The following is a 72,089-nucleotide window of genomic DNA, read 5'->3' as shown; positions in this document are numbered from 1 at the left end:
CGTAGGAACCCCCCACGGCTACTGCTAGTTGTTGTGGATAGGTTCAGGGGTCTGCAATCTGATAGCTGCCGACCTCTCTGGTTTTTCTGGACTTAGCTGTATTTTGTTTTTTCCTCCTTCGGTGACTCATCATAACAGGCACCAGTTAGGGGACATGGTTGATATATGGGGACCTGGTTGGAGGACATGGCTGCTATATGGGCACCAGGTTGGGGGACATGGATGCTATATGGGGACCAGGCTGAGGGTTATGGGCACCAGGTTGGGGGACATGGTTGCTATATGGGGACCAGACTGAGGGATATGGATGCTATATGGGCACCAGGTTGGGGGACATGGATGCTATATGGGGACCAGGCTGGGAAACATGGCTGCTATATGGGGACCATGATGGGGCCATGGCTGCTATATAAGGACCTGGATGGGTGACATGGCTGCTATATAGGGACCAGGATAGGGGACATGGTTGTTATATGGGGACCTGGATAGGGGACATAACTAAAATATGTAGACCAGGATACAGGATAGGGACATGGCTACAAGATGGGGAGCAGGATGGAAGACATTAATGCAAAATGTTGGCTAGAATTACTACAGTATGTGGTGCTAATTTTAAAACAATATTATTATAAGGAAAATAATTGTATAAATGTAAAAAAAAATTCAAAATAAAATATGAAAAAATATTATGCCTCTAAAAATGCTGCTACATGTACAAACTAAAGAGAAAAAATGCACCCTTGTTATAGCCTTATCTGTATTGACCAAAGCTATGTACCCTAACTTATACATTTAATAAATAACATGGAAAAAATGTTCAAAAATGCTCAAAAGGTGTATAGAAGCAAAATCTTATCATTAAAAATGTCATCTCATCCCGCAAAGAATGCGACCAGTCAAATAATTTTTTTTCTGTGTGCGGCCCATATACCCAATTGAGTTTGCGAGCCCTGATCTAGTGGATTATCATACCTTGTACAGTGGTGGTCAGTGCCTATGCTTCCCAGAGGTGCACTGTTTGTACGGCTGTTATTTCCCATCTTCTCTTCAGTTCCTTTTCTACTTCCCATACTACTGCAATGGTTGCAGTTTACAGTGCAGTTTTCATCTTCCGTCTCTGGCGACTTAAAAATATATGCAGTCGTCCATTAGTAATTATTGCACTACACGATTGTAAACTGGCCACACTACCTGTATTTATGACCTTCGGCTCCAGGATATGCTTCAACTGCAATTTTTTTCTCTAATTTTGCTGGTCACATCATATTTTTATAGTACGTTCTGCCTGATTTACTGCAATGTCTATGTGTAAGATTTTATTGCATTACTTGTACTTTACACTAATTTATTTCATCCATTTCTCAGAAAATTGTTTTCTTCTCCTTTTTCTTGTATTAGAACATACATTTAATGGAGATGTATGAATGCAAAACGTTAGTTTTTTGGGTTATTCTATCAGTTGTTGCATCGTACAACTTCAGTGACTGAGATTGAAAGTAATGAAAAAAAATACATCAGTGTGGCTCATTGCAACCGGATGGATACTAAAAGGAAATATATTTAATATTAGATGATGGAGGCCCGGTGCTATTGCATCGGGAGGGCGGTAATGCCACGATGGGGTCAGGCTTTGCAGTGTTGAGAATCTCTTGCCCAATGTGCTCACCCACCTATCCACCCTCTCTTTCCCCATGTGCTTACTTCTCCCGTCTGTGCTCTCTTCTTTGACCTGTCTACCCCATGTGCTATCCCCCTTGTCTGCTGTCTCTCTCCTTCCTGTGCTGTGTTCTCTCATCAAGTGCTGTCCAGTTTGAGCTGTCTCACCCCTGTGCGCTTTCTCTCCCCCATCTACTGTCTTCTTCTCTCATGTCATCTCTTGTTAGACCTGTGTACCCCATCACTAAACAGTCAGTGCACAGCATGTCAGAAGGAATTTCTATTGAAAGGGTTTTTTCCACAAACGAAAGTTCATGTTAAAAATGTCTATCTGACCGTGTACAGAACATACTACATCTCCTGGGCAGGGGAGGAAGCAAAAGACAATACTGACATTACAAAAGGAGATTGCAGAGGATACATTTTGTGAGGTTAAATATTGTTTAAAAACAGACAGTGAAATATTTTACCTCAATATTGTCTTTTGCTTCCTCCCCTGCCCAGGAGCTGTGGTATGCTCCGTACACGGTCAGTCACAGGCAATTTTTAAAATGAACTTTCGTTAGTGGGAAAACCCCTTTAATGTGACTGGCTTCCTCTGCCTGTAGACATGTCGCGCATCTGCAACCGGGATCAGCCGAATGATTCGCTGCACATGCAGGTGCAGTAAATCAGACTGCTGCCATTTTTGTGCAGACAGATAGTGGTTGTGACATTAAAATTGAGCATGTACTCCTCCTGTACAAAGATGGCAGCGGTCAGTGAATCATTTGGCTGATCCAAGCGGCGGCGTGTTCGCGACGGTGTTCCGCACAAAAGGCTGCGTGCAGTGTGTGTGTGGTCTGTACAGCATATACTGTGTGTGTGGCGATGGTGTTCCACTGTTAGTACCACCAGCAGTTTCCATATTGAGACACCCATCACTTGGGTGTCCCAATATGATGGTCAGTGAACTTCCGCCGCTTGGAATTGTGGGATCCGGAGAAATCTGGACAGAACAGGATGTGAAGACATTACAAGGTAAGTATATATTAGACTAGAGGTGTGGCCCGATGCGATTGCATCAGGAGGGAAGTATATGTGTGTACCGCATCTGCCTGCCCACCCACCTCCATGCAGTCACAGCTGGCAGGAAAGAGGGTGGTTTGCGGCCTGTGCTGGAGATGTGAGTACATGTGTGTGTGTGTGTGTATATATGTGAGTACGTGTGTTAGGCGTCAAGTTTCCCCACTGCACAGGGGGAATCTCAAGCCATGTCCTCTGCGGTCTCCCAATCCTCTGCGGCCGCAGAGATTCCTGCTCAGCAAAGACATCAGTCCAGGCGTCTTGCCCAGGCTAATGTTAGGCACCTGGTTGCTCCTTCAGGCTTTGCTGTAACACCATGCTTGCATCTGCAGCAAACAGACGCTCCAGGGACTAAGTCCTGTATTTTGCCTACTGAGCATGCTCGTGGGCCGACCTCTCATTGGAGGTCGGGGGTCACGTGCGCAGGTCCCATTCCTGCTCTGATTGGTCCACTGCTGGGAAGGTCTCGGAAGCACGCTACTATAAAAGAGCCGCATGGCCGCACGGCCATGCACTAGTATAGACTCTTATGTGTATGGTGTGTTGGTGGATACGTTACCACCCTGTGTGCACGTGTGCCATTACTAGCACAGCGAGTGTGTGTTTAGATAGGCAGTGTAGGGTGGGAACCCCGCTTGACTCAGCATCTGCACAGAGCGCCCTAAGTCGCATGTGCCTTCAGCACAAACCGTGTAGCAGAGCGAGTTCAACCACCAGTCTAGTCTCCTTGGGGGGATAGCTATAGGGACCTCATCTAGCGTCATAACCTCTATGTACCTGTGATGTTTAACAGGGCATAACATTAGTGCTCTCAGTTGTTGTACCGCTCTGTGGAGCAACAGAGTCAGGTACTTTGCACTCTGTGAAGAAAGGATTGCCATATCCGAAAACTCACCATGCCACTAGGCAATTAAAAAGTTCACAACACTATTATTTGGTGCTTCTTTTTTTTGCTATTATCTAAGGACATTGAGGTGTCTGGAGAAGCGTGCATGGCTTTAAGGTATTTTGTGCTGTTCCTATCTTTTATACATATATATTAGTTAGAGGGGCTACAAGGACACTAAACTTCAGAAAGGCGAATTTCCAATGGCTGAGAGGTAATCTTAGTGCCATGCAGGCCCAGATTGGTAATATACCCAACCGGGCATTTTCCCGCTGGGCCGTTGTCATGTGGGCCGCGGGCGGCAGCACCCAATCATCTGGCCGCTGGTCGCTTGACAGCTGATGCGGCGACTGTCACTCCATTCTCGCCCTAGCATGAGACCCCCCCACGCACTCCATCCACGCCCCCCCATGCACTCCATCCACGCCCTCCCCCACGCACTCCATCCACACCCTAGCATGAGACCTCCCCCCCAGCCACTCACAGCGTGGCTTGCCTGCTCTCTTCTCTGTACACAGGACCTTTGATGAGGTCGCAGGAGGGGAGGAGTCAGGGGTCACATGATCAGGAGCCTTTGTCCAGACCCCTGATCATGTGACCCCTGACTCCGCCCCTCCTGTGACCTCATCACAGGTCCTGTGGGCACAGCCCTGCCTCTTGGTGTCTGCAGGACTCGGCTGTGCTGGTTGTATGGTGCTAGATGAGGGATGTATGTGTAGGGTCAGGAGGGGTTTACAGGATAGATGTAGCAGAGCTGTGTGTGTACGAGGTGTACAGAGAGGAGCCATGTGTGTACGAGGTGTATGGAGAGGAGCCGTGTGTGTACGAGGTGTACGGAGAGGAGCCGTGTGTGTAGGAGGTGTACGGAGAGGAGCCATGTGTGTACGAGGTGTATGGAGAGAAGCCATGTGTGTACGAGGTGTACGGAGAGGAGCCGTGTGTGTACGAGGTGTACGGAGAGGAGCCATGTGTGTACGAGGTGTACGGAGAGGAGCCGTGTGTATACGAGGTGTACAGAGAGGAGCCGTGTGTGTACGAGGTGTACGGAGAGGAGCCGCGTGTGTACGTTTCTCTCTCTGTTCTTTCTTTCTCTCTCGCTCTCATTTCTTTCTCTCTCTGTTTTCTTTTTTTCTCTCTCTCTGTTTTCTCTCTTCCTTAGTGCCAGTCAGTGTGCCCATAATGCCAGCCACTGTGCCCTCAGTACCAGTCAGTGTGATCAGCAGTGCTAAATGGGTGCGGTTGGGCGTGGACATGGGTGTGACTAGTTGTGAAATGGGTGTAGCCGGGGCGTGGCCTATAATTTGCAGCTGTGCGCTGCGCGCGCCGCAGTCTTTGTCCCTCGTTCCCTTCAAAACTTGGGAGGTATGATAGGGGCGGCTATGACCAGGGGGTCTGGTTGCCCAATGGATAGCAGTTCTGCCAGGAATTCTGTAATCGTACGTACAAAAGGGGACTGAGCTTTGGGAGGAGTACTGTACCTAAAAGCAATAAATAGGACTGAGCTGAAATACTGGGCACAGCTGTGACTACATGTTATATAGTCGTGTTAATCTCCTCTCACTTCTTGTAACCTACAAGTGTACAAAAATATTATAGTCACCATGTGACTAGTGGACCTGTGTAACTTCCAATGCCAGGGCTGAATTTTAGCCCCAGTCCGGCCCTGGTGCCATGAACTGGGACAATTTAATTGAGAGAATTAAAGTAGGAGGAAAGTGACGAGGCCTGAAATAATTATAGCGAAAAAAATAAATTGTGTAAAAAAAACTAATCAAGGCAGCGAAAGGTGAGACAGACTCAATGCCAGAAAAACTAAAAATAATCCAAAAATATTCTTCAAGTAAAAAAAACAGTAAGAAACTCAAAATTGATAGTGCTGATCCCCTCAAAAATAGTCTGGATGAAATGGTGGAAGAGGATAAGGGAAAGGCCAATCTGCTAAATGCCTTTTTCTCTACAGTATTTAAACAAGAAAATCCCAAGAGAGACGAAATGATGATAGATAATAAAAGCTCTCCACTAAATGTCACCTGCTTAACCCAGCAGAAAGTACGGCATCACCTTAAAATCACTAAAGGAGATAAATCACTGAGGCGAGACCACAGCGTACCCTGATAGACAGACCTTTCTGTATCACAGGACTGGTACATAGAAAATGTGCTGCCAATATTTAAATTGAGGACAAAATCTGCGCCGGTGAAAAATTGGTATGGTTGTGGGTTATGCCTCTGTACCAGACCGATCAGCTGTCTGATCTTTATATAATGTTTACAGTGATAGGAAACAAAGGGTGGTTATTAATGGAGCACACTTGGATTTGTTAACAGTGGTTTACCTTAAGGGTCAGTATTGGGATTTTTTCCTTTTCAACATATTTATTAATGACCTTGCTGAGTACAGTATAATGCACCATACAGTATAATACATTCTTCAAAGTCCTCCATACAGTATTATGGCCACCACAATGTCCCACTGATTTAAATAAACAGAATACAATACACACTTCCCCTCCTCGTTCCCCCGTTGTTCCGGTCTCAGCAGCGCTGCACAACAGATGACATATAGTGACGATATCATACCCGCTGTGCCAAGACATCAGACACAGAAAAAGAATGATGGAGGAGCGAGCGTCAGCTGATGCTCCCTCCTCCATCACTGCTTTCAACTGTATGGGCACCAGTATGCTGATACAGTTAATAATAATAATAAAAATAATTTTATTTCTATAGCGCCAACATATTCTGCAGCACTTTACATTTTAGAGGGGACTTGTACAGACAATAGACATTAAGCATAACAACAAAAACAGATAAACAGATACCAAGAGGAAGGAGCGCCCTGCTCGCAAGCTTACAATCTATGAGGAAAAAGGGAGACACGAAAGGTGGATGGTAACAATTGCTTTCGCTGTTCGGACCAGCCATAATGTAGGAAATTGGGTGTTCATGTAATGCTGTATGAACCGGTTATCAGCAAGAAAATGTAAAAGTACAGACACACAAGGGTTATTACAATGACGAATGGGGGGGGCACAGTGCTGGCGCTGACTGATAAGCTATACGTCATACAGTGCAGTCATACGGTGAAAAGTATTGAATTCCCCCAGTGATTTTTTTGGGTTTTGCTTTTAGGGTGTTCATTATGCAGTGATACAGATCTGCCTACAGTATGATTACAGTGGTACCAAACTTGTATAATATTTTGTTATTTGTTATTGTTTGTCAGCATTTTCCAATGCAAGACCAATAACCATGAAGATCAAACAACATTTTGATCACTTTTTATTTCAAGTTTTTATGGCAGGTATAGAGGCTGATGAATAGAACTTTTGGCATTTCAGTTCTTTTTTATTTATGGCATTTACCTTTTGTGTTAAATTTATATTTTGATAGATTGGACTTTTTTGACCCAAGCTATACGGAATATGCTTAATTTTTAATGTTTCAATTTCTTCATTTATAAATGGAGAAAACGAGAGGTGATAACATTTTTTATTCGCTTCTTATTGTATTATTTAGTCCTTAAATTAAAAATGTTGTTATGGTTGTTTGATTGCTTTTACTATATGCTGTAATACCTCAGAATTATCTGCGGTACACAGCGACAATCATGGTCTCTTAGGAAGTCAAGTCTGGGCTTGGTAAAAAGGGCCTTCAGAAGGTCTCTGACTGTTTTCTCAGCCCATTGGCATCAAAACTCATTGTATCACTTGGGTTGGAGGGGGGTCATGGGCTCATTGGATGCCCAACTCAGTTGAGTCACTTAAATGCCACTGACAAAGTGTGAAAGCAAATTTTAAGTGGTAAAACATCAATGGTCAGTGATAGCTTCTGTCTCTTTTATTAGAGGTAGATGCTGGCTGTATACCACAGCCGACACCTGCCCTATATAGACATGCACAGCTTATGAACATCTCCTGACGCCCGATGTAAGCTGAGTCAGTCACCTATGTTCTTCTGCCTGTCTGATATGAAACACAGCCACAAAGAAAGTAAATTGAGTCCATTTTGTCACCATTTATGTCGCTATACTGAAAAGCTTCATCAGGGGCATGCCAGAGTCCCTTTTTAACTGATTCAGAAGGAAGTCTAATAAAAGCCCTGCTGAATGTACTGTGATTCTAGCAGAACTTGGGCTAGGCTCCTTCTCTCTAAATGGCCCCATGGTAGCTTCACGAGGTGCCACTATGCTAGAGATGCCCACGGTCCAGTGTATAATCACATTCAGCACATTTCCATACATTGTGCCAAATGACTAACTCCGCTAAATGATCTGTATACAGTACATATATATATTCACAGTAAAGCATTATTGACTCGTTCTCACTCCTCTGCTCTTTGTGTGGACCAAAGTGAATGATTTCATAATTTTGGAGTTTCGGTCTTATGATCCAATGAAAACAATATAATCTCTCCTGGACAGTAATACTGATATACTATCCACAGAATGTAGCTCAATGACATGTTACAGAGCTCGGCCAGCCACCATGAAGAGGCTGCTCATTAGTTTTGGCTCTTACGTAACACTCTTATCTCAGCCTCGGCCTTCTGTTTTCATATTCTTATCTTTCCATGGATTTTCACTGAATCCAAATAAATGGCCTGTGTGTATTTCAAAATGTAAGAAATTTGGCTCAGTAAATGTCCCCCTAATGAAGAGTATATGGGTTAACCTTCAAGAAGAACCTGAAGACCCACCTGTTCCGACAAGCCTACAATCTGCAATGATCCTCGGCCTACTGAACCACTGCATGACCTGCTCTACCCTCTCCTACTGTATCCTCACCCATCCCTGTAGACTTTGAGCCCTCGCGGGCAGGGTCCTCTCTCCTTATGTACTTGTGTGTCCCTTGTCTTACACATGTTTACTATACTTGTCTATATTTCCCCTTTTCACATGTAAAGCGCCATGGAATAAATGGCGCTATATAAATGCATAATAATAATAATAATAATAATAACTGCTGCGATCACCCCTGATCTCATCCTAAAAGGTGAACCCGGTCTCCAACTATTCTAATCTACACTTTTTTCAAAATTTTCTGAGAGTGGACAGTTGGGAGGCCCCATGCACATAACATTTTTGCAGGATCTACTAACAATAATATAATGCGTAAAAGTAGGATTAGCTCTGGCGTCTTGGTGTAGTGCACCGATCCTCTGATGAGTTTCAATTTTCTCTCTTAATTAACCTTTTTTTCTCATAACTTGTATTGGATTATTTAGACCCTAGCTTGCTTGAGTCTACCTAGTAAGGGTTAAGAGTCTAATGGCCCAATCAGATGAGCCAGTAATCAGGAAAGGAGGAACATTCGCTGACTCCCGACTATTGACTCGTCTTAACATGCCAGCAATCTCTCACATTAAAATTCTCATTCATTGGGTGTGAAGATGTTTAAGTGGGCTGAAAAATCAACTTTATCGGCAGACCATTGCTCAGTCTATAAAAGGATATGTGCTGCCAAGAACTGGAATAGTTGGCAGCCTGTTTAAATAGGTCAGTAAACAACCACACATCGTCCTGGGTAAAAAAGACATAACGGACAGTGACTTTTTTATTCCTTTTCTCTAGCAAGGCAGTTTGGATTGTCTCATAAGGAATCTACAAGTTGTAGTGGCTGGCGTTCAGATTATCAAAACTCTCCAAGATGTAATAACCAAGTAGTGAGCAGAGTATAAGTCAGACACAGGTAAGAGCCAGAACAGGGATTATTGTCTGTACATTTTGCTGTAAATGTGAAGCATTGGCCTGGGATGAAACTGGGCACGCGGTAGCAACGCAGCAACAGGGAGAATGACACCGGTCACGAAAGACCGGTCTTAGAAAAATCAGAGTAAAATACTTGGCCCAGGAATGGATAGCTGCACAGAGATACCAAAGTCCAGACACGGGTAAAAACGCGGTGTGACATAACACTTATACTAAATGGTAAAGTTAGCCATTAAAATTAGATTAAAGTTGTTTAAGCAGCCAGCCAAAAATCTAGTCCCATGTATCACCAAAAGATGTAAATTTTTATGCAAAACATGGTGGAAGGTGATGTGGCTTTGAGCCACAAAAGTGGTGTAAATTTCAGCAGAAATTACAGATCACAGTGGAATCTGATTTTCTTGGATGACGAGAAGATAAAGAAAACAATGTCCAGCCGGGTACTGCACAGCCACCCCTTTTCACACGGTGATAGACCATCAAAATGAAAGTACTGGACAATCACATTTGACTCATATTACTTCATCAGACCCCGGATGAAGACTGTAGTACAAACGCCAGCCTTGATGGATTTCGCTCTTTGTGCACCTTTTTATTAGAATTAGAACTTTGGTTCTTAGGCATTGTTATTTCTGGCATTTACATGATTTTTATAGTAGTATTTTTAATGTTCTCATAATTTTTAAGTTTGCTAGACAAAGTGGGATTGATCTTCATTATCTAGCTTTTTTCAGCAAATTTGTCAATTGAAACTTTTTCAAAATTTTTGTGAAACTGTTCTCTCGTACTCTGCTGGAGTGCAAATTTGGTTTATTTTTTTTTCTCAGGTGAAGACTAATGGGTCGCCCTCCCAGGGCTGTGGGGTACTCGGTACCGGGCCCAATGAGCTTCAATGGAAGTTGTCACGACAGCTGGGACCCGGCCCGTGGCCCTGGGTGCCCATTGTAAAAGGGGGAATTGTTCAGTGTGCTTATGATGATTAGAATGAATGTGTCGTGAGTCGTGACGCCACCTGTGAATGATGTTAAGCCGACGCTGCAGACAGATCCTCTGGGACAGATGGTGTGGTGCAGCAATGATGTTATAGCCCTCCACAGGCAGGGCTGTAGTCCCAGGGCAGAGTGGGTGAAGTGACACTTAGATGGTGTAGTGTCAGGCGCAGGGGATGTAGCAGTGCCGGGCAGGTTGATGCAGGAATAAGTGGAGGACAACAGGGCATGTAGTTCCAAAGCTTTACTCACAGTCTGTTGTGGCACAAAAGCCCACATCCGTGCCATGTCCTCCGGGTCAGGAGCTCAGCTAACTTCCAGGCAAGATGAAGTACTCCTTTCCAACACTCCGCCAACTTGTGTGCTTTTTCTGAACGTCTCCCTCTTAGCGCCTTTAGTGAAGTACTCACAGTACTGAGTTACACTGGAGTTCCTCCTGTCCAATGTTCCTATGAACTCTACTTGTACGGCAGACAGCTGTAGCCAGCTTCCGGGACTCCTTTCTACCTAGTCCCGGCTCACACATGTTGCTGCTGTGCCCCCTAGACTTGTGTGGGAATAAAGTGGTGACAACTTCTATTCCTCCAGGTCACTGAGGTCGGCTACAGCACACCCTTCATCCATCCCACTCAGGGGATCTCCTTTCACAGACTGACCTCGTCAGACTCCTGTGACAAACTGCCTAAATCCTATCCTCTTCCCGCTCTTTTGCTACACTACTATGTTGTGTGGGATGCAGGTGTTGGAGTGTGGTCAGGTGTCTCCACCTTACCTGGATGGAAGAGGTGCAGTACCTCTGTGGCGACTGAACCCTCAGGGGCGCCACACTAACATGCAAAATTTTCAAGCGTATTGAAAGCGTTGTCTATACGGATGATCAAATTGATTTGATGGAAATCGAATTTGAGTTGAATTTTATTAAATTTGCACTTCTCAGGAAATTCAAACAGTTTAAAATTCAATTCGAGAGAATTGCCCCCCTCCAAAAAAAATGCCTGCTGTCTTTTTACACATGGCAAAAGGCTGCATCAGTTACAGAAGGTTAATATGACCTCAGGTGCGACAGTGGAGGCTTCCCCATGATGTCTTGTAGTTAAAACATCACATGGTATAGTGCAGTCAGTCAGGAGGGACTATCATAGCCTATAGAAAAGGCAATGCAGGGAATGCAGCAGTTATTTTAGGGTAATTTATGATAGTGAGAGGACGACACATCTTAGCAATAGAGATGCAGAAATGACGTGGAAGTGCAATAAGGACTGCGCTTGCTTCTGGTAGAGTAAAGGGTTCTTTATTCAGCCAACGCGTTTCCTGAGCCTGCTGGCTCACTTCATCAGGGCAGAAGTGAGCCAGCAGGCTCAGGAAACGCGTTGGCTGAATAAAGAACCCTTTACTCTACCAGAAGCAAGCGCAGTCCTTATTGCACTTCCACGTCATTTCTGCAATTCTGTCCTAGGACCCTGTGCAGACTTGCTGCTGCTTCTTAAGCGTTCATGGGTGTTGTGACTTCCTCACAACCCCAATAGGTGAGCACCTTCCTTACTGTTCCACAATTTTAATTGTTTTATACGGATTTCACAGTGGATGCGCCCTGTATCTCTCCTTTTATCTAGCAATAGAGATGGGAAGACGTAGCCCTGAAACATTGGACAAATACTCCAGACAGCAATGTGTTGTACATCGGCAGCAATTAGAAAGATAGGTGTAGTATTGTGGGTATACTTTTGTTTTAGCAGTCAAATTTTACATGCATACATGCCGCACTAATACAACATTAAACGTATTAAAGACAAACAGACATATTATGTATAACAAAGGAGTATAATAGCGTGAATGACCAAAAAGAAAAAAAAACCTTAAGGCTAAGTTCACACTGGGCGTTTTATCTGCTTTTTTAATGCATTTTTTAATGCTAATTTTCAGTTGCTTTTTATAGTACCAGCAAAGTAGAAATCTCATGTACACAGCTTGTTTTTTTTTGTCATCAGTATTTTGTGCTTTGCATTTTTTTTTTTGCACAATGTAGCATGTCACTTCTTTCAGCGTTTTTCAGCGTTTTTCACCCATTGAAGAAACGCTGAAAAAACCTCACCAAAAATGCAGGTATCATGTTTTGCTGCGTTTTTTGTGCCGAAACCTGATTCTATAGAATAGGACTTTTTTTTCCAACACTAATCTTAATCAGCATGCACAAGAGACAAATCTAGTATGTCAACACCACCATAAAATACGCATGAAAATTCAAGAAAAACATGCTTTTTTTCAGCAGCTTCTTTCCTCCAAGACATCATGTTTTGCTGTAGAAAAAAATGATGAACAATGTGAACTTACCCTAAAAGTTAACTTTTATTAAATATAATCAAAAGAGCATATTATATATCCATAGAATAGGGGATCAGAACAAAAATGCAGGGAGAGAATTCCCCAAGGCTTGATGCAAATCATAAACAATCTAGAGGGGTGAGGGGATTGAATTTGCCCTCACTGACCCTACCTTGCCACGGAGTTTGGCAGTACACTCTAATTGTAGTTGCTCACAGCCCAACACCGTGCAGGATGCTTGGCATTTGCCACAGAACACCAGGGTTGGAAAATTCGCCACTGGCACCCTGTGCTCTTCAAAGATGAAAGAAGGTTCACACTGAGCACGTGACAGATGTGACAGAGTCTGGAGATCTGGAGACGCCGTGGAGAGCGATCTGCTGCCTTCAACATCCTTCAGCATGACCGGTTTGGCAGTGGGTCAGTAATGGTGTGGGGTGGCATTTCTTTGGAGGGCAGACGGTGTTGGGCTGTGTGTCCATCTGTGGACGTCGGACACTCAGACCATCCTCATGGAGTTGAATTCTAAACGTTTGAGTAGACACATGCACATTTGTGGCCTGCTGGAGGTCATTTTGCAGGGCTCTGGCAGTGCTCCTCCTGTTCCTCCTTGCACAAAGGCTGAGGTAGTGGACCTGCTGCTGGGTTGTTGCCCTCCACCGGACCCCTCAATGTCTCCTAGTGTACTGGCCTGTCTCCTGGTAGCGCTTACAGCCTCTGGACACTACGCTGACAGACACAGCAAACCTTCTTGCCACAGCTCACATTGATGTGCCATCCTGGATGAGCTGCACTACCTGAGCCACTTGTGTGGGTTGTAGAGTCCGTCTCATGCTACCACGAGTGTAAAAGCACAACCAACATTAAAAAGTGACCAAAACATCAGCTAGAAAGCATTAGTACTGAAATGTGGTCTGTGGTCCCCACCTGCAGAACCACTCCTTTATTGAGGATGTCTTGATAATTGCTAATAATTTCCATCTGTTGTCTATTCCATTTGCACAAAAGCATGTGACATTGATTGTCAATCAGTGTTGCTTCCTAAGTGGACAGTGTGATTTCACAGAAGTTTGATTTACCTGGAGTTGTATTCTGTTGTGTTTCCTTTATTTTTTGAGCAGTATATATATATATATATATATATATATATATATATACAGTATATACAGTGGGGCAAAAAAGTATTTAGTCAGTCAGCAATAGTGCAAGTTCCACCACTTAAAAAGATGAGAGGCGTCTGTAATTTACATCATAGGTAGACCTCAACTATGGGAGACAAACTGAGAAAAAAAAATCCAGAAAATCAAATTGTCTGTTTTTTTTTCATTTTATTTGCATATTATGGTGGAAAATAAGTATTTGGTCAGAAACAAAATTTCATCTCAATACTTTGTGATATATCCTTTGTTGGCAATGACAGAGGTCAAACGTTTTCTGTAAGTCTTCACAAGGTTGCCACACACTGTTGTTGGTATGTTGGCCCATTCCTCCATGCAGATCTCCTCTAGAGCAGTGATGTTTTTGGCTTTTCGCTTGGCAACACGGACTTTCAACTCCCTCCAAAGGTTTTCTATAGGGTTGAGATCTGGAGACTGGCTAGGCCACTCCAGGACCTTGAAATGCTTCTTACGAAGCCACTCCTTCGTTGCCCTGGCGGTGTGCTTTGGATCATTGTCATGTTGAAAGACCCAGCCACGTTTCATCTTCAATGCCCTTGCAGATGGAAGGAGGTTTGCACTCAAAATCTCACGATACATGGCCTCATTCATTCTTTCATGTACCCGGATCAGTCGTCCTGGCCCCTTTGCAGAGAAACAGCCCCAAAGCATGATGTTTCCACCACCATGCTTTACAGTAGGTATGGTGTTTGATGGATGCAACTCAGTATTCTTTTTCCTCCAAACACGACAAGTTGTGTTTCTACCAAACAGTTCCAGTTTGGTTTCATCAGACCATAGGACATTCTCCCAAAACTCCTCTGGATCATCCAAATGCTCTCTAGCAAACTTCAGACGGGCCCAGACATGTACAGGCTTAAGCAGTGGGACACGTCTGGCACTGCAGGATCTGAGTCCATGGTGGCGTAGTGTGTTACTTATGGTAGGCCTTGTTACATTGGTCCCAGCTCTCTGCAGTTCATTCACTAGGTCCCCCCGCGTGGTTCTGGGATTTTTGCTCACCGTTCTTGTGATCATTCTGACCCCACGGGGTGGGATTTTGCGTGGAGCACCAGATCGAGGGAGATTATCAGTGGTCTTGTATGTCTTCCATTTTCTAATTATTGCTCCCACAGTTGATTTCTTCACTCCAAGCTGGTTGGCTATTGCAGATTCAGTCTTCCCAGCCTGGTGCAGGGCTACAATTTTGTTTCTGGTGTCCTTTGACAGCTCTTTGGTCTTCACCATAGTGGAGTTTGGAGTCAGACTGTTTGAGGGTGTGCACAGGTGTCTTTTTATACTGATAACAAGTTTAAACAGGTGCCATTACTACAGGTAATGAGTGGAGGAAAGAGGAGACTCTTAAAGAAGAAGTTACAGGTCTGTGAGAGCCAGAAATCTTGATTGCTTGTTTCTGACCAAATACTTATTTTCCACCATAATATGCAAATAAAATGAAAAAAAAAACAGACAATGTGATTTTCTGGATTTTTTTTCCTCAGTTTGTCTCCCATAGTTGAGGTGTACCTATGATCTAAATTACAGACGCCTCTCATCTTTTTAAGTGGTGGAACTTGCACTATTGCTGACTGACTAAATACTTTTTTGCCCCACTGTATATATATGTATATAATATATATATATATATATATATATATGTCAGTGACACATATATATATATACTAGCTGAAGAGCCCGGCGCTGCCCGGGCACAGTAACTAACTGTGGTTAGTTATAGCAAATTATAATTATCCTCCATCCCATAGTCCCATGCCCATATACCCATCATACATATCCTCCATCAAATAGTCGAGTGCCCATATGCCCATCACACATCCTCCATCCCATAGTTCCATGCCCATATACCCATCACACATCCTCCATCCCATAGTCCCATGCCCATATACCCATCATACATATTCGCCATCCCATAGTCGAGTGCCCATATACCCATCACACATCCTTCATCCCATAGTCCCATGCCCATATACCCATCAAACATATCCTCCATCCCATAGTCCCGTGCCCATATACCCATCATACATATCTGCCATCCCATAGTCCCGTGCCCGTATACCCATCATACATATCCTCCATCCCATAGTCCAGTGCCCATATACCCATCACACATCCTCCATCCCATAGTCAACCATTATGACATCCTAATGAGTGGTGGGGCTTGCAACCTATGATGACATCAGCGTCGCCATGGCAACCATTATGACATCATAATGAGGGGCGGGGCTTGATACACACACACTTTTTCCCCATTATGTAGATAGGGGCAAAATTGTTTTGGTGAATTGGAATGCGCGGGGTTAAAATTTCGCCTCACAACATAGCCTAGGACAGTCTCGGGGTCCAGACGTGTGACTGTGCCAAATTTTGTGGCTGTAGCTGCGACGGTGCGGATGCCAATCCCAGACATACATACATACACACACTTGAGCTTTATATATTAGATATCTTTATATTTCATAGAGAGATACATAGTAGAATAGGTGATAATTCATTTGTCAGCTTTTGTAAAATCATTGCAGAACCTGAAAGGATATGACACATGGTTTACATACAGTAAACCATTGCATATCAGTTAGATTGATATATGTCCCTAACTAATATTGTTAGTAGTGTATGTGAGTAAAATAATGAAGCTGTAGGTGTTAAAGAATTAATTAATGGAAAAAAATTGCTCCCGCGCAATTTTCTCCACCAGAGAGGGAAAGCCAGTGACTGAGGGCAGATATTAATAGCCTAGAGAGGGACAATTGTTATTGCCCCCCCGGCTAAAAACATCTGCCTCCAGCCACTCCAGAAATGGTGCATCTGTAAGATGTGCCAATTTTCCAGCACATAGCCTCTCTCTTCCCATTGCCCTGTAGTGGGTGGCATATGGGGTAATAAGGGGTTAATGTCACATTGCTATTGTAAGGTGACATTAAGCCTGGTTAATAACGGAGAGGTGTCAATAAGACACCTATCCATTATTAATTCAATAGTATGAAAGGGTTAAAAAAAACACAGACATTAAGAATAAAATCTTTTAATGAAATAAACACACAGGTTTGCCATCTTTATTAAACTCCCAATCCAATCGAAGCCATCGTTCTCCTATAAAAAATTAAAATAAAAAAGCAACAATATTCCATATCTGTCCGCCGTACAGTCATGTCCCATGCTGCAATCCATCTCAAGGGGTTAAATAGTTTACAACCGGGAGAGGTGCTAATGCTGCCGGCCCAGCTGTAAACCACTGCGGAGTGAATGAAAAGCTGCCTGTGCAGCCTCCCTGCCTGACCGGACATGAACTCATTAGCGTAGGAGAGTTTCTGAGTATTTTCCAACGCTATCAGTTCACCGCGGATCAGGCGGGGAGTCTACGCAGCCTCAGTGGCTACCGCTGACATCACTGAGGCTGCGCAGCGGCCCTGACTGACCTGAGGTGAACTCAGCAGCGTGGGAAAATCTTAAGAAACTTTCCCACGCAAATGAGTTCATTTATCACTCATTGGATAGCAATAATGAAAAATAGGCTCCAAAACAATGGTACTTAAAATAAATCAATTTTTATTGAACAATAATAATAAAACTCATCTGTAAACAGAGAGGTGCGTTTCCAAAATAAAAGAGGGACCAAATAAAGCCCTAGGGTATCCTCTAAAGACACCTCAATAGGACATGCAGCCCTTTAAAATGTAACCATTTGACAATGTGCAAAATTACGAATAAACAATAAACAAGGCATCCAAATTCAGCCTAAGTAACTAGCAGTATATGCAACAATAAGAGGTATCCAGACCTGTTCACTTGTAAGAAACCTGCTATGAAAGTGTGTAAAAATACCCCCAAGGACAGGAATTTAAAGCATGTGACAACCTCCTGTGTAGACCGCTAACACTAATAAAGAACAGAACAGCGCAACATAATGACCACTAATGCAACAGTTGGGCAATCATACCTATTGGAGGCACATGGAATCCCCAAGTGTCCCTCTGCCCCGACGCGCGTTTTGCTACGGCTTCTTCTTCTAAACAATCAAAACATGAAAAGTGTGTCAGTGAACTGTGTTTGTAAATGGGTTTTGGTTACTAACTGGTTACCATCCATTGCTATAGTGAGGTCACTTTAACATTAAAAAGGCTGTGTTTGCTTTAAAGCAATTGAAAATGGTTGGATATAGTCCTAAGAGACCTTTGCAATTTTACACTGACAGACAAGCTGCACAATGTGACCTCCGATCGGTAAACTTTTACTAAATCGGCAGTCATAAATACCTGTTATAGCAAGCAGACCAAAACAATCGATGGGCACCTAGTGATTGACACTGGATAGCTCAGTACACATAGGCTGCCATGGATCTCGCCAGTCCTATTCACACATGACAATTCACCGCTGAGGATAATAATTTTTGTGTGCTGTACAGCTCATTTCTCCCTACGAACGAATGTTTTGCCCATTGGATGATCGCCAGCCTGGTTACACGGCAGATAATAGTGAAACAAGCATTTTTAACAAAGCTCACTCACAATTATCTTGCAGTGTAAATGCCCCCTTACATAGTCTTTTAGGGGCAAGTTACATTATTTACATTATTGGAAGTATTGGGCTTTACAGTATTGGGCTTTACATTATTGGGATTTATGATAAATCGATTTGCTAGGGATCAAATTTTTGGGGGAAAGATTAGTTTTAGGTAGCATTGGGTCCTTTACCTACAGATTAACTCCACATATGCTATGCCTTATCATGAGAAAAAATCTGATTTGGTGTTTTGGATTTTCACATGCTCACACCAATTGTTATGTTACAAGACCCCTAATCATGTAAAGGGATTGATTGCAGGAAGAGGGAATGAAGAGAAGGACATAATTAAAAAAAAAAGCCAAGGCAATATAAAACCAAATCAGCAAACAAGAGGAAATGTGAAGGTCGGACTAAAGGTCAAAAACACTTTAATTGTTGGGTTTACAAGGCCGTGATCTAAGTATTGTCGAGTCTGAGGAAGGTCGTTCAGGTTCAGGTTGTCTTCTCCTGCTATACACCATCCGTACTCTTGTGGTTGTGACTGGCATATGTTTTCTTTTAGAAAGTGAATTTAGACTTCAGGGTGGTTCATAGTAATTTTACTTTGAGGCAAAGAAATTCCTGGAATATCGTCTCAAGTGTTTGAGGTCTTGAGGAGCTTTATTCTTGTTTACATGCTATACCCTATTATGCACCCACTCTATTGTGGCTTTTTACATAATATATCAGGGATTTTTCACCTTAAAGGATATGGACACTTTCAAGAGTATTTTTAATTAAATGCAAGTATTTTTGGATAAAAATGACTTTTTGCAATCGGTTATCTTTAAAAATGTTGCACCTTTTGCCTCCTAGAATGTCTAAGTTGCATTATCTATTGCTGCCTGCAAAATGAGTTAAATGCGAGTCTGTCAGTGAGCTAGTTCTGGCAGGAGTTTGTAATTCTTTTTTCAGTTTTGATTTAGGACCACAAACTTCATCAAAGTTGGGCTAAACATAAATTTAGTAAGAACTCTGAAAAAGACAGAAAAAGAGTTATAAACTTTTCTGCCAGAAAAAGCTGGCTGAAGCACAGATATCTAATATTTGGTAATGCATTCAAGTCAAAAGTGGACCTCTTTTTCAGCCTCTATTGCTCCATTGTAGCCTCTAGTGTCTATCTGAAGATGATGAGGGCAAAGCCATGTAGAGGTCTTCAGGAGTGAACGTTACATTGGGATTATGGTGCCAGGTGGTATGATGTGCGGTAGTTATATTGATTTGATCATGGAACCAGTGGTGAGGCCATTTCTCAAAAGTGTCTCAGGAGCCATTTTTCTACACGACAACACCAGGATGCATTTGCTGGGGCTACTTTGAGCAGACTTCATGGCCTAAACATGCTACCATGGCCTGCAGCATCTTCGGACTTGACTCCCATCAAGCGCATCTGGGATGTCATTGGTCGATGATTACACAGGAGTCTATAAGATGCCCCCATTACTAACCTCATTGTCAAATTGTGAAAAAAATAACAGCCAGAAAAAGTCCTTTAATTGAAAAAATTACACAGACTCATTTATTGACTCTTAATTAACCAAAAACACTTAAGGCCCCTTTACATTTAGCGATGCACCAGCGATCCCGACAACTATACGACCCGGTCAGGATCGCTGGTGCATCGCTAAATGGTCGCTAGTGAGCTGCCACACAGGCAGATATCACAGCGATGTAGCAATGCAGCAGCAGTCGTTACTCACCTTTCAGACGCGGTAATGCTGATGTCCTCCCGCCCGCGTCTACGCGTCGCTTGTCGGCGCCAGCAGGAAGCCCAGTAGGAAGCGCCCGACGAGAAATGGACGTGGACGATCTCGTGCAATCAGCGACAGACAGCGGGGGGAGCCGGTCGGAGGTAAGTATCACACATAGCAATATCGCTAGCGATATAGCTGCTGCGTCACAAAATCGATGACGCTTTAGCGATATCGCTACTGATATCGCTATGTGTTAAGGCCCCTTTATACTCACCTCAACTCCCAATCCACTGAAGCCATTGTCCCCTGTAAATGAATGAAAATGATAACCATATTCCTCACCTGTCTAAAGGGAAGAGATAATTCACAATGTCCCACGACAATCCTGATAACTTTGAGAGCCGTCACTGATATGACTGCTATCAAGGACAGCCGGCTATACACTTACACAGGACGTAATTGCTCCTGCAGAGTATAGCACTGAGCTGTGGTGAGAAATTTCACCGGAGTACATCATGAGCCCCGTTGAACTCACTGATGGTGCTGCTGCGTGAGAATTTTCTCAACAACAGCAGGCCTAGGCTGATTGGAATAGTAGTCTCTCATCAGCCAACACCTGTGACCAGCAGTACGCATTTTATCGTGGGTCACAGTCACAGCTGTGAGGTCACACTGACATCTGACGGTGTGATCCCGCAGCGCTCTGACCGATGGTAACGATCTTACCGCTGATCAGAGCCGTCGGTGTTTCTCATGCTGTCACACAGATGACAGTGTAAGAAACACCCTATAGAAGTTTATAAACGCAAGGAAAAAAAAAACAGCAAATCCGGAAACATTTTTATACCTGCGTTTTTGCTGCGTATTTAACTGACTCAATTGAAATCAATGTGTGAAAAACACGGCAAAAACGCACAAAGAACTGAAATGTTGCAAATGTAAAAGCAGCACAAATCCTGAAAGCAAAAATACTGATCATGTGCACAGCAGTTCAGGATTTTCATTGACTTTGCTGGCATAACGATTGCCTAGCATTTTTAGGCTAATTCCGTGAGAAAAAAACACTACAAAAATGCACCAAAAATGCACCGTGTGCACACAGCCTGCTAAGCTCATTGAAAGCAGTCGAGCCTGTAAGTGAAGACATTTCTACACATGATGCTCATAACCCATACTGAATAAATCGAGGCGATTTGAACTTTGTGTTGTATTATTCATCACTTGCAGATCAGTAACATGACTAACCATCCTGTGATTTCCATAATTTGATGGTTTTTTCTTCCTGGGGTTGAGATTTCAATGCTGAGTAGTGTGTAAATATAGATACAGATACACAGTATATACTGTACTGGTCTCATACACTATTCAAATGATACTGCCATATAAAGCCCATATACCTAATATATTTCCCACTTTATTTCTCCAATACTACCATTAGTTATGTAAATAAAACTGAATTTCAGCATCCAAATAATACCATTATACAATTCCTAAACGGTAAAGGAGTTGGAGAATAAATGGAGCAGTAATGTGACATTTGCACTGCTGCATCATTCTATGGGGCTGTCGTAAAAAGCTTAGCACAGAGCTCAGCATCCCCATAGGGAATAAATGAAGCTGTGCTGAGCATCTCCATTGTTGCTCCATTCTCCCCCTTCTGCTGATTGGTGTTGGTCCCAAATCAGAACCCCACAGCTCTTTAAAGATGCCGACTCAGATCGATCAGTGACCACTCCTACCTGTGATTCTGCTGCTTCACAGCAACAGAGAAGCTCTCCCTTTTCAGAGTTGCTTTGTTGATGGGGTGAAACTGCCGACACCATGCTGATTGACAGCCGGCTCTGTTGTGAACTCATTTTCTGGTCTGCCTCTGGTTTCTGGTGAGGGAACTGTTTGTGCTGACAGATGAGTTGTGAGTTCTCTTTCCGGGCTCCCTCTGGTGGTGGCAGGAGGTAATGAAGCTGATCTAATTAACAGAGACCTGCCACCTGATATGAGGATGACGATTGGACATCTGAAGTCTCAGACTGGATTTAAGACAGCCGACTCCCTATTCCCATGCTGGTGATTTTTTCCTGCCTCCTGAGGTCTTGGTTTCCAGCTCAGTTCCTGTCTTCTCAAGCTAAGTTTTCTCTGCTAATGTTCACATTTGATTTGGTTTTGTCTATTCAGTTTTTTTGTGGTCAGCCAGCCCCGGCTGGGGCTGTGCTGAATTTCCACTCTTATGTTACTGTATGTGCCAGTTTGCTTTTTGTCCCTTATTAGATTGGCCCCTTTTTGCTCTGTTCTCAGAATATGCCAGAGTGCTGATATAGTGGGTGAAGTCTAGTGACTTCAGGGTTTTTTGCTATCAGAAGTGTTGGACATTTTTTGCAGGGTTTTTTGGCATGATTGCAGACAGTATCTTTCCTTTCCTGTCCTTTCTAGTTAGTGTGGGCCCCATCATTTGCTCAGCCTATTTTCCTACCTGTGTTTGTGCTTTCATCTTGTTTCACAGTCAATACATGTGTGGGGGCTGTCTATTCCTTTGGGGTCTGCTCTGGGGCAGTTTAGATTTCCCCTTTTCTTGCTTTAGGCTTATTTAGTCCTCCGGCTGTGACGAGGCGTCTAGAATCATCGTTGGTATGCTCCACGGCTGCTGTTAGTTGTGTGGTTAGGATCAGGGGTCTGCAATCCGCGTAGTTACCAACCTCTCTGGTTTTCTGTGACTTAGCTTGGTTTTGTTTTCCTCCTCGGTGACCCAATCAAAACACGGCTCCCCACATTTAGGCAGAAGAGAGCAAGCTGTCATTCATCATGACATTGACAGTCACATTACCATTACAGAAACTGCAGAACCACCGGCAGGAGTGGTCTGTGATGGCATAGATCGGTGTAGGGGGCACAACAAGCAGGAAGGTAGTAACTACCCACCTGCATAAGCCCATAATAATAAAAATAAAATAGTCCTGGATAACCCCTTTAAGGTCTCACACCTTCTTTGGATAGTTGATAATTTATATTCACTGGAAAATCTCAGATAAAACGTTAGGATGACAAACTGAACCTTTAGAAAGAAATACTAAGGAGGAGAGAAAACGCATAATAGGGTCTTATCTGGTTAAAATGAATAAAACAAATAAAGATTATGCAAACCTGATTATGTTGTGATCTCACAACTTTTGAGTGAGAAAGTAATCCCAGTTGCTGCAGATCCTGGGGCCCGGGGGACCAAGTAGAATTCTATGGAAAGGAAAGAGTGGAAAAATCTGCACTGCTGGTGGATGGTAATAAATCCAGGTACACACTAAGATAATGCATGTTTTTAATTTTGTCCACACGTTTCGAAGTAATATACTTCTTCTTCAGGACATTGCCAATGAACTCCGTCATAGCCTATGCAGAGTTCTTAGCCAATGAACTCACATCCTCTTTAGATGTCAGCGCTCGGCACTAAAGCTGACTGTGAAGAAACCAGATTATATCTTAATTACCCAGACGACTGTGTCTTTGCACTCCAAGGGGAGTTGGTTTTTCTATCTGTATATTGGCTTGTGGATTTAAGTGTTTATGTCTGGTTGGTCAAAAAGACAGTCTTGCAAGCTGATATACCATACTGTGTAAAGTGGGTTTTACACATAGCGATATCGCTAGCAATATCGCTAAAGCATCACCGATTTGGTGACGCAGCAGCGATATCGCTACGTGTGATACTTACCTCCGACCGGCTCCCCCGCTGTCTGTCGTTGATCGCGCGAGATCGCGCAGCTCCATTTCTCGTCGGGCGTTTCCTGCTGGTGCCGACGAGCGACGCGTGGACGCGGACGGGAGGATGTCAGGATCGCGGCGTCTGAAAGGTAAGTAGCGACCCCCGTCCCCAGCAATGTCGCTAGTGAGATCTGCCTATGTGGCAGCTCACTAGTGACCATTTAGCGATGCACCAGCGATCCTGACCGGGTCATATTGTTGTCGGGATCGCTGGTACATCGCTAAATGTAAAGGGGCCTTAAGTCTGTTATAGTGACTGTACACAGTGTGTGTTTAACTTTGTCTATTGATGTGTACTGATATGCTAATTGTGCATTGTATTGTGAAACTAGTTTGCTGACTTCTAAAGTAAAGAGGCAACAGAATGTGAGCGTGTACTGAAGGACACTGGGTAATTCTAAAAATAACTTACCTGCCTGGGGTATAAAAAGATCCTGAGAAGGAAAGACCACATATCATCTCATGACACAGAGAGCTACCAGACTGCACAACACTCAACGGACGAGAGAGAGGACTGCAGCTAATTCATCATGGCACCATCACGAGGGACACGGATCTATGATTCTAAGGGAAACAACCTAGGAGTGATCGGCTCCGGTTGGAAGGACAATGAACTGATCCAGTGACCATCTCTGAACCATGGATATGTTTGGAGAAAGCCAGGTTTTGGGACCCGCTGGTCGCCTGGTTCCATGGAGATGGTCGGATAAGCCAGGTGGTGACTCTCGTGCCAACTTGCTTTGGACCTTGTATGGACGGTATGGACTGTCACCTCCCTACGCTTGTTGTTATCTCTTCTCTGTGTGTATATCACAGGTGGAATAGCGACCCTGGAAGCAGTGATGTTGTGTCATCTGGCTTTGGACCTTGTAAGGACTGTTCTCGGTCATCTCCCTACGCTTGTCAATATCTCTTCTCTGTGTGTATATCACAGGTGGAATATCGACCCTGGGAGCTCTGATGTAACAGCTACCATTATCCAGGCGAGTTAGCGGAAGGGTTAGGCCCTGTAATGTGCACCATGTTGGGGGTAATTGGTGGGATTGTTCTGTTTGCTATTGGGTGTCGTGGTTCAATAAAGTATTGCCACACTGTTTTACCCTAACCTTGTGTTGTCTGTGTAGTATGTTGCCCATGGGGAGATAGAGCAGGCGTTCAGTGGTATGAGCCCTGGTCCATGCAGTCTTTCTAAAGGCAGCTGGGCCAGCGGACAAGAGCACCCACTGACCCCATTTCTACACACTGACTTCTCAGGCTTAGCTCTGTATCTCCTAGATTCACGGTTGAGCGATGGCGTCATGCCACCTCTCAGCCATGCAATCCAGATGAAGCAGAGTTAGCCTCTTTGTGGGACAAATGGATTATCGTTGGACAGGTGAGGAATATGGTGTCATATTATTTTTAAATTTACAGTAATAAACAGGAGAAAGAGGATGGGGAGTGCTTCTTTCAAATAAAGAAGTCTGTGCTTTTATTTCAATTTAAAGGACTTTACTCTGTGTATGTTTTTATTACAATTTACTATGGGATTAGTAATGGGGGTGTCTGATAGACGCCTCTCCATTACTAATCCCTGGGCTTGATGTTAGAGGCCATAAAACAGCTGAGAACCCTACAATTATTATTCTACTTGCCATGGCACCAAGGCAAGTGGGAAGAACTGGGCAAAGAGCCAGAATTTGTGTATTGGTGTTCCTTTTCTGGGGTGGCTGGATGCTGCTCTTTTTAGGCTGAGCAGGGCCAATATCCATGGCCCTTTCCCAGTCTGAGAATAACAGCCCACAGTTGTTTGCTTTAGCTTGTCTTGTTGTCAAATTTGGGGGGAACATCATTTTTTAAATAATTTAAATAATTAAAAAATACGGAGTGAGGATCGCTCTATTTTTGATAACCAGTCAATATAAAGCTGACAGCTGAGGGTTGCAGCTTGCAGCTGTCAGCTTTACCTCTGGTGGTTAGCAAAATTAGAGCGGTTCCCATGCCATTTTTTTATTTTATTTATTGCACAGGCATCGACTGGTGAGTACTTTCATCACCATTCTCCTCCTTTCTCTGCTATCAGTGAGACCAGGTGTTCAATGACGAGAGTAGTAGTACTGTAACCTTTTTACTGCTGGTCAGAGCTGCTAGATCACATGCTGTTATCTGTGTGACAGCGTGGGAACCGTATTGCTCTGAACAGCGGTAATGAACTTACCACCGATCACAGACGGTGTTTCTCTCACATATGACAAAATTGAAAACACTGGATGTTTGGGCCCCCATCCATTTGAATCGGGACCTGGTTCAAGTTCAGGTACCGTTCTGGTACCTGAACCAAACTTTTTGTAAATGTTCAGCTGAACCCGACGGACCCGAATACCCATGTGTCCGCCGTCTCTACCAGGGAGTTTTAGAGACATTTGTACAGTCATGGCCAAAAGTTTTGAGAATGACACAAATATTAATTTTTACAAAGTCTACTGCTTCATTTTTTCTAATGGCAATTTGCATATACTCCAGAATGTTATAAAGAGTGATCAGCTTAACAGCAATTACTTGCAAAGTCAATATTTGCCTAGAAAATGAACTTTATCCCCCAAAACACATTTCAACATCATTGTAGCCCTGCCTTAAAAGGACCAGCTAACATCGTTTCAGTGATTGCTCCATTAACACAGGTGTGGGTGTTGATGAGGACAGGGCTGGAGATCAATCTGTCATGATTAAGTAAGAATGACACCACTGGACACTTTAAAAGGAGGCTGGTGCTTGGCATCATTGTTTCTCTTCTGTTAACCATGGTTATCTCTAAAGAAACACGTGCAGTCATCATTGCACTGCACAAAAATGGCCTAACAGGTAAGAGTATCGCAGCTAGAAAGATTGCACCTCAGTCAACAATCTATCTCATCATCAAGAACTTCAAGGAGAGAGGTTCCCTTGTTGCCAAAAAGGCTCCAGGGCGCCCAAGAAAGACCAGCAAGCGCCAGGACCGTCTCTTAAAAGTGTTTCAGCTGCGGGATCGGGCTACCAGCAGTGCAGAGCTTGCTCAGGAATGGCAGCAGGCAGGTGTGAGTGCATCTGCACGGACTGTGAGGCGGAGACTCTTGGAGCAAGGCCTGGTCTCAAGGAGGGCAGCAAAGAAGCCACTTCTCTCCAGAAAAAACATCATGGACAGACTGATATTCTGCAAGAGGTACAGGGAGTGGACTGCTGAGGACTGAGGTAAAGTCATTTTCTGTGATGTATCCCCTTTTCGATTGTTTGGGACATCTGGAAAACGGCTTATTTGGAGAAGACCAGGTGAGCGCTACCACCAGTCTTGTCTCATGCCAACTGTCAAGCATCCTGAAACCATTCATGTGTGGGGTTGCTTCTCAGCCAAGGGAATGGGCTCTCTCTCAGTCTTGCCTATAAACACAGCCATGAATAAAGAATGGTACCAGAATGTCCTCCGAGAGCAACTTCTCCCAACCGTCCAAGAGCAGTTTGGCGATCAACAATGCCTTTTTCAACATGATGGAGCACCTTGCCATAAAGCAAAGGTGATAACTAAATGGCTCAGGGAACAAAACATAGAGATTTTGGGACCATGGCCTGGAAACTCCCCAGATCTTAATTCCATTGAGAACTTGTGGTCAATCATCAAGAGACGGGTGGACAAACAAAAACCTTCAAATTCAGACAAAATAAAAGCATTGATTTTGCAAGAATGGACTGCTATCAGTCAGGAATTGATCCAGAAGTTGATTGAGAGCATGCCAGGGAGAATTGCAGAGGTCCTGAAGAAGGGTCAACACTGCAAATATTGACTTGCTGCATTAACTCATTCTAACTGTCAATATAACCTTTTGTTACTCATAATATGATTGCAATTATATTTCCGTATGTGATAAAACATCTGACAAACACACATAAAAACCAGAGGGCAGCAGATCATATGAAAATATAATATTTGTGTCATTCTCAAAACTTTTGGCCATGACTGTAGAGTGAAATTTCCCATAATAACTCCCCATCCTTAATGAGAACAGAATATACAGAACAACTAATGCCCGAGCTGTAATGAAATTTCTTAAGCATGATGTGGAAAAAATTTTAATCTCACAAGAAGCATACTTGGTATGTTTTATTAATGGCAAAAATATGAAAACTACATTCACTTTTACTAATCCTCCATAAAAGAGTCTGTGAGATGAAAGCATCCTAAGCAAAAAAAAAATGTTTTACTTTATTTCTATGCTAAAGGATTTTAAGCAACATGATATTATGAGATGAAGTGGAATAAAAAAGCTCTCCTCTGATATAGAAAATTACTTTACTATATTTGTCTCCATAGGGACTGTACTATAACAAATAAGTGCAATAAACAAGTGTTTGTGTTGAAGTGCGAAATTTGCAATCGATTTGCATAGATTGCCAAAAAAATTCCCCCTGTCATTTTCCACAAAACAGAAGATTGCATCAGCCAGGGAAGGCTCACATGACTTTGGACAGGGCTGGGCGGGCTTCCACAAATTGCCTTGCAGCTATTACATCACATGGTATAGCACAGCCAATCAGGACGTACTAATATAGCCTGTATAAAAGCAGAAGCAGGAAATGCAGAAGCCATTTTACAATGAATCAGGAAAGTGAGGCAACATCACAGCTTAGCTATAGAGTAAACTGTAACTCTCTAATTTTTAATTCGTAAGTCAATAGTATACATGAAAAAAGAAAATTTGTAATATATCTTATCAGAGAAATCTGCTTCTTTCTCCACCTGGACTGATCATTCCTTCTCATAATTCTCAATTCATGAGCATAATCTTTATTAATTGAAGACAGACTTTCCTATTACTGAGATAGGAGATGACAGTAGCTATTGATAAGATTCTATTAAGAAGGGAGGGAGAGGAAAAAGGAGGAGATAGAGGCACAATTGAAAATTTTGATAATGAATGATCAGTCCAGGAGAAGAAGGAATCGAATTTCTCTTATGGAAGAGAAAGAAGATGAAAGTAACAAAGAAATGAATGCAGACGTAACTATCCACGTATCTGGTCTGGGGTCAGTAGTTTGGAGACAGTCTGATTTGGGGTTTGGAATTAGATCTGGTCTGAGGTTTGTATATAGGGGGAGTCTGGTCTAGCGTTTGTATGCTTCTATTTTTTTCTGCAACAAAATACTGAGTCGCAGTAGATTTTAATGCAGTTCCTAAAGCAGAAATTCTGGGATTCTGCACTTAAAATGCAATTGCTTTTTTTGAATTGCATTTTCTTCATACTCTCAATAGACGCCCATAGGTGAAAAAAGCACACCAGAAAATACACAGTTCCATATCGTCTCTAAAGACAACCTATCATCTGATCTATTTTGCCCAAATGTTAAAGAGCTCAGTGCTGTTGCAGATGATTGACAGGTTTCCCTTTAATGTGTTTCTAGGGAGAGACCTGTCAATCACCTCTAGCAGCGCTGGGAGAAACGGGCCAGGGGTGGAGCCGGACTAGTATGGTCTCCGGTTATGGTCCCTGGCCGGTCACTAAAGTACATTCTTTCTGAGCATTTCAGAGGAAGATATTCCTGGTTGCAATTGTGAAGCCAGGCTTTGATTCGTGGTACACGCAGTTTGAGCAGTATGAATCGGATGAAAGGTTCCCTTTAAAAGCACAGTGGCATGAGTTTTCATGAAAATGCATCCACTTTGCTTGAAGTTTTAATCTCAGTGGACTTTTTATGCTATGTATCAACATGGTCTAATGAACTAAAATATATAAAAAAAAATAAAACCCGGTTTTCACCTGATCAACATTGCAGCCCCGTTCCGGTCATCTTCTTCAGTCTTCACTCTGCCATCTTCAGCATCATCTACATCTCCTGCGTTGATTAGACCATGACATCATACATACATAAATACATATTGATCTCCCTCTTCAGGCTCATGCAGACACCAGTGGAAATCAGTCCAAAATTGAACCGCAACACATGGACTACCTCTCCCAAGCCGCTCGTCCAGTCCATGCATTGAGGTCCGATGTTGGGTTGATTTGCACCGATGTCTCCATGAACCCTTACACTGGACCTAAGCTGCACAAATCAAGCCATCCTTGGGAACTAGCAATGTTTTACATCATGTAACATATCATATTGTTGATAATTCTTTAAACCCAACTTCATGTGCTCGCCAGCAATCCGTGACTTGCCACTTTCCGGATCCATTTCTCGTGCCATAGACTGAGGAGCCTTATGAAAAGCTATCACGGATTTTCATGAGATCATTATGCATTTTTAATGTCAAATGGGAATGAAGTTGGCATTAGCGTGTACCCTGGGAGACTAATTTTTCTGGGACTGACAAGAAATCACGACTCAAATGTACCGACAGAAATGCAGTGGAGAATCTAAGCTTTTATTTTAATTGCCATTTGATCCCCATGAACAGTCTATAATAAACAGCAAGGCTTAGTAGCATGCAGGAGTCCTGTATCTTGCCACTTTTACAAGCGCTTTGCAGAAAATGATCCCAGTTTGTTATATTTAGGAGATATATAAAAATAAACTGTAAAAAAGAAAATACATAAGTATAAACTATAGTAAATAAGAAATATATGCTCAGTTATAGCCTTAGTCCCGAGAAATCTCAAACATAAAGTAACTGTATCCGAGTTGGGTTTACATGGTGCCGATTGATTCAATCAGGTACTAAATAAGTGGCTGTGCCATCTGTTAAGTATTTTGGAGCATATGTTTTGCGCTGCTCTGAATTAGAGAAAACCAATTAGGTCTACAGGTATTTGCATGTTGATGGATCTACACATCAATTCAGTAAACATGAAAAAGGAAAGCAGACATCAGTATCACAAACTAAGGGGGAAAGACTGGTTAAAATTGACATGGAGAAGGGCAGGAATAACCAGTGTCAGGCAGCTGCTAGGAAAGCAAGTCAAAGCACTACAAGAACGGATGGTGCTCTCCTTAGTTTTGGAGCTAGAGTATGATTCCACTATGGAGGTGATCAAATCTACCAAGATTCAAATTCACAGTGGCTTAACTAGAGTCAGATGGGTTCTGGTGCAAAATTTGTACCTGCCCCCCTCCACACACACACCCCTTCTTGGTATATATCCTTCATCCTAGTATATATGTCCCTTACCTGGGGCCCCGTCCTGGTATATACTGTATGTCCCTTATCCTGGGCTACATCCTGTATTGATGTTCCTCATCCTGGTACATGTCCCACATTCTGCCACTGTTCTTTACTGAATAGAAAAAAAATAAACTATTCTACTCACCTTCCCTCTGTTCGCCTACCAAGCGGTGTCCTCTTCTGAAGTTGGCAGCTGGCTTGTGCATGCAAGCCATGAGAGCATATGATGTCACTGCCATGTGTCTCCAGTCATGCACGCCAACATCAGCTGCTGGTCTCTGATTGGCCAACAGGGTGTACTGCAGCACATGGACCCTTGCGCCGCAATACACTTGAGCTGAATGTGCATCTGAGGATGCACGTCCAGTTGACTCTTGCACTGGCATTGGAGGGCCCCTCTCCTGCATGGGCTCAGTCGTTGCGCCCCTGAAAATTCATTAAACCTAAAACATAATTAACATAGGATGTAAAAAATAAATACATTCTCACATCACCTATTATCTGCCCCATCATCCCCTTGCCTGTTGTTGCCGTCTGAACCCCTGTGTGTCTCTTTATCCCCTTCCTCCGTGTACATTTTCTTCGACCTCGGTCATCACTGTGTCTCATGCTATCACTTGAGTGATGCGTGTTGCAACGTTGTGGCGTCACAACATGCGTTGGCATGGTGTGCAGTAACCCCCGAAGCCTAGCCGAGCCAGAAGATTTCGCCTGAAGTGAAGAGGACGAAGAGAATGTGTGCAACAGGGTAAGGGGAAAACCAAAAGGTGGGCTGTGGGAATGGAAGGCTAAGTGAGCAGTGAAGTAAGTATTATTATTTTTTTGATTGCGTGCCCTCTCTGCTTCAGTGAAATGGTGGCTGCCGCTATTTTGCCAAATATCCCCCAAAAAAATGAAATTTCCATCTCCAAAAAACTTTCAGTTGAGGGAAGCATGATGTGCTCTAAAATGTCCTGGTAGACGGCTGCGCTGACTTTGGTCTTGATAAAACACAGTGGATCTACACCAGCGTATGACATGGCTCCCCAAACCATCACTGACTGTGGAAACTTCACACTAGACCTCAAGCAGCTTGGATTGTGGCCTCTCCACTCTTCCTCCATACTCTGGGACCTTGACTTCCAAATGAAATGCAAAATTTACTTTCATATTAAAACAACACCTTGGACCACTGAGCAACAGTCCAGTTCTTTTTCTTCTTGGTCCTGGTAAGACGCTTCTGGCGTTGTCTATTGGTCATGAGTGGCTTGATACAAGGAATGTAACCTTGTAGCCCATGTCCTGGATACGTCTGTGTGTGGTGTAAAGCAATGACTCCAGCAGCAGTCCACATGGTAAGCCTATCTCCAACTGAGATGTATAACATTCTGAAGAGACACAAGAAAGATTTGAAGACTCTGGACAAAGGAATATTCAACAAAATTTTCTGTTGCTCCTAAATTTAAGAAGGTCATGGACTCAAAGAGCTTAGAAAAGTTGAGATGCTGCTCACTCATCTCGAACGGTTCTTGGCGACTCTTCTTACTGCCACTACATGCTAAAACATTGTTTATCTTTTTGCTACTAGGTTCGAAGCATTCCCTGCTCATGCCTAGTGTGTATGTCGTAAGGTCATGACATGCGTTGCTACCTTAGAATGCCATCTTCAAGCTAAGCAGGGACTTCTGGCGGCAACTAGGCCCTGGAAATTTTTGTGTATGGCCATTGTAAACCACGGCAGAGGCATGATGTCTTGACGTGGACCGCAACCTTACAACACACACTCTAGATAGGGAATTCTGGCAGGGACAATATCCGGGATGTCCCTGCGCATGCATAGTGTGCATGTCTGACATGAAGAAGTCTGAGGTTTCAGCGTATGGTGGTGGTAAGAAGAGGGTAAGAAGAGGGTACAGCGAAGACCGTATACGATACAGTGAGCAGTGAGTATTATTTTTTTTTTTAAATCTTACATTTATTATGCCTTAAACCCTACTCTTTCTCTATACTTCCGGGTATAATAAAACACATTCAATACACAGAGAATAAATGCACTGTGAATTGAATTTCCAGGTAGAATTAGCGCAATTTTGTGAATTTTAATCTTGCCAGATCTGCTCACCTCCTTGTGGAACCCATTTGCATGGGCTCATTTGGATAAACAGCTGTTAGCTTGCTGAATGTAGGCACTAGACCCCGAAAACATCAATTACCCCAACTTATTGTTGGTACAACTGAAATAAGTAAACCCATTTCCACAATTTCATTTCACAGTTGCCTTTTTGCTAAGGCTGCAAAGTGAGTATATCTCAAACAGTCCATTCATTCAGTAACATTAATGTTGCCACCTCTAATTAAACATGGAGAAAAAGTCCACCACACACATAATGACCTCTCTGAACTCTTGTGGTTTGCAGGTAAGATAGACAATTATGGTTATCAAGTGTTCTTAGAAACATTTGATTCATGGTTAATTGCCCGACGTATTGGCAAAATACTCATTTATAATATTAAATCATTTTTTTGGATGGCTCAATAAATCATTGTACTCAGCAGCACTTTGTACTGTACGTACAAACAGGAGTTGTGCTGCCGAGAGCAATAGTAACCTTTGCGAACTGAACGATTGATTACTGAATATGGACTGCCTGCAGTTTTAATATGCCTACAATGAGCAAATATTTGCTGATTGTCATTCTTTTAATGATGCACACTGTAGATTTAAGGTTTGGCCAGGGCGGTAGTCGTGGCTGAGGTAAACGGCTCAGGCGTGCCCTGGCCTCCCCTCACATACACATCACAGTTCTCTGTCAGCATACCTGTTGCTCTATTCTTCTCACCTTCAGGGCTTTCCCTAGGTGGCTGTATACTTTTTCCATATATTTTGGTACAAATGGAGTCACAGTCCAATTCCAACTTTAAACAAGAAACTTTACTCTTATACGTTCTCAGTCCGTTCACTTTAGTTACAGCATATACGTCAGGTAACACAGTGTGCCTTCTTCTCTTCCCTATATTCTCACTGTCACTTTCCAGAATGTTCCTGGGTTGTCCTGTCCAGGTCAACATCACAGCATCCTCCCTGTCCAGCTTTGCTATCTTTGGGAGTTCCCCTGTCTGTTTCACCCCAGACAAAAGGGCATCTGCCCACATAGCAAGATGCCTTTATAAAACCTGCCTTGCTGAAAACTCTGTTATTCTGTTCTCCACTGCTGTATACTGTGCTGTTATTCTCTTTGGCCCTCGGGTCTGGAATGGCTGGGATAATTTCTTCACAACATTATGGAGCTAATTGCCCTGTCAGGGCTCCCCTAGCCCAACTGACTAAAATGCCAGATGCTCCCCGGCTTAACCACAGTTAGCCACTCCTACATTTAACTATATACATCTTTAGCATAACTACCCCAATCTAGATGACTAAATAGGGTACAACACTTTCCCTGCCATAAGAAATATGACAATATACATTGGTAAATCCATACATTAACGCCTTTTTGCCAGATGACATACAATCCATCCATATGTCCTGGGAATTAATTCCCATGGATGGGATAGTAGGTCAGAGGCGAGCAGCCGCACTCCCGGAGGGAGCGCGGCTGATCACGGCCGGGTGTCAGCTGATTCTCACAGCTGACACCTGGCACTAAGTGCCAGGAGCAGTCACAGACTGCTCCCGGCACTTTAACCTCCGGAACACTGCGATCAAGTGTCTCGGGAGCAAGCAGAGGGTCTGATAGCTCTGACAGCCCCTCTGCCTTTGGATCAGAGACCCTGTGGCATCACATGAGGTTCCGATCGCTGACACGGAGATCCGATGTCATCATGATGACATCCGGGTCTCCAGGCCTGAGAGATTTCCTGTTATGTGCAGTGCATGTCAGGAAGTCTCACAGGTCAGCGCTCAAAGCTTCCATAGCCTGCACATCTTCATGCTACAGAAGTGATCAGCCTGTACAAATGAGTGTCCCATAGTGGGACAAAGTGTAAAAGTAAGAATTAAATAAAAACATTTTTGAAATAATTGTAAAAATATTTAAAAAAAAATAATAATAAATAAATATTCTATCATTAAATCAATATTTGAATAAAAAATCTAAGCAATAAAAGTACACATATTTAGTATTGCCGCGTCCGTAACGACCTGACATATAAAACTGTCCCACTAGTTAACCCTTTTAGTGAACACCATTAAAAAAACAAGACAAAAAACAATGCTTTATCATCATACAACCGAACAAAAAGTGCAATAACATGCGATCAAAAAGACGAATATAAATAAACATGGCATACCACCCAACCTTTGCATTGCGCCGCAGCAAATTTTAGGCCATGCCATGACCACACCCATTTAGTGACTAGCCACACCCATGTACACGCCCAACCACACCCATTTAGCACTGCTGATCACACTGACTGGTACTGGGGGCATAGTGGCTGGCATTATGGGCACAGTGGCTGGTACTGTGGGCACACTGACTGGTACTAAGGAAAAGAAAGAAAGAAAACAGAGAAAAAAGAAAATTGAGAGAGAAAGAAAGAAAGAAAGGAGAGCAAGAGAGAAAGAAAGAACAGAGAGAGAAAGAACAGAGAGAAGAAAGAGCAGAGAAAGAAAGAGGGGAAAGAAAGAACAGAGAGCGAAAGAAAGAACAGAGAGAGAAATTAAGAGGGGAAACAAAGAACAGAGAGCGAAAGAGTGAAAGAAAGGGGAAAGAAAGAACAGAGAAAAATAAAGAGGGGAAATAAAGAAAGAACAGAGAAAAAGAAAGACCTCATATGACACAAAAAACAAGACCTCTTATGACTCTGTGGGACAAAATATGGAAACATTATAGCTCTCAAAATGTGGTGATGCAAAAACTACTTTTGCAATAAAAAGGGTCTTTTGGTGTGTGACAGCTGCCAAACATAAAACCCGCTGTAAATCAAACTCCCCTTTATCACCCCCTTAGTTAGGGAAAAATGATAAAATAAAAAAATGTGTTTATTTCCATTTTCCCATTAGGGCTAGGGCTAAAGTTAAGGTTAGGGTTGGGGCTAAAGTTAAGGTTGGGGCTAAAGTTAGGGTTACGGTTGGGGCTAAAGTTATGGTAAGGGTTGTGACTGGGATTAGGGTTGGAATTAGGGTTAGGGGTGTGTTGGGGTTAGGTTTGTGGTTAAGGTCATGGTTAGGGCTGGGGTTGGGGTTGTCTTCGGGTTAGGGTTGGAGTTAGAATTAGGGGGTTTCCACTGTTTAGGCATATCAGGGGCTCTCCAAATGCGATATGCGTCTGATCTCAATTCCAGCCAATTCTGTGTTGAAAAAATCAAACGGTGCTCCTTCCCTTCCGAGCTCTGCCATGTGCCCAAACAGTGGTTTACCCCCACATATGGGGTATCAGCATACTCATGACAAATTGCATAACAACTATTGGGGTCCAATTTCTCCTGTTACCCTTGGGAAAAGAAAAAATTGGAGGCAAAAATATAATTTTTACGAAAAAAATATGATTTTTTATTTTTACGGCTCTACATTATAAACTTCTGTGAAGCACTTGGGGGTTCAAAGTGCTCACCACACATCTAGATAAGTTCCTTAGGGGGTCTACTTTCCAAAATTGTGTCACTTGTGGGAGGATTCCACTGTTTAGGCACATCAGGGGCTCTCCAAACGCGACATGGCGTCCGATCTCAATTCCAGCCATTTTTGCATTGAAAAGTCAAACAGCGCTACTTCCCTTCCATGCTCTGCCATGTGCCCAAACAGTGGTTTGCCTGCATATATAAGGTATCAACGTCCTCAGGACAAATAGTACAACAACTTTTGGGGTCCAATTTCTCCTGTTACCCTTGATAAAATAAAACAAATTGGAATTGAAATAATTTTTTTTGTGAAAAAAGTTAAGTGTTCATTTTTTTAAACATTCCAAAAATTCCTATGAGCACCTGAAGGGTTAATAAACTTCTTGAATGTGGTTTTGAGCACCTTGAGTGGTGCAGTTTTTAGAATGGTGTCACTTTTGGGTATTTTCTATCACATAGACCCCTCAAAGTGACTTCAAATGTGATGTGGTCCCTAAAAAAAATGGTGTTGTAAAAATGAGAAATCGCTGTTTAATTTTAACCCTTATAACTTCCTAGTAGATATGTGGGAAATGTTATTTATTAACTGTTTTGTGTGATATATTTCTCTGTTTTAAGGGCATGAAAATTCAAATTTGGAAAAATTGCGAAATTTTCAAAATTTTTGCCAAATTTCCATTTTTTTCACAAGTAATCGCAAGTCATATCAAATAAATGTTATCACTATCATGAAGTACAACATGAAAGCATTGTCAGAATCACCAGAATCCATGGAAGCGTTCCAGAGTTATTACCTCATAAAGGGACAGTGGTCAGATTTGTAAAAATTGGCCTGGTCATTAACATGCAAGCCACACTTGGGGGGGTAAAGGGTTTAAGATATGCACATCTCCTTCTATATATACAGGACAATCTTGTTAATTCCTTACACAGACATACCCTGAGACTCTACAGAGATGTTGAGATTTTGTAGGGCTACAAAGGCCACACCTTTAGTCTTTAATACATGAAGGTACAGCGAATGTACAAAGGGAAAGAAAGCCTACACAAATCCAAATTACTTGGGTCCCCAATTAGTGTCTTCAGAGTTTTAATGAACTAGTTTTATTAAATGTTCTTAATAAGTGATACTGAGTCATTACTAATGGACAAGCCCTGAGACAGGGAAGTCAAGAGGTCAGGGGTCAGATACCAAGAGAGCTTGTTATAAATGGAGAGGTAAGACAAAGTTGTAGTCAGGTGATGGTCTGAAGTCAGAATTCCAGGAAGGTAGAGAATTAAGACAAGGGGCTAGGGAAAAGGATGGTCAAAAGCAAGATGCATCAAATGGCCAAGTTCTCCAAAAAATATGACATAGTTGTCATGGGAGATTTCAACTATCCAGACATTTGTTGGGAATCTCTCTCAGGCAAAACTAACAGGTCAAGGAAATTCTTATCCTCTCTTGCTGACAACTTTATCTTCCAAAAGGTAAGGGAGAAAACAAGGGGAACTGCTACCTTGGATCTAATCCTTATAAACAGGGAGGAAATGGTTGAGGAGGTAAAAGTGGCTGGGACCCTAGGAGGTAGCGACCATGCTATTTTAGAATTTTGGATAACTAGAGGCGGAAGACCTGTGAAGACTCAGACGTCAAGGTTAGATTTCAGAAAGGCAGATTTTAAGGGATTCAGAAAGAGAATTGGAGGGATCCAATGGCTGGATATCCTTAAAGACAAAAATGTCCAGGAAGGATGGGAAATCGTGAAAAATGAAATTCTCAAAGCACAGTTGTTAACAATTCCGAAAAGAGGGAAGAATAGGAAGCAGTTAAGGAAACCAGGATGGATGAACACAGAACTTAAGCACATGCTAAAAAGGAAGAAAAAAATGTTTATAAAATGGAAAGAGGGAGGCATATCTAAAGAAGAATATAATGCTGTCTGCAGAACCTGCAGGGCACAAATCAGATTAGCTAAAGCTGAAAATGAATTGAGGCTTGCAAGAGATGTCAAAAGCAATAATAAAGGATTTTGGGGATATGTCAAAAGTAAAAGAAAAGTCAAAGATGCTATAGGATTTTTACAGGATGAAAATGATGAAATGGTAAGACAGGATGTTGAGAAGGCTGAACTTTTAAATTCCTATTTTGCATCTGTTTTCTCTCAGAAAGGAAATGTAACATCAACTGTTATTCACTGTCCTATTAAGGGAATAGAAGAATCCAGGATATCTATAAACAGAAAGATAGTGAGGAAACACTTAGCTAGCCTAAATGAATTCAAGTCTCCAGGTCCAGATGAATTACACCCCAGAGTACTGAAGGAGATAGCAGAAGAAATTTTTGAACCCCTCTCTATAATCTTTGAAAATTCTTGGAGAACAGGAGAAGTGCCAGAAGACTGGAGAAGAGCAAATGTTGTTCCTATCTTCAAAAAGGGGAAGAAGGTGGACCCAGGTAACTATAGGCCGGTGAGTCTGACTTCTATACCAGGAAAGATCTTTGAACAAATTATTAAACAACATGTATGTCAATACCTGGATAAGAATGAAGTGATTAAACAGAGTCAGCATGGGTTTGTAACTAATAAGTCATGTCAGACTAATTTAATTTCCTTCTATGACGGTATCACTGATTGGGTGGATCAAGGAAATGCTGTAGATATAGTATATCTTGACTTCAGCAAAGCATTTGACAAAGTCTCTCATACAATCCTTATTGAAAAAATGATTAAGTATGGTATGGACAAGGCAACTGTTAGGTGGATTCATAACTGGCTTAGTGATCGGACCCAAAGAGTGGTCGTAAATGGCTGCACATCCAGTTGGAAGAATGTCTCAAGTGGGGTACCACAGGGCTCTGTCCTGGGCCCTGTATTGTTCAACATCTTTATCAACGATTTAGATGAAGGCATTGAGGGTAAACTGATTAAATTTGCTGATGACACAAAGCTAGGAGGGATAGCTAATACTAGAGAAGAGAGAGAGAGGATTCAAAAAGATTTAAATAAACTGGAGAAGTGGGCAGCAACAAACAGAATGGTTTTTAACAGGGAGAAATGCAAAGTACTACATCTGGGCAATAAAAATGGAAAAAGCATATATAGAATGGGAGGAATAGGGCTAAGTGACAGCACATGTGAAAAAGACTTGGGTATACTAATAGATCACAGACTGAATATGAGTCAACAGTGTGATGCAGCAGCAAAAAAGGCAAATGCAATTCAAGGATGTATTAACAGAAGCATACAGTCTAGATCACGTGAAGTCATTATTTCCCTCTACTCCTCTTTGGTCAGACCTCATCTGGAATATTGTGTCCAGTTTTGGGCACCACATTTTAAAAAAGACATCAACAAACTGGAGCAAGTTCAGAAAAGAGCGACCAGAATGGTGACCGGTCTGCAAACCCTGTCTTATGAGGAAAGGTTGCAGGATTTGGGAATGTTTAGTTTGCAAAAGAGAAGACTGAGAGGAGACTTAATAGCTGTCTACAAATATCTAAAGGGCTGTCACATTGTAGAAGGATCAACTTTATTCTCATTTGCACAAGGAAAGACTAGAAGCAATGGGATGAAACTGAATGGGAGGAGACACAGATTAGATATTAGAAAAAACTTTTTGACAGTTAGAGTGATCAATGAGTGGAACAGGCTGCCACGAGAAGTGGTGAGTTCTCCTTCAATGGAAGTCTTCAAACAGAGGCTGGACAGACATCTGACTGGGATGATTTAGCGAATCCTGCTTTGAGCAGGGGGTTGGACCAGATGGCCCAGGAGGTCCCTTCCAACTCTACGATTCTATGATTCTATGATTCTATGATTCTAAGATCAAAGGTCCAGCAGCCAAAGATCAGAAGCAGTGCATTGGAAAACAAGGCACGCACACTCCACAAAGCTAAGGCTGCTACTAGCAATAGTCAGACACTGCAGACAGTTAAATAGCCAGGTAATTACCCAGAAGGGGAGGCACCTTTAAGGGATCCATCACACCCCTGACCTAATTGGCAGTTAGACTGTCACTCACAATACTGAAAGCACAGCATATGTCTCTGCCTCAGATTAGATGACTGAGCTGTCACAATACTGACAGAGCTCAGCACGCCTTTGCCCCAGATTGGACAGCTGTGCTGCGACTCAAAATACTGACAGCTCAGCACGACCTTGATGCTATAGGGTAGCTGAGCAGTCAGTCACTGCATCCAGGACACAGTGAGTGGTGGAATCGTGACATCTCCAGCATTGCGGTGAGTTGGAGAGAAAAACTTTCTCCTTGGTCACCCCTCAGAAAAAGGCATTTCAATATTTATAGACAGTGCCACATGCCCCTTTCAAACAGTGACTACAAAATGTTATAGGACAAAATTTCAACCCCATGTGGAAGAGGTTAAACTGATGAGCAAACTTTCATAGATCAATCTGACATTCACATATGTACTACACATGAACTATGTAATCATGATGGCGGCACCAGTAGATCTGAGAGTATAGAGAAAATTGTGTTGTTTGTACACACCAAGGTTCTGGGAATAATAAAAAGAAAGATACAAAGATGAACCTTCAAAACAACATATTTTATTATAAAAACCGCCAAAGCAAAAACAAAAAAAGATACTGTCACTATCCATTTTTGGATCTGTGTCAGATCTAGGATTCTCATATGTAAACTTTTTTCCTTTCAGGCCATCGGGGGTTAATATCAGTTTTTCCCCCCGGTGGCCGCTGGTGTAACTACATGGCTGGTCAATTTGCTGATGCAGGTGGTGACCACTCCCACCTTCCTTTAAAAGTTCACCTGATGCTTCAGCTAACTGTTGGTGATACACTTCCTCTTTGGAGGCCAACCAAGCTGGCCAATGGTGTTTCAGCTAAATGTTGTGATCTGGTGTCTAACACTGCTGTGCGGTGCATTGCAGCAGACAAAGCTAAGTGTTGTTTGTCTTACCTCGTTTGTATATTTTTCCTTGGTGTTATATTAGTGCAGCGGTGGGACCAGTGTCCACACTTACCAATTCCCTATTGAGGGATAGGTGCTGGGCAAGTGAGGGCTAAGGTATCCTGCTCGGCGATGATTTGAAAGAAACCGTATAGGGATGTCAGGATAGACCAGGACACGGCCTCAGGAGAGTGCAGGAGGTGTCCATTTCCCCGTTCCCTATCTCAGGGCCAACCATTGTAATTGTGACCCCCATGTTACCTTGCTTGTTTGTCGCTTAGTGACCGACCGCTTGCTGGGTCGTGTCACACAGGGCCAGTCACTTCGTGAGAGATACAGAGTAAATTAGTGGGCGGCCATTTGCTTGCATCGACTTGTTAACATATAACTGAGTTTGGAAGACAGATTGGTTGATCCAGAAAATTAGAACTAGTGTCATTTGAAAAACCAAAGGAAAAAACAATGTGTGTATAAACCCTAATGAAAATAAATAAGTAAAAAAACAAGTGCATTAAATAACATAGGGTACTTGGCAAACACTATTTTGATCAAAAAAGTATAAAGCTGTCCCACCACGGCAAGGTGTACCCATTTGAGACAGTAATTACACTAACGGTTATAACCTACCTAGTGTGAATAGTGGCAGAGTCTCTGGGTCCCAAATGGACACCCAGCTTCAGAGGGACTATAAGTGAACTACACAGCTCAGTAGAAAGGAGGCCACACCCTATTTGTACTGAATACAAAAATGCTGAAGAAAAAACAAAAAAACTGAGCTGGAGTAGAATTGAATGACATGCATGATGTAAAAGCATGTTCACACTGGCCATAAAAGCAAGCAAAACCAAAGGAAAAAACAATGTGTGTATATACCCTAATGAAAATAAATAAGTAAAAAAGCAAGTGCATTAAATTGGGTACTTGGTAAACACTATTTTCATCAAAAAAGTATAAAGCTGTCCCACCACGGCAAGGTGTACCCTACTTTTTTGATCAAAATAGTATTTACCAAGTACCCTATGTTATTTAATGCACTTGCTTTTTTACTTATTTATTTTCATTAGGGTATATACACATTGTTTTTTCCTTTGGTTTTGCTTGCTTTTATGGCCTGTGTGAACATGCTTTTACATCATGCATGTCATTCAATTCTACTCCAGTTCAGTTTTTTGTTTTTAGTGTCATTTGAGTACAATACGATTTTTCTCAACTACTATCCGTATGAAATCCTTATGGCGTGCATAAGCCAATATATTGTGCTTCTGCGCATATCATTAACTACAATCAACATGGATGGATTGCGCTATTGCGCATGTCACTGGCCACACTGTGGTATCAGATAGTCCATTAATACTGCTATCACTATATACTGTACAATAATAAACATGTTGGGGAGGCAGTGTTTTTTTGTTTTAATGAGCAATAATGTGCTGGTCTAACGCACAATAAGCAGTAATATGCGATCCGCGGCCTCATGCATCAGAGTCTGACTCTGATTAGTTACAGTTATTGGTGTGAGATCCTCCAATATAAGCTGATGAATGTTAATTTAGATAATTCCTGGGTTTAATAACTCCCTACCTACATAGGATAAAATATAAAAATATATTATTTATAGGGGTTAGCTGTTACTGCTTTATAAAAATACATTTAGCTACATAACACTGAGAACCTGAATTGGTCATATGTAATGAATTTCAGCTTTGAAATATCTGAATATTGTGTAGAGTACAGAAAACCCGAGAGGCCATACATATTACAGGCTGACTGTAACACGTGCCTTTCTCAAATGAATGTAACTTGCTGAACAGTAATCTTACCGCATAATATGGATCTCCACTTAAGAGAAATAAGGCCATCGCGCTATTTGAGATTTTAATTGTGCACATTTTCCATATTATATATTTATTGAAAGTAATTATTAAAAGTTATATTTTTACATTTTGGAATCTTCAGTTAGGAATCTTTTGCCTTTTGGCAATTTGTGACTAACACTTTACGCTCAAAACTCGAACTCCAGTCAACTGTGTACAAGAAGCAGTCACGTGTCCTCCTAAAACTAAGCCCCCATCCCACTATGGGCTAATCCCCACTATGGGCTATTACCGCCATTACTCAGCAGCAGGTTGCATCTCTGCATGGTGGACCCCGGGCTATGAACGCACCTCATATCTCCTCTTACATTATTTGGTGCTTTCTGCAGGCCCTAACACTGGAAAACCTGGATGCTTTTAACTAATGTTATCCTGGGTGTGTATTTCACTGTACTTGTTAATAAATGTCCCCCTTCCCAGTCTGAGAACACCAGCCCTCAGCTGTCTGCTTTAGCTTGGCAGGTTATCAAAAATGGGGGAAAACCAACTGTGTTTTTTTAAATTATTTATCTAAATAATTAAAAATCCCATGTTGGGACACCTCTATTTTTGATAACCAGTAAAGATGAAGCCAAAAGCTGGGTGTTGCAATATGCAGCTGTCGGTTTTGCCTGCACTGGTTATCAAAAATAGAAGAGACACCATGTCTTTTTACAAAGTGTACGCTGGCCAATCACAGCCATGCCAATGCTTGTGATTGAGATGTAAGTGCCCACACAGTAAAGCTTGTTGATTGGCTTCGCTGCAGCTTTTCCACAAGCTTCTTTCAGGCTGCCAAATTTAAACATTAACACAGACTGCCGGGAGAATAATAATAATCTTTATTTTTATATAGCGCTAACATATTCCGCAGCGCTTTAGAGTTTGCACACTTTATCATTACTGTCCCCAATGGGGCTCACAATCTAAATTCCCCATCAGTATATCTTTGGAGTGTGGGAGGAAACCCCCACAAACACGGGGAGAACATACAAACTCCTTGCAGATGTTGTCCTTGGTGGGATTTGATCCCAGGACTGCAGTGCTGTAAGGCTGCAGTGCTATCCACTGAGCCACCGTGCTGCCCACATTCATGGCCTCTAACTTTACCGTTCAATTTCGCCCATCTCTAGTATTGAGTATAATTCTGGTACAATAATTATGTTCTGTGGTTAATTCTAGTGCTTTTGCTTATGTATTATTGCGCTTAGTTGTGGTACTGTATATATGTAGATTAGTTATGGCACTGTATGCATGTACTGAGCTTAGCTCTGGCACTGTATTTATGTGCTGGTGCTATATATTGGTAACTAGCCTAGTTTGGTAATGTATGCAGTTTGTAGGAACGACAGTAAAAACATGAAAGTTTATGTCAGTGTTTATCTGTAATGCACACACAGCATTTGTCAGTGGTAGTGAGAAGTATTTTTGCTGGGGCTGTAGGTTTGACATTCTTTACAAACTGCTTTCATCTTTTCGAAATCGACACATGTTGAGGCTTAAGTTCAAGCATTTGACAAAAAACATTGTCGACAAGTAGAATGCTACCTAGAGAATGTAATGATCTCCTGCCAATAAAATATTCCTATAGTTTAAGTACTATAAGATTTATGGTTTAAAGTACAGTAGACAGGTCAAGCCTACGTCTACATGTTCGTTGTATTAATTACTATCAGCAGATTTACTGCAAGATGTGATAAGGAAAAGAACTGGCAGCCAAACACAAATAACACTTACTGTAAATTCCAAGAAATGTGCAACTTTTCAGTTGCTGATTTTTGGAAATAAAATGAAAATGAAAACTGTGATTGACATCTTTTCTGCTCTGATCTGAAAAAGCTGGAAGATGAGGAAAATAGGGTAAATATAGCAGTAGAAATAAGTTTAGTACATCTACACAGTACCAAAAGTAAGCCCATTACATAAACAGTATGGGATAGAAAAAAAATGCATAAATACAGTACCAGAAGCTCCATATGTAAAATAAAGTGCTAATATTAAGCTCAGTACATACGAGGGGCGATCCAAAAGTAATGATAATCAATAATAAACACAATGAATATAGTAAAAAAAAAAGATTATTTTTCTACATAGTCTCCTAACAAGTCTATACATTTAGTCCATCTCTTTACATTCAGTACCAGAACTAATCTAATTACAATAGAAATAACATCACAACTAACCTCAGTACATAAATAAAATACTAGAACTAATCTTAACCCCTTTACCCCCGCAGGCAGTTTGCACATTAATGACCGGGCCAATTTTTACAATTCTGACCACTGTCAATTTATGTGGTTATAACTCTGGAACGCTTCAACGGATCCCGGTGATCCTGAAATTGTTTTTTCATGACATATTGTACTTCATGATAGTTGTGACACTTCTTCGATGTGACTTGTGTTTAATTTTGAAAAAAACAGGAAATTTGGTGAAAATTTTGAAAATGTCAACATTTTTAAGCTCTTTTCAAATAATTTTATTGGTTTTCAGTGATTAAACAGGGTAAGGGAAGGAAGGTAGGAAGGGAGGAAAGGGAATGGGAAGTAAAGAACCTTGTACAGGTACGGAAAAAATTTAAAACTAGAGAACCCACAAATAGGCATTAAATAGCATATAGTAAATAGCAACATAAAAGGAAAAGAAAATCGCCAATCCTTATTATGGGGTAACATTCTTGGAAGGAGATACAACATCCCGATACTACAACGGCCATGTTTAGGCCTCAAACTATAATACCTCTTTATAGGTCTATTTGATATGGAATTTGTTGTTCCAAGTCTTCCTTTTTTTGTATATTTGTGGATATGATTGTTGTTAATCGCAAATCTGAGTTCTAAATCACTATGTTGGCAGATCTTATCAAGTATGTCCAAAAACTTAGGAACCTCGACTTTCTTCCACCTTTGTGCTAACATGGTCTTAGTCACTAAGAGGATGTGTATGATAATGTATCTTACCGAATCATCAAATTGTTCCATGTCTAATGAAAGAAGTGCTCTTTCAGGCGTAATTGTGAAGTCCTTAGCAATGAGGTTAAGGTGCTGTGTGACTTGAAGCCAGAGGTTTTTGATCTTTGAACAACCCCAAAATATATGGTAGAGGTTCCCGTGATGTCCACAGCCTCTCCAGCACAAGGAAGATAATTCTGTGTTAAAATGTGATAACCTTGTCGGGGTATAGTACCAACTATTTAACAGTTTAAAATAACCCTCGTGAAGACCCATTGATATGTTGGAATTGTAAGTGAATTTGATGGCATCGTTCCAATTCTCGAGACGGATATCAGCACCTAAATCGGACTCCCATCTGTTCATGTATATGTTTTTGTGACTCGTTAGGTCCTTGACGACAGATCTATACAAATTACGCAGACTCCAGAGGTTTTTATTTTTAAGGTTGCACAACAGTGAAGTTATCATTTCATAATTTAAAGTCTTCCCTTTTATGATTTTCAAAATTCTGTCTTTCAACATGGTGTAAAAGACCAGCTCAGATGATGGTAGATTATATTTAGCCTTGATCTCACTGAATTTCAAGAACTCCACTCCACTAAAAACATCCCCCACCTTTTTGATTCCAGATTTACCCCATACCTCCGGCATCGGGAGATCATCCATCAGTGCAAATGAAGATAGGGGTAGTTTTAAGATTTGCTCTACTTTTTTGATATTTTTAGTCGGCTTAATGAGTTCCCTCCAGGCTGAGATTATCGACCGAAATATAGGATGCGATGAGTTCGCACTGTGCTTTTGCAGAAGGAAGTAAAAGAAAAGCTTTTGCGTGGAACCTCTATCACTAGCATCTCTCTCCAAGCCATACCAAGCCGGATGTGTCATGTTTTCCATAAACCAGTGTCAGCTCTGTTTAATAAGTGAGGCCTGATAATAAGCGTATATGTTGGGCAGTCCTGCGCCCCCATGTTTTTTATTTTTATAAAGTAAGTCTGCAGATATTCTTGCTTTCTTACCATTCCAAATAAATAGTCGGATGAGCTCTTTAATTTTATCAATGGATTGGCGTGGAAAGCTAACTGACAAAGTCCTAAATATGTATAAAATTTTGGGAAGGATAAAGGCTTTGACTGCCAGTATCTTCCCAAAAATGGAAGTCTCTAACTGAGCCAAAAAGGATAGATTGCCTGTAATAGTCTTTATAATGCTGTCTAAATTGGCCCTAACTGTGGCTTAGATTGATCCTGCTATTCTAATCCCTAGATAGACAATCTCTTTCTCCTCCCAAATGAACTGGGTTTGAGTCTTTATTTTGTTAATTTCGGATTGTTTCATGTTTAGAGTTATAAATTTGGATTTGTGTGGGTTTATCTTAAAATAGGATGCTCTAGAGAATTTTTCTAGTTCATCTAAAAGGGCTTTAATGGAATTTGCGGGATCAAGAAGTGTGAGGAAGAGATCATCTGCGAATAACCCAATTTTAAATTTTCATGATGGCAGTTCAAAGCCTTTAATATCATTGTTTAATCTAATTTTTTCGGCTAGGGGCTCTATGGCAAGCACAAATAGAAGGGGAGACAGGGGGCACCCCTGTCTTGTGCCATTATTAATGTCGAACGAGTCAGAAAGTTTGCATAGATCCTGGCACTAGGACCCGAGTATAGGGCGAAGACTGTTGATAGAAACTTCTCGTCAAAGCCAAATCTAGCGAGAGTTGCTTTTAAGTAAAGCCAGTTTAGTCTATCGAACACCTTCTCGGCGTCCAGTGCCAGAAAAGCAGTTTTGGTTCTCGAGTTGTTAGCTAAATTTATCAAGTTCAACACCCTTCTAGTCCCATCTGAGGCCTGGCGGCCCTCTGTGAACCCTATTTGATCATCCACCAACAGACGTGGAAGGATGTTTTTTAGTCGGTTTGCGATGATCTTTGAGTAGATTTTAATATCGCTGTTTATGAGCGAGACTGGCCTATAGTTCTGTATCCTCTCGGGGTCTCCCCCCTCCTTTGGAATCATGACGCCCCCCCAACATTTTTAAAGGGAATCTGTCACCCCTTTTTTTGGCCTTTCAGCTGCCAGCATAGACATCGGGGGCTTATCTACAGCATTCTGTAATGCTGTAGATAAGCCTCCGATGTAACCTGAAAGAGAAGAAAAACACGTTATATTATACTCACGGAGGTGGGCGGTCCGGTCCAATGGGTGTCGCCGTCCCGTCCGGCGCCTCCCTTCTTCATGCGATGACGTTCTCTTCTCCCGTCCTGTAATGGCTCCGGCACAGGCGCATTGCTCTGCCCTGTTGAGGGCAGAGCAGAGTCCTGCAGTGCACAGGCGTCGGGAGAGGTCTGGCGCCTGCGCACTGCAGAATTCTGCTCAGCCCTCAACAGGGCAGAGCAATGCGCCTGTGCCGGAGCCATTTCAGAATGGGAGAAGAGGACGTCATCGCATGAAGAAGGGAGGTGCCGGATCCGACCGCAACACCCATCGGACCAGACCGCCCACCTCGGTGAGTATAATATAACGTGTTTTTCTTCTCTTTCAGGTTACATCGGAGGCTTATCTACAACATTACAGAATGCTGTAGATAAGCCCCCGATGTCTATGCCGACAGCTAATAGGGGAAAAAAAGGGTGACAGATTCCCTTTAAGCTATTAAGTCACAGAGATATGTCACACAAAATAGTTAATAAATAACATTTTCCACATGTCTACTTTGCATCAGCACAATTTTGGAACCAAAATTTTTTGTTGTTTAAAAGTTATAAGGGTTAAAACTTCAACAACGATTTTTCATTTTTCCGGCAAAATTTCCAAAACCATTTTTTTAGGGACCACATCACATTTGAAGTCACTTTGAGGGGCCAATATGACAAAAAATACCCAAAAGTGACATCATTCTAAAAGTTTCATCCCTTAAGGTGCTCAAAACCACATTCAAGAAATTTATTAACCCTTCAAGTGCTTCACAGGAATTTTTGGAATGTGGAAAAAAAATGATTATTTACCTTTTTTTTTAAAATTAATTTAGATCCAATTTTTTTTAATTGGACAAGGGTAACAGGAAAAAATGGACCCCACCATTTGCTGTGCAATTTCTCCTGAGCATGCTGATATCCTTTATGAGGGAAAAAACCACTGTTTCGGTGCACAGCAGAGCTCGGAAGTGAAGGAGCGCCATTTGACTTTTTTAATGTAGAATTTTCTGGAATCATTAGTGGACGTCATATTCCATTTGGAGGCCCCTTGACAGGGGTTGACATACCACCAATGCAACCGGTGCAGCTGCATCAGGGCCTGGAGGTGCAGGGGTGCCCCTGCAGGGTGGCTAATAATGAGGGCTGTTTCTCCTGATTAGATATTAGAAAAAACTTTTTGACAGTGAGAGTGATCAATGAGTGGAACAGGCGGCCATGAGAGGTGGTGAGTAGAGATGAGCGACTTTGCCTTTTTTCGGGTCGAGTCGGGTTTCATGAAACCCGACTTTCTCAAAAGTCGGGTGGAACGAAATTGGCCGATTATCGTGAAAAGTCGAAGGCCGACTGAAACACGAAATCCAATGCAAGTCAATGGGGAAGAAAAGTCGGCAGTGAGTGGAGGACAGGAAACACACCTACAGTGCCCATTTTAATGCTAAAAACATCAATTCTTATTACTTAAGCTTGTCAACCTTAATTTACTTTATAATAATAGTTAGGCATTGAAAACTGGGGGTTATTTGGCTAAAGTTGTGGGGGGGGGGGGTAGGGCTGGCTCCAGATTTTCGTGGGCCCAGAGCCAAAGAGTGTCAATGGGCTCCTTTAACACATGCCACAATTCATGATCCTCTGATACGGCAGAGAAATAGCGGTATAGTACAATGAAAAATACTTCACTTCTTACATCACATGACTGATATCCATTTTAAATTCTCCAATAGCTCCAAAAAGGGACAGTATATTACTCCATACAGTATTATGGCCACCGCATAGTGCGCTATACAGAGTAATGAGGCCTATATATTTCTACATACAGAATCATTGGTCCCATATAATGTTCCATACAGTATATGATGAGCTCCACATAATGCTACAGTATATGTTGGTCCCCATGGATGAAGCTCCACTGTTTTATGGGCAAAAATAATGCTCCATATATAATGGGCCCCATTTCTAATGCTCCAGTGTATAATGGGCCCTGCAAATGCTGCTCCAGTGTCTGATGTCCACCTTTGGAATGCTCCAGTGTATGGTGGGCCTCATATATCATTCTCCAGAGTATAGTGCTCCCCAAAAATAGCTGCCCCAACATTGAAAACAATTAAATAAGTCTCCTCGCTAGGGAATCCCTGTACTAGTCTGAACTCCTCGTCGTCCCCATCTTCCGTCTCACTGCACTTGGACTGTTTAGGCAGAGGGCGTACAGACGTGATGTCATCGCGCTCTCTGACCAGAATGTCACTGTCAGGAAACGCGGAAGAGCAGGGAGAGGTAAGTATTTCAACTTTGCAAGTGCTGTGATCCTGAGCAAGCAGGGGGGGCCCACTCGTTGGCGACGGCACTGGCTCAGGGCCCCTCATAGTACGCCGGTGTGTCTGACGGCGGGTGTGCACCCCCACCGTCAGAGACACTTGATTCTACTATGAGGGACCTTGTGCCAGTGCCGTTGCCAAACAGTGTGCCCACCCACCTGTCCAGGGCAACGGCACTCGCATGGGTGCGTGCGCCAGGTGGTGACCCCAGCCCTGTGGGGGGAGGCAGCCCAGTTAGGGAGGTGGAAAAATTGGCATATGTTGATGTTGGACATTCAGCAGCTGCAAATGGAGTAATTGGAGAAGTCCGCGGAAGAGGAGGACAAAAGCAAGCCATTTTTCTGGCAACATACGTGTCAGCAGGGGAGGGTGGGACAAAATTCTTTGAAACCCATGCATGGTTCATTTTAATGAAGGCTAAATCATCAACATTTTGGGTTGACAGACGGGTCCTTTTTTCTGTCAGGATTGATGCAGCAGCACTGAAGACTCGTTCAGATAACAAACTAGCAGCAGGGCAAGCGAGCTCCTGTAAGGCATATTGTGCCAATTCAGGCCAGGTGTCCAGTTTACTTGCCCAATAGTCAAAGGGGAATGACCGGTGAGGGAGAACATCGATATGGGAGGAGTAGTTGTTTGTTACCATAGTTGACAACTGCTGTCTCCTGTCACTTTTGATCGATGCAGTATTACCAGTCGTGTGAGCGGTACTTGAAAAATCAGTCCACAACATGGTCATGAAACCGCTGTCTCCAACGCCACTTCAGCTGTGTGCACCACGAACACCTCTTTCATGTTGCCACCTACGGCTTGTTGGAAAAACATCACCGCTGCTGTGTGCTAGGAATGCCTCAAACAAACGGTTTACCAGAGTTGCTTGTTTGTTAGCCAATATTAGCTATATGTTCTCCTGTGGCATGATGTTTTGGAATTTGCCTTTATAGCGTGGATCCAGGATGCTGGCCAACCAGTAGTCGTCATCGATCATCATTTTGGCAATGCGGGGGTCCCTTTTTAGGATCTGCAAGGCATAATCAGACATGTGGGTCAATGTTCCAGGTGTCAATGATGCACTGCGAGTGCTGGGTGGAGGAGCATTTTCTAGCAAATCCACATCCCTCCAGTCACACACAAACCCTGTACCTGACCTTGCCACGCCAACATTTTTTCTTGCCCCCTGAAAAGCATCCTCCTCCCCAAAATAATCATCCCCATCATCCTCCTCCTCCTCCTCTTCCTCTTCTTCCTCCACCTCACCCACGAGACTTCCCTGACCAGAAAATGGCTGATTGTCATCAAGGCTTCCCTCCTCCTCTTACTCCTCGGCTGCAGACGCCTGATCCTTAATGTGCGTCAAAGTTTGCATGAGCAGACGCATAAATGGGATGCTCATGCTTATGATGGCGTCGTCTGCGCTTACCAGCCGTGTGCATTCCTCAAAAAACTGAAGGACTTTACAGAGGTCTTTCAGTTTCGACCACAGCACACCAGACAACTCCATGTCGACCTGCAAACTGCCTGCCCGTGTATCCTCCCACAAGTGAATTACAGCCTGCCTCTGTTCACACAGCCTCTGAACCATGTGCAGGGTGGAGTTCCACCTTGTTGCAATGTCGATAATTAGGCGGTGCTTGGGAAGGTGGCGCAATCGCTGCAGCTTCTGCATACGACTGGCGTGTACGGGTGACCATCGGACGTGCGAGCACAGTCTTCGCACCTTATGGAGCAGGAGTGTTAACTCCGGAGAATTATTGAGGAAGCACTGCACCACCAGGTTCAAGGTGTGAGCCAGGCAAGGTATGTGTATGAGTTTTGAAAGGGCTATGGCTGCCACAAAATTCCGGCCGTTATCACTAACTACCTTGCCTGCCTCAAGATGTAGACTGCCCAGCCATGACTCAGTTTGTCGCTGCAAGTAGTCAGCCAGTACCTCCGCAGTGTGTCTGTTGTCTCCCAAACACATCATCTTCAACACAGCCTGCTGACACTTACCACTAGCTGTTCGATAGTGGGACACCTCGTGTGCAACACTGGCAGCTGCGGATGGAGTGCTTGTGCGACTGTGCTCTGTGGACGAGCTTTTGCTTCTGGAGGAGGAGGAGGGTCGAATGCCTACAGCCAACTGTTTCCTATACCGTGGGCTAGGCAGCACTGTTCCACCGCCGCTGTCCCCTGTGGACCCTGCATCCACCACATTAACCCAGTGCGCAGTGATGGACACGTAACGGCCCTGGCCATGCCTACTGGACCATGCATCTGTTGTGAGGTGCACCTTTCCACCCACTGATTGCTTGAGTGCATGGACAATGCGGTCTTTCACATGCATGTGGAGGGCTGGGATGGCTTTTCATGAAAAGAAGTGCCGACTGGATAGGTCATAGCGTGGTACTGCATAGGCCATGAGCTCGCGGAAAGTTTTGCTTTCAACCAACCGGTAGGGCATCATCTCTAACGAGATTAGTTTGGCAATGTGGGCATTCAAAGCTAGTGTACGCGGATGAGAGGATGAGTACTTTCTTGTCCTACTCAGAGTCTCTGGTAGGGTGAGCTGGACTTGAGAGCTGCATATGGTGGAACTAGCCGTGGACATGGCGGACTGAGAGAGGGTTGGTGATGGATGGTGTTGGTGGTGTTGCTGATGGTCTAGATTCAGTCTTTTGTAGCAATAACATTGTGATTCCATGACTGCTTTGCCCTTGCGACGACACCTCGACATTTGCTGCTGGTGGTGTGCTCACCGGTGGGCTTACAGTGGAGGAAGCGATGTAGCGTTGCTGACTACCTTCATTTGGAGCAGGTGCACATGTGGTACGTGAGGTTTGGTAGTCCGTCCATGCTTGCAAGTGCATGGAGGTTAAATGTCTAAGCATGCAACTGGTATTCAAATTTCTCAGATTTTTCCCTCGGCTAAAGGTCTTTGCATACTTCTTACACATAACTTTTGCCTGATCATTAGGATTTTGTTCAAAAAAGTGCCACACTGCACTCTTCCTACTAGGGAAGACATTTTGAGACCTTGCACGCTGTGCTAATTTGAACGTCTGGCCAAGCTGTCATGCAAATCTCTTGGTTTGTGTAACCCGTTTTTGGGCTGCTACGGTCCTGCCAGATAACAGCTGTTGCGGTGTCGTTGCCTGCTGCGGATCCTCCTCCTCCTCTTCTGAGCTTTTGGCAGCGGCACCCTCTTCCCCCAATGGATGCCAATCTGGGTCAACAACTGGGTCATCCATCACCTCCTCTTCAATTTCATGTTCACCTTCCTCTGTGTCACCGTGTATGGTGGTATAGTATGCGGGAAGCACCTGAGTTTCATCAGGGTCTGATTCTGCCTCAGTACACTGCGAGGACAATGTAGCGCTCTGAGTGAATGTACCAGCAGAGAAATCTAGCAGTGGCTGTGCATCAGTGCACTCCATGTCAGATTCATCTTGGACTGGGGAATTCATGATTTGACTTGCTAACCCAGGCATGGTATGTGAAAAGAGCTCCATGGAGTAATCGGTAGTGTGGCCTGCCGCATCCTTCACTTTTGGTAGGGGTGAAGGACACAAGGAAAGGTGTTGTTCCTGATCAGGAGCCTCCACTTACGATTCAGTGCTTTTATTTTTTGAAACTTCAGAAGAGGAGGCGAGAGAGCTGGAGGCTATGTCACCAATGTAAGCCAAAACCTGTTCCTGAAGCTCCGGCTTTAAAAGTGGTTTACCTACTCCCAGAAAAGAGAGCCTTTGAGGCCTTGTGGAGCCAGATGATGACGCAGGCTCAACACCTCCTGCCTTAGGTGCTATTGTGCTTTTGCCACTACCAACAGATGCAACACCACCACCACCACCATCGGGACCAGCTGGCAACCCCCACCCACTTCCATGGCGTCTTCCACCATACTTGCTCATTTTGTGAAAATGTACCCAAAATACCACCAGCTATATGGTACTGTAAAACAAGGCAGAAGGTGTATCTACTATTGGTGAGAATTTCAATCTCACTATAGATTTGAGGTCGCCGAACTATTGTCTCTGGCCCAGTAGAGATTACACCTCAATGTAACAGGCTGAAATTGGATGGTGTATGACAAGGTGTATGGTGTCTATAGGATTGGTGAGAATTTGAGTCTCACTATAGATTTGAGGACGCAGAACTATTGTCTCAGGCCCAGTAGAGATTACACCTCAATGTAACAGGCTGAAATTGGATGGTGTATGACAAGGTGGAGGGTGTCTATAGGATTGGTGAGAATTTGGATCTCACTAGAGATTTGAGGACGCAGAACTAGAGTTGAGCGAAACGGGTCGAAAAAATTCAAAAGTCGCCGACTTTTGGCAAAGTCGGGTTTCATGAAACGAAACCCGACCCTAGGATGAGGTCGGCCACGAGGTCGGCGACTTACGCGCCGAAGTCGCGTTTCAAAAGTTTGTTTTGCGCTCTTTTTCAGCCAATCAGGATCCACGGACACTGTGGGCAACGTGATGACATAGGCACGGGTCACCACCATCTTTCAGAAGGGCATGCAAGTGATTGGCTTGCTTTGGTGGGCGTCACAGGGGGTATAAAAGGGCGTGCACGCCGACCGCCATCTTACTTCTGCCGATCTTAGCATAGGGAGAGGTTGCAGCTGATTCTGTAGGGAGAGCGTTAGGCAGGGAAGAAGACAAAAAAACTGCTTCTGCTGCTAGCGATTTGTCCTGCACAACACACCAGTCACTGTGTGTGCAGTGCAAGGGGAGGCTATATAGTGGTGTATCAGTGGTGTTGGTTGTTGGGCTGCCTTCTAAGGCTTCCTGACAGGCTGGCATTGCTGTTTACCCACTGCTCCGCAAACTGCTTTTTTAAAAGCAATCCAATCTCCCTTATCCTCTAGTCACTTTGGTCACAGCTGCGCCATCGAGCCTGTCACATAGCGCTCAGATATTCATTGGGCCTCAAACTGCTTTTTTAAAAGCAATCCCAATTTTTTTTTTTCTCCTGCTGAGAAAAAAAAAAACTGCTTCTGCTGCTGATAGCAATTTGGCCTGCACAACACACCAGTCACTGTGTGTGCAGTGCAAGGGGAGGCTATATTGTGGTGTATCAGTAGTGTTGGTTGTTGGGCAGCCTTTTAAGGCTTCCTGACAGGCTGGCATTACTGTTTACCCACTGCTCCGCAAACTGCTTTTTTAAAAGCAATCCAATCTCCCTTATCCTCTAGTCACTTTGGTCACAGCTGTGCCATCGAGCCTGTCACATAGCGCTCAGATATTCATTGGGCCTCACACAATCCAAAAGTGTCCAGTGTCCAAAAGTGTGTGCAGAGATTCAAAATCTCCCTTATCCTCTAGTCACTTAGGTCACAGTTGTGCCATCGAGCCTGTCACATAGCGCTGATATTCATTGGGCCTCACACAATCCAAAAGTGTCCAGTGTCCAAAAGTGTGTGCAGAGATTCAAAATCTCACTTATCCTCTAGTCACTTAGGTCACAGCTGTGCCATCGAGCCTGTCTCATAGTGCTCAGATATTCATTGGGCCTCACACAATCCAAAAGTGTCCAGTGTCCAAAAGTGTGTGCAGAGATTCAAAATCTCCCTTATCCTCTAGTCACTTAGGTCACAGCTGTGCCATCGAGCCTGTCACATAGCGCTCAGATATTCATTGGGCCTCACACAATCCAAAAGTGTCCAGTGTCCAAAAGTGTGTGCAGAGATTCAAAATCTCACTTATCCTCTAGTCACTTAGGTCACAGCTGTGCCATCGAGCCTGTCACATAGCGCTCAGATATCAGTGGGCCTCACACAATCCAAAAGTGTCCAGTGTACAAAAGTGTGTGCAGAGATTCAAAATCTCACTTATCCTCTAGTCACTTAGGTCACAGCTGTGCCATCGAGCCTGTTACATAGCGCTCAGATATCAGTGGGCCTCACACAATCCAAAAGTGTCCAGTGTCCAAAAGTGTGTGCAGAGATTCAAAATCTCACTTATCCTCTAGTCACTTAGGTCACAGCTGTGCCATCGAGCCTGTCACATAGCGCTCAGATATCAGTGGGCCTCACACAATCCAAAAGTGTCCAGTGTCCAAAAATGTGTGCAGAGATTCAAAATCTCACTTATCCTCTAGTCACTTAGGTCACAGCTGTGCCATCGAGCCTGTCACATAGCGCTCAGATATCAGTGGGCCTCACACAATCCAAAAGTGACCAGTGTCCAAAAGTGTGTGCAGAGATTCAAAATCTCACTTATCCTCTAGTCACTTAGGTCACAGCTGTGCCATCGAGCCTGTCACATAGCGCTCAGATATTCATTGGGCCTCACACAATCCAAAAGTGTCCAGTGTCCAAAAGTGTGTGCAGAGATTCAAAATCTCACTTATCCTCTAGTCACTTAGGTCACAGCTGTGCCATCGAGCCTGTCACATAGCGCTCAGATATCAGTGGGCCTCACACAATCCAAAAGTGTCCAGTGTCCAAAAATGTGTGCAGAGATTCAAAATCTCACTTATCCTCTAGTCACTTAGGTCACAGCTGTGCCATCGAGCCTGTCACATAGCGCTCAGATATCAGTGGGCCTCACACAATCCAAAAGTGTCCAGTGTCCAAAAGTGTGTGCAGAGATTCAAAATCTCACTTATCCTCTAGTCACTTAGGTCACAGCTGTGCCATCGAGCCTGTCACATAGCGCTCAGATATTCATTGGGCCTCACACAATCCAAAAGTGTCCAGTGTCCAAAAGTGTGTGCAGAGATTCAAAATCTCACTTATCCTCTAGTCACTTAGGTCACAGCTGTGCCATCGAGCCTGTCTCATAGTGCTCAGATATTCATTGGGCCTCACACAATCCAAAAGTGTCCAGTGTCCAAAAGTGTGTGCAGAGATTCAAAATCTCCCTTATCCTCTAGTCACTTAGGTCACAGCTGTGCCATCGAGCCTGTCACATAGCGCTCAGATATTCATTGGGCCTCACACAATCCAAAAGTGTCCAGTGTCCAAAAGTGTGTGCAGAGATTCAAAATCTCACTTATCCTCTAGTCACTTAGGTCACAGCTGTGCCATCGAGCCTGTCTCATAGTGCTCAGATATTCATTGGGCCTCACACAATCCAAAAGTGTCCAGTGTCCAAAAGTGTGTGCAGAGATTCAAAATCTCCCTTATCCTCTAGTCACTTAGGTCACAGCTGTGCCATCGAGCCTGTCACATAGCGCTCAGATATTCATTGGGCCTCACACAATCCAAAAGTGTCCAGTGTCCAAAAGTGTGTGCAGAGATTCAAAATCTCACTTATCCTCTAGTCACTTAGGTCACAGCTGTGCCATCGAGCCTGTCACATAGCGCTCAGATATCAGTGGGCCTCACACAATCCAAAAGTGTCCAGTGTCCAAAAGTGTGTGCAGAGATTCAAAATCTCACTTATCCTCTAGTCACTTAGGTCACAGCTGTGCCATCGAGCCTGTCACATAGCGCTCAGATATCAGTGGGCCTCACACAATCCAAAAGTGTCCAGTGTCCAAAAGTGTGTGCAGAGATTCAAAATCTCACTTATCCTCTAGTCACTTAGGTCACAGCTGTGCATCGAGCCTGTCACATAGCGCTCAGATATCAGTGGGCCTCACACAATCCAAAAGTGTCCAGTGTCCAAAAGTGTGTGCAGAGATTCAAAATCTCACTTATCCTCTAGTCACTTAGGTCACAGCTGTGCCATCGAGCCTGTCACATAGCGCTCAGATATCAGTGGGCCTCACACAATCCAAAAGTGTCCAGTGTCCAAAAGTGTGTGCAGAGATTCAAAATCTCACTTATCCTCTAGTCACTTAGGTCACAGCTGTGCCATCGAGCCTGTCGCATAGCGCTCAGATATCAGTGGGCCTCACACAATCCAAAAGTGTCCAGTGTCCAAAAGTGTGTGCAGAGATTCAAAATCTCCCCTGTCCTATAGACACCTTGTACCTTGTTTTACATACTATATAGTTTGTTGGATTTTGTCTACATTTCTACCAAAAATGAGGAAGGCTGGTGGAAGAGGCCGTGGAATTGGGCGGGGGTTGGCAGCTGGTAATGATGGTGTTGGTGGTGGATCTGATGGTAGTGGCAAGAGCAAAATAGGACAGAATGCAGGAGGTGTTGAGCCTGCGTCATCGTCTGGCTACATAAGGCCTCGAACGCTTAGTTTTCTAGGAGTTGGCAAACCGCTTTTAAAGCCAGAGCATCAGGAAAAAGTTTTGTCTTACATTGCTGACTCAGCCTCCAGCTCTATCGCCTCCTCTTCTTCAGTTGTAAAAAGTAAAAGCACTGAGTCGTCATTGGAGGCTCATGTTCATGAACCACACCTTTCCTTGTGTCCTTCACCCCAACCAAGATTGAAGGATGACGCAGGCCATACTACTAATTACTCCATGGAGCTGTTTTCACATACCATGCCTGGATTATCAAGTGAAATGGTGAATTACCCAGGCCAAGATGAATCTGACATGGAGTGCACTGATGCACAGCCGCTGATGGATGATTCTGCTGGTACATTCACTCAGAGCACTACATTGTCCTCGCAGTGTACAGAGCCAGATTCTGACCCTGATGAAACTCAGGTGCCCCTTCCCGCACACTATACCACCATACACGGTGACACAGAGGAAGGTGCACATGACATAGAAGATGAGGTGATGGATGACCCAGTTGTTGACCCAGATTGGCATCCATTGGGGGAAGAGGGTGCTGCTTCCAATAGCTCAGATGAGGAGCATCCACAGCAGACATCGACATCGCAACAGCTGTTATCTGGCAGGCCCGGAGCACTCCAAAGACAGGTTCCAAACATCAAAAGAGTTGCTGGACAGCTTGTCCAGAGGGTCAAAAGATCACAGCGTGCTAGGCCGCAAAATGTCTGCCAAAGTAGGAAGAGTGCAGTGTGGCACTTTTTTGAACAAAATCCTCATGATCAGGCCAAGGTTATCTGTAAGAAGTGCGCAAAGACCTTTAGCCGAGGGAAAAATCTGAAAAATTTGAATACCAGTTGCATGCTTAGACATTTAACCAGCATGCACTTGCAAGCGTGGACACAACACCAAACCTCAAGTGCCACATGTGCAACTGATCACAACGAAGGTAGTCAGCAACGCTACATTGTTTCCCCCACTGTAAGCCCACCGGTTAGCACAGCAGCAAATGTTGAGGTGTCGTTGCAAGGCCACAGCAGTCAGGGAATCCCACTGTTATATCAACAATGAAAGACTGATTCTAGGCCATCAGAAAGAACACCAACTCCATCACCATCATCAACCCTCTCTCAGTCCGCCCTGTCCACCGCTAGTTCCACCATATGCAGCTCTCAAGTCCAGCTCACCCTCCCAGACACTATGAGTAGGTCAAGAAAGTACTCAGTCTCTCATCCGCGTACACTGGGTTTGAACGCCCACATTGCCAAACTAATCTCGTTTGAGATGATGCCCTTTCGGTTGGTGGAAAGCACAGTTTTCCGCGAACTCATGGCCTATGCAGTACCACGCTATGACCTACCCAGTCGCCACTTCTTCTCTCGCAAAGCCATCCCAGCCCTCCACCATCATGTGAAAGACCGCATTGTCCATGCACTCAAGCAGTCAGTGAGCGGAAAGGTGCACCTCACTACTGATGCATGGTCCAGTCGGCATGGCCAGGGCCGTTACGTGTCCATCACTGCGCACTGGGTTAATGTGGTGGATGCAGGGTCCACAGGGGACAGCGGTGGTGGGACAGTGCTGCCTAGCCCACGGTATAGGAAACAGTTGGCTGTAGGCGTTCCACCCTCCTCCTCCTCCTCCAGAAGCGAAAGCTAGTCCACAGAGCGCAGTCGTACGAGCACTCCATCTGCAGCTGCCACTGTTGCACACGATGTGTCCCCCTATCGAGCAGCTAGTGGAAAGCGTCAGCAGGCTGTGTTGCAGATGATGTGTTTGGGCGACAGACATACCGCCGAGTGCTGGCCGAGTACTTGAAGCGACAAACTGAGTCATGGCTGGGCAGTGTACATCTTGAGGCAGGCAATGTAGTTAGTGATAACGGCCGTAATTTTGTGGCAGCCATAGCCCTTTCAAAACTCAGCCACATACCTTGCTTGGCTCACACCTTGAACCTGGTGGTGCAGTGCTTCCTCAAAAATTATCCGGAGTTAACAGCCCTGCTCCAGAAGGTACGAAGACTGTGCGCGCACATCCGCTGGTCGCCTGTACACTCCGTTCGTATGCAGAAGCTGCAGCGATTGCTCCACCTTCCCAACCACCGCCTCATTATCGACATTGCAACAAGGTGGAACTCCACCCTGCACATGGTGGAGCGGCTGTGCGAGCAGAGGCAGGCCATAATGCATTTGTGGGAGGATACACGGCCAGGCACTTTGAGAGCAGACATGGAGTTGACAGGTGTGCAGTGGTCGAAGCTGAAAGACCTCTGTAAAGTCCTTCAGTGTTTTGAGGAATGCACACGGCTGGTAAGCGCAGACGACGCCATCCTAAGCATGAGCATCCCACTTATGCATCTGCTCATGCAAACTTTGACGCACCTTAAGGAGCAGGCGTCTGCAGCCAATGTTGATGAGGAGGAAGAGGAGGAGGGAATCCTTGATGACATTCAGCCATTGTCTGCTCAGGGACCTCTCCTGGACGAGGTGGAGGAAGAAGAGGAGGAGGAGGAGGAGGATGATGGGGATGATTACTTAGGGGAGGAGGATGCATCTCGTGGGGCAAGTGAAAATGTTGGCGTGGCAAGGTCTGGTACAGGGTTTGTGCGTGACTGGAGGGATGTGGATTTGCCAGAAAGTGCTCCTCCAACCAGCACTCGCAGTGCATCATTGACACTGGGAACATTGGCCCACATGTCAGATTATGCCTTGCGGATCCTAAAAAGGGACCCCCGCATTGCCAAAATGATGAACGATGACGACTACTGGTTGGCCAGCATCCTGGATCCACGCTATAAAGGCAAATTACAAAACATCATGCCACAGGAGAACCTTGACCTAATATTGGCTAATAAACAAGCAACTCTGGTAAATCGGTTGCTTGAGGCATTCCCAGCACACAGCAGCGGTGATGGTTCTCACACGAGCCGTACGGGCCGGGGGCAGTTTGGCAGAGGTGTTCGTGGTGCACACAGCAGAAGTGGCGTTGGAGACAGGGGTTTCATGACAATGTTGTGGACTGATTTTTCAAATACCGCTCACACAACTGGTAATACTGCATCGATGGAAAGTGACAGGAGACAGCAGTCGTCAACCATGGTTACAAACTACTTTTCCTCCCATATCGATGTTCTCCCACACAGGTCATTCCCCTTTGACTATTGGGCCGCTAAACTGGACACCTGGCCTGAATTGGCCCAATATGCCTTACAGGAGCTCGCTTGCCCAGCTGCAAGTGTGCTATCGGAAAGAGTCTTCAGTGCAGCTGGATCAATCCTGACAGAAAAAAGGACCCGTCTGTCAACCCAAAATGTGGATGATCTAACCTTCATTAAAACGAACCATGCATGGGTTTCCAAGGATTTTGTCCCACCTTCCCCTGATGACACATAGGGTGACAGAAAAATGGCTTGCTTTGGTCCACCTCTTCCTGGTACTTGACCTATTTCGCCTTTTGCATCAGCTGAATGTCCAACATCAACATATGCCACTTTCTAAAATTCCCTAACTGTGCTGCCTCCCCTCCCATGGCCGGGGTCACCACCTAGCGCACGACACCGTGCGAGTGCCGTTGCCCTGGACAGGTGGGTAGGCCGACTCTTGGGCGTGGGCACTGGCACAGGGTCCCTCATAGTGCAATCAAGTGTCTCTGACGGTGGTGGTTCACACCCGCCGTCAGACACACCGCTGTACTATGAGGGGCCCAGTGCCAGTACCGACGCCCACGAGTGGGCCCCCTTGCTTGGGCAGGGCCCCAGCATTTGCAATCTTTACCTCTCCCTGCTCCTCCGCTGTGTAATCTGGGCCATCAAATCCATACTGTGCCTGACACCGTCTGAGCCTGCCTCCTGAGACATATATTTTGAATGTGTACGCTATCCATACATGTTATCCGGGGATACGGTACCCTTTCTAACCTTTGTGCAATCACGTGCAATCCATACTGGGCCTAACACCGTCTGAGCCTGCCTCCTGAGACATATATTTTGAATGTGTACGCTATCCATACATGTTATCCGGGGATACGGTACCCTTTCTAACCTTTGTGCAATCACGTGCAATCCATACTGGGCCTAACACCGTCTGAGCCTGCCTCCTGAGACATATATTTTGAATGTGTACGCTATCCATACATGTTATCCGGGGATACGGTACCCTTTCTAACCTTTGTGCAATCACGTGCAATCCATACTGGGCCTAACACCGTCTGAGCCTGCCTCCTGAGACATATATTTTGAATGTGTACGCTATCCATACATGTTATCCGGGGATACGGTACCCTTTCTAACCTTTGTGCAATCACGTGCAATCCATACTGGGCCTAACACCGTCTGAGCCTGCCTCCTGAGACATATATTTTGAATGTGTACGCTATCCATACATGTTATCCGGGGATACGGTACCCTTTCTAACCTTTGTGCAATCACGTGCAATCCATACTGGGCCTAACACCGTCTGAGCCTGCCTCCTGAGACATATATTTTGAATGTGTACGCTATCCATACATGTTATCCGGGGATACGGTACCCTTTCTAACCTTTGTGCAATCACGTGCAATCCAAACTGGGCCTAACACCATCTGAGCCTGCCTCCTGAGACATATATTTTGAATGTGTACGCTATCCATACATGTTATCTGGGGATACGGTACCCTTTCTAACCTTTGTGCAATCACGTGTAATCCATACTGGGCGTGAGAACGGCTGGCGAGCTGTTAAGCAAGCTACAGCACCTGTGGTTTGCACACGTAAGTTTTTCATTTTTTCAGGAATGACGGTTAGGCCTAATTCCGGAACTGCAGTTGACCTGCACTTACTGGGAAATCATTGTTCGCGGGTAAGAATTGTAATCAGTGATCCCCATCACTAACGTTGTTCAGCGGGTTATCTGCACCTGTAAGCGACAAACGCTGGCCTTTTCAGTGTAGCGCACATGCAGCCACGGACATGTAAGGGCATGACACACCAGTTATTGGCCAATCTCATGTTCCAGAGCCTCACGTGTCCCTATAGTAAGCCGGACTCGGACCGCGGGGCATGACGGAGTCTTGTTCGTTAACGGAATTAAGCTTGCAATGTGTGCATCTGTTCTGTAGCTGGCATGGTTGAGGTTTCCCAGGTGGAGTCGAATTTAACCGTAGGCTCCACTCCTGGTGGTGCCCTTCTGGACATTCCTTTAAGGTTCAGCTTTGCAACCATACTGCCCACGTAAAACAAACAATTTGCCTTCATGAACGCTGTTTGGAGGGTCATGACTCGTGGGAATAACGCCGCCCAATCAGTTAACCTGCTAGAGAGATCCTTCGTTGCTCCCAAGCATGACATCACACTCCCTAGGAGGAAGGTAATGCCACTGTGGCGACCGTACTCCTGGGGGCGACACAAGTGCACTGATGCCCAGCCACTGCTCGATGAATCTGCTGGTACATTGACCCAGACCACTACATTCCCCTCGCACGCTACACGGCCTGAATCTGACCCTGATGAAACTCAGGTTACCCTTCCCATATACAGTTCCATCTTACACGGTGACAAAGAGGAAGCTGCAGATGAAAGTGCAGGTTCGGCCCACCCGCCATCAGACACACCACCGTACTATCAGGGGCCCTGTGCCAGTGCCGTCGCCAACGAGTGGACCCCCCTGCTTGCTCAGGATCACAGCACTTGCAAGGTTGAAATACTGTGCAGTGAGATGGAAGATGGGGACGACGAGGAGTCCAGACTAGTACAGGGATTCCCTAGCGAGGAGACTTATTTGATTGTTTTCAATGTTGGGACAGCAATTTTTGGGGAGCACGTTACTCTGGAGAATGATAGATGGGGCCCACCATACACTGGAACATTCCAAAGGTGGACATCAGACACTGGAGCAGCATTTACAGGGCCCATTATACACTAGAGCATTAGAAATGGGGCCCATTATGTTTGGAGCATTATTTGGGCCCATAAGACAGTGGAGCTTCATCCATGGGGACCAACATATACTGTAGCATTATGTGGAGCTCATCATATACTGTTTCAGACATTATATGGGACCAATGATTCTGTATGGAGAAATAGATGGGCCTCGTCATGAGATGTAAAAAGTGAAGTATTTTTCATTGTACTATACCGCTATTTCTCTGCCGTATCGGAGCATGATGAGTTTTGGTATGTGTTAAAGGGGCGCTCTTTCGCCCAGGGCACATGAAAACCTGGAGCCAGCCCCCCCCCACAACTTTAGCCAAATAACCCCCATTTTTCAGTGCGTAACTTGTATTATGAAGTTAATTAAGGTTGACAAGCTTAAGTAAGAAGAATTGATGCTTTTGGTATTCAAATGGGCACTGTAGGTGTGTTTCCTGTCCTCCTCTCACTGCCGACTTTTATTCCCCATTGACTTACATTGGGTTTCGTGTTTCGGGACGACCCCGACTTTTCCCTATAATCGGACGATCTTGCTCGACCCGACTTTTGGAAAAGTCGGGTTTCACGAAACGAAACGCGACCCTAAAAAACCAAAAGTCGCTCAACTCTACGCAGAACTATTGTCTCAGGCCCAGGAGAGATTACACCTCAATGTAACAGGCTGAAATTGCATGGTGAATGACAAGGTGTAGGGTGTCTATAGGATTGGTGAGAATTTGAATCTCACTATAGATTTGAGGACGCAGAACTATTGTGTCAGGCCCAGTAGAGATTACACCTCATGGCAACAGGCTGAAATTGGATGGTTTATGACAAGGTGGAGGGTGTCTATAGGATTGGTGAGATTTTGAATCTCACTAGAGATTTGAGGACGCTGACAATGATGCTCTCAGTCCAAGTATGCATGCAGGCAGCCTAATAAGCAGGACTGCTGCACACACAAAAGGGTGGAAAAATGAACCCTTGGTAACTGTCCAGAAAAGAGGAAGAAAAGTATTTTTGCTTTTAAAAAAGCAGTTTGCACAGCAGTGTGCACAGCAATGCAGCTATCAGGGAGCCTTATAAGGCAGCCTAATAACCAACAGAGCTGATGCACAAAAATAGAGCCTCCCCTGTCACAGCACACAAAGTGTTGTGTTGTAAGTGGAAATCGTTAACAGCAGAAGCAGTTTTTTGGTTCTTCTTCCCTGCCTAACGCTCTCCCTACAGAATCAGCAGCAGCAACCTCTCCCTAATGCTAATATCGGCAGAAGTAAGATGGCGGTTGGCGTGCACGCCCTTTTATAGCCCCTGTGACGCCACACAAAGCATGCCAATCACTTGCATGCCCTTCTCAAAGATTGTGGTGACCGATGCCTATGTCATCGCGCTGCCCACAGTGTGCGTCCTCCATCATTGGGATGAAAAAGGGCGATGGAAGCATCTTTTGAAACGCGACTTCGGCACTCTGGTCGCCGACCTCGTGGCCCACCTAACGCTATGGTTGGGTTTCGTTTCATGAAACCCGACTTCAGTGAAAGTCGGCGACTTTTGAATATGACCAACCCGTTTCGCTCAACTCTAGTGGTGAGTTCTCCTTCGAGTGCATAAAAGCTGAGTGAGTTTCTGGGATCTAGACAGACTTGTGTATCTTTCATTCAGGCATTGATGTTTCTGGATTGTGAAAAAGAAAGCAAAAGAATTGTCAACGGATCTACGGGAAAAGGTAGTTAATCTGTATTAAACAGTAAAGGGATACAAAAAGATATCCAAGGAATTGATAATGCCAGTCAGGAGCATTCAAACTTTGATTGACAAATGAAAAATCGGGGTCTCTGTAAAAACAAAATCACGGTCAGGTAGACCAACAAAAATGTTGTCCACAACTGCCAGGAAAATTGTTCGGGATGCAAAGAAAAACCCACAAATAACATCAGCTCAAATACATGATTCTCTGAAAATTAGCGGTGCGGCTGTTTCAAGTTGCAGAATAAGGAGGCACTTGAAGAAAAATGGTCTACATGGTCGAGTTGCCAGAAGAAAGCCAATACTGCACAAATGCCGCAAAGTACCTCACCTACAATACGCAAAACAGCACAGAGACAAGCCTCAAAACTGCTGGAACAAGCTAATTTGCAGTGATGAGACCAAAATTGAACTTTTTGGCCACAACCACTATTCCTACTGTAAAGTACGGAGGTGGATCGCTGATGTTTGGAGATGTGTCAGCTACAAAGGCACAGGAAACTTGGTCAAGGTTGAAGGAAAGATGAATGCAGCATGTTATCAGCAAAAACTGGAGGCAAGTTTGCACTCATCAGCCTGGAAGCTGCGCATGGAACGTACTTGGACGTTCCAACACGACAACAATCCAAAACACAAGGCTAAGTCGACCTGCCATTGGCTACAGTAGAGCAAAGTGAAGGTTCTGGAGTGGCCATCTCAGTCTCCTGACATAAATCATTGAGCCACTCTGGGGAGATCTCAGGCGCGCAGTTCCTGCTAGACAGCCCAGGAATTTACAGGAACTGGACGTTTTTTTGCCAAGAAGAGTGTGCAGCTTTACCGTCTGAGAAATAAAGAACCTCATCCACAACTACCAAGAAAGACTTCAAGCCGTCATTGATCTTAGAGGGGGGAATACACGGTATGAAGAAATGGGATATGTGAACTTTTGATCAGGGTCATTTGGATGTTTTGGGTTGTCAGTAGTTTATGATTTAAAAAGAGAAACCATGGTAGTTTGACAATAAATGGCCTCACCCAACCACTAACCATGAGTGGAAAAAAAGTTTTGGTGTTATCATTCATATTCTCTGAAAAGAGGCCAAGAAAGCAAAAATTCTGCCGGGGTATGTAACCTTTTGAGCACAACTGTATATACATATTTGTCACCGTAAAAGGAGTGGGGCCCAGACCCTTTTTTGGAAACTAGACGCCGCAAGGAATATACATAGATGCGTGGTGAGCACCTTGAACCCCCAGGTGCTTCACAGAAGTTTATACTGTTGAACCGTGAAAATAATAAAATCACATTTTCCCCACAAAAATGTTATTTTAGCCCTAAATCTTGCTCTTTAATAAGGAGAAATTGCACGAAATCACTTTTGATGCACAGTGCAAAGCTCATAAGGGAAGAGGAGCCATATTGGAATTCAGCTTTTGTTGGAATGGTTTGAGGGTGCGATGTCACATTTGCAGAGCTCCTGAGGTGCCAGAACAACAGAAATCCCCTATATGTGATCTCATTTTACAAACTACACTCCAAATGAATTAATCTAGGGGTGCAGTGATCGTATTGACAGCACATGTGCCTCAAAGAATTTTATACCATTGAGATATGAAGAATGAATAATTACATTTCTTCCACTAAAATGTTATTTTGGCACCAAGTTTTTAGTTTTTCTAAGGGCTAATAGGAATTTTTTTTTACAACAAACTGAGGTACATTTTTTCCTAAGTGTGCCAATACCCTACATGTAATCGGGAAATATTTTTCAGGCACAGTGCAAAGCTCAGAAGGCATGGAGCACCAGATTTTACTCTTATGGTTTACAGGTGCCATGAACCTCTGGAAGAGCCCATATGCTCTGCCCTCTGATATAGGGCAGTATGTTTGTATTATGTGCTGGGTTAATTATAGCACCATCTAGTGGTGGCTGAATTTATAGTAGTGTCTTTGATAGCATTATATAGTCTGAGCCTTTAGCAGAATCAATGCACTATGGGATTGAAGCAGTGCTTTGTCGGAAGGAAGCAATGTATTCTGGGATGAAGAAGGGCCATTTTGCTTCTGTGTATATCATAGGATGCATGTGTTTACCTGTCCTCCATCTTAATTCTCCAACTTGAATTCATTATCCGGTTAAAGCACATCTGGTAAGTTTAATCTTTCTTAAAATGCAGTGTGTGCAGAGAGTTTATTAGCTGCATAGTAGTCAGTGCTCAGTAGACATAATTGGACACCTGTGTTTTTTTTCTATGTAAATTGCATCACATTAAATGCTTACCGTATCTGTGTTAACTGTGTGATCATCTGCCCAATACTTATGTATGTCATTGTATTCTTTACAGTTTTACTGCATGTTCTATACTCTTCACAAATAAACAAGTTAGACTACAGAGAACAGTCTGCTTATTTTGGAAGACAGAGCTGTGGTTTATGCTGTATGCTGGATTTGCACATCGTGTCAGCGTGCCTGAAGGCAGAATACCATGAGGTGCCAGAACTGCGGAAACCCCCCCATAAGTGACCCCATTTTACAAACTATACCTCTCAATGAATTAATCTAGGGATGAATTGATCATATTAACACCACGGGTGTGTCACAGAGTTTTATACCATTGGGCAGTGAAGAAAAAATAACTACAATTTTACCACCAAAATTTTATTTTAGCCACAGATTTTATATTTTCACTCAAGAACTGGGTAAAAATGGCACCAACATTTGTAGCTTAATTTCTACTGAACACCCCATATGTGGCTGTATAGTACTACTTAGCCATACGGAGAGACTCGGGAGGAACAGAGTGCTATTTACCTCCTTGAGCGCAGATTTTCCTAGCACGGTTTGCGGACTCCATGCACATAGCCCCTAATTGCTAGAAGAGCAGAATACCACCTCAAAATTTTGGAAAACATACCCCTTTGGGAATTTATCTACAGGTGTAATTTTGACTCAATGAGTATGTTCCAGATAAAAGCAGCAATGAATGTTGTCAAGTGAAAATTGCAAACTGCCGTTGTAGTGACCAGTACACTGCAGTCACCAGTATGTTATGCCCAGCCTGTGCTTCTGGAGACATGCACCCGTAAGTTAGGCGGGCTCTCATCGCTTCAGAAATGCCAAACATGTGGACGCTATATTTGGTTTAGATACACTGTGGGGCTCAGAAGGAAGGGGGACATTTGGATTTGGGAGTGGAGAATTTGCTTAATTACTTTTGGAGGGTGAGGAGCCATTTTACTTTTCCCGAGCCATTGTACTACCATTAACATTGAAGCCTAGATAGCAGACCTGAGTGGGGGCTTGCTTTTTTTGTGAATTGAGATGAAGCTTTTATTGGGAACATTTTACATAATGTTTGGGAACACGTTCATCCGGCGCTCTACATTGAGACTTACTTTGGGGTTTCCATCTAAATCTCTGAGTGACGTGATTCAGATGATACCCCGAGGGATCCATTCACTATAGTGAGGCAGCAGAGATACTCTGGGCTCCATCCCGCTTCTGTTTAGTGGTGTCCTTATTTTCAGAAGTGCACAAAACTGTGGTCGACCGCACTTTTATGCAATCCTAAAAAGACGGACACCGCCAGATCACAGGTCAGACGGCACCCAGAGTGCCTCCATATGCCTCATTATAATAATAATAATAATCTTTATTTATATGGCGCCAACATATTCCGCAGCGCTTTACAGTTTAACAGTTTCAAACACAACAGTCGTAAGTAACAACGTTAACAATAATATAATAATTAAAGCAAACTAAAATGACCCTGCTCGTGAGAGCTTACAATCTACAATGAGATGGGGAGATACAAATTACAGGTGTGTATTTACAATGATGGTCCAGCCATCTTGGGGGAGTGGGGGATAGATAGAGATAGTGAATGGGCTACACACGCACACTTAGACATAAAATGACTTTGATTAGGGAACGTGATAGGCCGCTCTGAACAAATGTGTTTTGAGGGAGCGCCTAAAACTGTGCAAGTTGTGGCTAGTCCTAATTTCTTGGGGTAGAGCATTCCAGAGGATTGGCGCAACACGGGAGAAATCTTGGAGTCAGGAGTGGGAGGTACGGATTAATGCAGAGGTTAGTCGAAAGTCTTTGCAGAGCACAGCGATCGGCTAGGCCAATAGACCGAAATGAGAGAGGAGATGTAGGGCGGTGCCGCACTGTGGAGAGCTTTGTGGGTGAGAACAAGTACTTTGAATTGGATCCTATAATGAATGGGCAGCCAGTGTAATGACTGGCGAAGAGCAGACGCGTCCGAGTGCAGATTAGCCAGATGGACAACCCTGGCTGCTGAATTAAGGATGGACTGGAGAGGGGAAAGTTGAGTGAGGGGGAGGCCAATTAATAGAGCGTTACAGTAGTCCAGAGGGGAGTGGATCAGATCAACAGTGAAGGATTTTTTTTGTCTCCATGGTGAGAAAAGGACGGATTCTAGAGCTGTTCTTTAGGTGTAAGAGAGCAAGAGATTGTATAGGGGAGGTTAAGGAGAGATTGGTGTTAAACATAGCACCCAGACAGAGCGCCTGCTGCAGGGGTATAATTATTAGAAACCACGAGAAACACAGGAGTAAAAGGTCCATGATAACAAAATTATTGAAATTTATTATAATAGTTAAAATAACAATAGCAATAAGTACACAAATTACAAAATTACAATACAGTACAAAGATCAGGCAATTCTGGCTGAGGTCAGATAGTAATAAGATTAGAGCAAATTTGCATAAAGTGCAGACAACATATGGGGAATAACAGGCTCACACCTCCTCACAATAGGGGTCATTATATAGATAATAATCAGAGGTGTGAAAAAGTGCTTAAGCAAAGTGATTACCCATAATGGAGCTGCACAGGACCACAGACCGCCGCAACCGACACGCGTTTCGATCACTCTTTATCAAGGTGCGGTCAATTGTACTGTATTGTAATTTGTATACTTATTGCTATTGTTATTTTAACTATTATAATAAATCTCAATAATTTTAGTACCATGGACCTTTTACTCCTGTGTTTCTCTTGGTTTCTAATCATATTTAGGAGTGTCCTGTAGGGAGCATTATTAATTTCCCACTATGATTGTATTTGTGGGTGGCTTCCCTTATTATTCGCTTTTGCTTTTTTCTGTTTGCTTTCAAGGGGTACAAATATGGTGCCACCCACGGAGAGGGAAATGTCAGGTTTAGGAAGTTAGTAGACGGCGGGAGCAAAGCAGTTTTGGAAAGGTTGCGTTTCAGATAGAGTGGACATGATTTTGGAGACAGCAGACAGACAGTCACTGGCGTTCTGTAGTACAGCGGGGTAAGGTCAAGGGATGACGTGCATATTTGTGTGTCATCAGCATAAAGATGGTACTGAAAACTAAATCTGTTGATGGTCTGTTCAATTGAGGCTGTGTAGAGAGAGAGAATGGGGCCAAGGACTGAGCCCTGAGGTACCCCAACAGTGAGAGGAAGAGGAGATGAAGTGGAGCCAGTGAACAAAACACTGAAGGAGCAGTCAGAAAGATAGGAACAGAACCAGGAGAGGGCAGTATCTTTAATGCCTATTGACTGGAGGCTAGAGAGTAGGAGATGGTGGTCAACAGTGTTGAAAGCTGCAGAAAAGTCGAGAAGAATGAGCAGAGAGTGGTCACCGTTACATTTTGCTGTTAGAAGGTCATTGGTCACTTTGATGAGTGCAGTTTCTGTCAAATG

This window comes from Dendrobates tinctorius, unplaced genomic scaffold (genome assembly GCF_039654945.1).
Source record: "Dendrobates tinctorius isolate UK_male_01 unplaced genomic scaffold, ASM3965494v1 ptg000023l, whole genome shotgun sequence".
In the NCBI taxonomy this organism is placed as follows: Eukaryota; Metazoa; Chordata; class Amphibia; order Anura; family Dendrobatidae; genus Dendrobates; species Dendrobates tinctorius.
This window is presented reverse-complemented; position numbering follows the sequence as displayed.